Genomic DNA, 72,089 nt, shown 5'->3' on the forward strand with positions numbered 1-72,089 from the left:
TGATCCGAAAGCGTCTGATGGTGGAACGAGTGATAAGTATGTGTGCAGTGGTTGGAATACGCTTCTCCGGTGGTGGGAATATAGTCGGAGTGGTCAGAACATCGTCGGGGAAGACACTATAATAAAACATGGTGTAAACGTGTCTGCAGAGGTAAAACACAATGTGTAAATGTGTCATTTATTTCTAATTCTTTTTTTATTATCAGGGGAAAAAAATCTTTTCACGTTGAGGGGGGTACATTGATGCAATCAGAAAAATGTGTCATTTACTCAAATGGTTGCTGATTTGTTTCTTAAATAACATATCTTCTTTTAAAGAACCATCTCCGCAATCAATCTATCAATCACATATCGAGTATATCCGTTAGTATTTTTGAAGATATAACATTTTTTATAGTTAATTACATAGTTAGTCCCTGTGGTTTGCACAAAATAACATACTTAGGTACTAATAGTTTAAAATCACATTATAGGGTATTAACTTTTCATTTTGTAACGTTTGGAGATATTAACGTTATTTGTAGGTTTAAAATCACATTCTATTAGTACATAAGTATGTTATTTTGTGCAAGCCACAAGGACTAGTTATGTTAATATCCTAGAAGTTAATACCTCCAAACGTTACGAAATGAAAAGTTAATACCCTAGAAGGTGAATTTAAACTATTAGTACCTAAGTATGTTATTTTGTGCAAACCATAGGGACTAACTATGTAATTAACTTTTTTTTTTATCTATACATATAATAAAGTAAACCAACGTGTGACACGTGTCATTCGTTGGAGACACCTATTTTTGGGTTTCCCGCCTTTCTTTTATATTTATTTTCTAATAATTTATCTTCTAATTTTTAGATAATATTAAATGGAAAAAATGTTTATCTGATAATTATAACCTTTTTTTTTTGAAATTTGAAAAGGGTTTCACGCTTTTTTGGATTTTATTAAAATTCATGACTACATTATATAATTATAAGCTTGAATATATATGTCAAAATTAAAAATTATTCTTCAAAAATTCAATAACATCTATACTCTAAATATACATTTAGAAAAATGTTAATAATTGCAAATAATACTAAATAGAAAAATGTTAATTGAATAAAAAAAAATATAGGATATCATCAAATGTATATCGATTACTTAAACGAGTATACACATGCATGGGCGGTGATAAGGGTGTGCGGAGAGGACCACCGCATAGGGTCCCTAATTTCGAGGGCATAACAAACATGCTCTTAGTGAGCCCAATACCCATTGGCATTAGCTTTTGGGCATGTTTGGCTAAGCTTTTTGAAACAACTTATTGACTTATACAAAACGCCAATAAGTCTATAAGTTGTTTCAAAAAACATAACCGAACATGCTCTTAGTGAGCCCAATACCCATTTGATTTTAAAATTAAATAATAACATTAAAACATTACGGAAAAACATATTTTTTCGAGCTCAAACATGGTACATGAATTCTCAGAGACGACTCTGTACACATGTATGAGATTTTTTTACTACTATTATTAGTTTCATTACTTATCAAATATATATAAAGGTCTCGCTTTCGATTCACTCGTGGGATCCGGGTGGTCCGGGGGGACCGAACTTGAAACGAGCATGAAGAAATTAACAATACTTCTTTATCTTTTGATCTTTGATTTGCATTTACAAGAAATATTTATTATATAGTTTAAATTGTTCAACCCGCGTAATACACGGGGAACTAACCTAGTTATTTGATATATGAAATTAGATTTGTTCAACCCGTGTAATAAACGTGGTTTTTAAACGATATAGTCTTTTTTATTATTTACTATATAAAACTACATTTATTCAACTTGTGTAATACAGATGATTTTTTTAAGATATAACTATTTTAATATTTGGTATATAAAATTAGATTTATTAACACACACCATAGATGGAGATTTTTTTTAAAGATGTAACTTTTTTATTATTCAGTATACAAAATTACATTTCTTCAACTAGTGTAATAAACAAGGTTTTTAAGGATATAATTTTTTATTATTTGGTATATAAAATTACATTTATTCAACCCGTATAATCCACGAGTTTTAACCTTGCTGATATTAGATAAATAACTGCAATGCTACTGCAAAATCCAAGATAAAATCTAAGATAAATGTATATTTAATTTTTTTTATTCTAAGATAAACGTAAATTTAATTTTTTTATGGAAGTGTAAAACATAAACCGGCTTTTAAAAATTTTATTCTAAGACAAACGTATATTTTATTGTTTTATGGAAGTGTATAAGCATAAACCGGCTTTTCAAAAATCAAGATAACTGGGCCGAGCCGTAAGCACTCGGCTTGGAGACCCGGCCCAACCAATACTCGTCAATGAATGTTAACGTTACGCACAGAAATGTATTTAAACCGAGTTAACTCTTAAACCCTAAACCCTTACTTTTAGCCGGAGCAAAGAAGAACACAGTTTACGTACTCTTCTTCAACCAAACAACTCTTGTAACCCTCGATATTCGCTTCCACAACACAGGTTAGTCTTCATTTCAATCAAGAATTTGGTTGTTATTAGCTATTTCACGTTCAATCAAAATTAGGTTACTAGTTTTGGTTGAAATTTGAATCACATGTTCCAGGAGAAAGTTTAAGCTCAAATTGGACTTAGTAAGAAGTATAAATGGCAATTGATGGAAGTTTTCGTATCGAATATGAGCTCGAAAGGTTTCTTCGTCGGTGTCCGAAGCTTGCAGCCGCTCCAGAGTTAGTTAAACTAGTCAAAAAGGTATTGAGGAATGAGGATAATAACATACAGTAACATATAATAACATTAGTTATTATATATGGTGTCGAATGTTAACTCTGTTTCATGTATGATTGTGTTTAGGGGAAGAGTTTAACAGAGGAAGAGCTGATTGATGGAGTAGCAGAGTTACTTTTACATCCTCGTTATACAATCCGGTTAGTGGGATGCTTTCGTCCGATTGCACGCAAGATTGTTGACCGGTCCGTGGCGTTGCTGCGTTTGGTGCCTGATCTGACTTCCAATTCTAGTGATTTAATGCTTGAGTTTGATGAGGGGAGATTGTTTAAGGATACTGAGAGTTCAGAGTGTGAAGAAGTTATTTGTGTTATTAACGTATATGTCAAGCATGAGAGAGGTCTGAAACTTCACGAGCTTGCATGTTTAGCGTTTTCAAGAACACTTGATTTGCTACCCTATTTGTCCGGGTAAGCTTACTTACATATGTACCCATTCATTACGTATACATCTGGGAATTGCAAAGGCATATTATACGTATGGCCGGATTTCCTATGGTTCTTACTTTTGAATTGCCTATGGTTTTTAGTAGTTGCTGCTTCTCGTTTGCTATTTTTATAATTACTTGTTTGCAAGTATTGTTTCGACACAATTCTATATAGGGTTATGCATATTGTTATAGATACCTTCACTCGTGCAGGTCTATAAGAAATTACTTCAGTTTTGCGCCACCGCCATTTAAAAGGATCACAGGGAAGGAATCAATGTCCCATTTGTTAATGCAGGTATGCATAGATCTTAGTCTGCTCTATATCCTTTGAAATTATAAAAGGAATATTAATGTTTATGCAACATTTTGACCTAGTTGTGCTTCTGCTTTTATCAGGAAGGAGTTCATCTACTGGATGCTATGCGAGTATCATACCGTCTTCTTCTAGCAGAACCTGAGTTTTTTTCTAGGCTATGGGACTGGTCCTGTTTTTTGGACCTTTTACATGAGATCACCAGCTTTAACGGAGAAAATACTGAGCTTTTAATGGACATAAGATGGTGTGTGGTTCAAATATTAACGGTTGTTTTAAAAATGAGTGACAGGTTTGTCCGGAAAAAGAAAAGTGACATGACAGCTCCTGACTTTGGATTTGATGACGAAGTCGCATTTGCGTGTTTATTGCGGTTAGTTTATATTAATTGTGTTTTATTACTGTTTGGTAATTTTGTTTTTAACACCTTGTTCTCCAATCATAGGTGGAAGGAGTTTCTTCAGGATGTATCTTTGGAGAAAGCTGGCTGGTATCTTGAACCATTTAGGGAAAGCGGATCGTGTTCTTCTGAAGAAGACATAAATTTGGGCCTTGGGCCATCAAATTGGAGCGACATGGAGGCAACATGGTACCACTATAAGCAACTTAAATTCAAAATAATAGATCTTTTTAAATGGCTGATAACGTGGTTTGTACGCTTCATGTATACTAATGCTGTTTCTATTCATATATTAGTCTGTTGAAGTTCTTTTTAATGTTCGTTAGGGATATGAGTAAAAGTGGAAGACCTTTTGTGGTAACATCTGCTGTGAAGAAAAGTTTTGAGATGGTATGGTTGGCAGTGAGTCAGAGGTGGCCTGTTCTTCTTTACGGTCCAGCAGGAGCAGGCAAAACTGCTCTTATTAGCAAGTTAGCTCATGCTCAAGGGAGTCAAGGTATGCTTTCTTCTATATATATATAGTGAAAGTGTATTGTACAATTTTGCTTAACGTACGCTGCGTAAGCTAAGAAAATATAACAAGTGTGATTAGTTTTATAACATGTGTGATTAGGTTTTTTACCCCATGCGTGATTTCTGATTTTGTACATGCGTGATTATGTTCATGCATGATTATGGTTTTCAACATGCGTGATTAGGGTTTTTGAGTTTTATAACGTGCGTAATTTCATCTTGTACACATCGTACGTTAAGGAATATTGTACGTTAACCAGCCCCTATATATATATAGTAGGTAATTACAGATAGACACCCTCTAGTCTATAAAAAGTGCATAACTAGTCTAATATGCCCCTGCAAGCTAAGGAAATGGAACAAACTATAGCTTGGATCGTAAGAAGAGAGAAACTTAGGCGTCGGCATTGGCTTTGTATAGATGTTCGTAATAGGGTCATACGTTGATATAATTTGTGCACAAAGGTTTCCCTTAGCAATCGGTGCTGTTAATAGCGAGCATAACGCTCACTATAGCATTTAGCGTGGCGATGCGATCATAGTTCTCAATCTGAATTTGCGCTCCATTGCGTGGAAATAGCGAGATTCTAGGTTTTTTTGTTTTAATGTAAATAGCGATAATATATGCCTATAAAACAGCAGAATTTTCGTTTTTTTTTAAATAGACATATGAAAACAGCGTTTTTTTTTATAAAATAATGATAAAATACACATATAAAATATTTCTAAAATCTTCTTCTAGTGTATTGGTCTGATAAAATACACATATAAAATATTTCTAAAATCTTCTTCTAGTGTATTGGTCTGATAAAATACACATATAAAATATTTCTAAAATTATCTTCTAGTGTGTCGCTAAACATAAAAATAGCGCCCGCTATTGCTACGTAGTTTGTCGCTATAGTTCGCTATTCGCTACAACAACTATGTAAGCAACATTTTCTTTGAAAAAATGAAAATCAACTTTCAAAATGCTATGTCTGTGCGTGAAAATCAGGGTTAGCTGTACCAGAGATTGTATTGTACGTTGAGTGTGTTCATAACAGGTTACATAGACCTCTATTTGTAGAGTTGGTAGTTACACATTGATACTTTCTAGTCTATGATAAGTTGATAACTATTTAATGAACTTCTTCAGTTCTTTATACTACTGTATTCATGCTTTTGTTTTGACCTATATGCTTGAGGATTAGGGATCATTGCACATAGATACTTTCTAGTCTATGATACCTATGTAATGAACTTATTTAGCTCTTTATAGTACTGTATTCATGCTTTTGACCTATATGCTTGAGGATTAAGGATCATTGCATGTTAATATGTTTTCCTCTAAAAGTTTTGAGCTGTTTAAATTTTCTCACAGCGTCTTGCAATATCTATATTACTATATAAAGCATTTCCTATGTACAAAATGGTAAATTTCCATCAAATTTTAAGATGACATATGAAGGGTCAAGTTAAAATGCCTAAGTTTTTACCATTTTCTTCCATTCATACCCCTCTTCCCTTGATCTATACTATATATTAGATTATTTATAAATAAAAAAATAAGCTTATGGATAATAAACTCATCACATTCATCAAGAACATATATTCAAAAATACATTCTAATGTATTTGTGTATTTGGACTAAAGGACTAATCAGTGAACCAAAATTAATCAAATTTAACATAAATTGTGTTTTGTAATTTTAGAGAAGTTAGTTAAAAATTTAGATGTAAATTGTCGACTCCGCCGCAACACGCGGGTTTCCCACTAGATAAAAAAATGTTGCAGTATACTATAAAATGTTTATCATAAGGGTTTCCCGTGCGTTGCAGCCGCGAAGCGCGAGTGCTTTTATATATACACACACACAACGTATATACGATTTTTAACGTTTTTAGGTTTGAATTATGTTCTCGGCCCATATTGTCGACTCTGCTGCAATGCGCGGGTTCCCCACTAGCAATTTTTTATATGTGATTTAATTCCCCTTACAGTTCTATCTATTCACATGGATGAGCAAATTGATGGAAAAACACTGATTGGGAGTTATGTATGTGCCGAACAACCGGGTGAATTTAGGTGGCAGCCTGGTTCCCTTACTCAGGTTGGTTATTCTCTTTTTTGATTTTTTTTTTTACTTTTGCTTTGATAGCAGTCAATATCTCGCTTCTTGATCACGTGCTTTTGTTATCCGCAGGCTATCCTTAATGGACTTTGGGTTGTCTTTGAGGACATTGATAAAGCTCCTGCAGATGTTCAATCCATTTTGTTACCTTTGCTAGAGGGTTCTACCTCCTTCTTAACTGGCCATGGGGAGGTACTATCCTATTTTAAAATGGATGTTTTTACGGTTCCATAATGTCAAATGTCTTTTACTGGTTTTTCATCTTTACACGAAGGGGCCGTTAAATTTTGAATCATTGTTTACCGTTTGCAGGCAGTTAAGGTTAGTGAAAGCTTTCGGCTTTTTTCTACAGTATCAAGCTCAAGGTTAGATGCATCCACTGTGACGACAGGTATGTAGATTACATGAGTGGGTAAATTCTCTTATAGTTTTATGTCTAGTGACAAATTTTATATTTTTTTTTAACTTGTAGCTACGAACTCCCTTGGTGCATTATGGAGGAGAGTAATGGTGAGTCCCCCAAGTCGTAATGACTTGCTAAGTATTGTGAAAGCTTGGTACCCCGACTTGGAATCTATATGTGGAAAACTTATAGGTATTCATGTGAAATAATGTACTATGGAATATCTTATTTCATCCTTGTTGGCATAAGACAGTAATACAATACAATTTTTTTTTTTTTTGCATTTCTTTTGCAGAAACCTTTGAAAAGGTTAACCAGCTTGCAGGCTATCAGCTTGGAACTTCTGTTGCTTTTTCTTCTACTGGCAGGTTTTCATTGAGGTATTAATCGAGCCATGTTGTAGATTACTGGATGTGACAATTCAAAGTTACTTATGGAAATGGGTCGAAAGTTACCTGAACTATCTCATGTGATTAGTTAAATTTACGCACCTATATTCAATTATCTTTCTGTACTGTCAGGGATCTTTTGAAGTGGTGCAAGAGAATTGTTGGTTTGGGTTATCGATTTGCAGGGGATAACTTGTCAGTTGATGTGGCTAAGTGCATCTATCAGGAGGTTTTCATATTATCAGTTCTTCTTTTCCTTTTTCTCTGTTGATTATATATGTAAAAATCTTGGGTTGTTAATACGTTTGTGTTTGGCAGGCTGTTGATGTTTTTGCAACCTCTTCAAGTTCAGTCGAAATGCGGTTAAGAATTATGAAAGAGTTATCAGAAATTTGGAAAATACATATTTCAAACGCCAATACATTGTTTCCTGTTGATAAACCTCTTGTCAAGGTTTCTATTTCTCTAACAAAATATATTTATGCGCCATAATGTGTAATTAGTAAAATTACTTTTTTCTTAACATTCTAATATACGCAGGACTTGCGGTCTGAGGTACATATTGGACGAGTAGCTCTTCAGAGAACCGGAAAACTTGTGGGTTCCGTTTTAATGCTATTATTTTGAATATTTTCTATAATGTTTTGTGTTTCTGTTTTTAATTTATTCAACTTGCTTTTAGAAATCGCCTCATGTGATCAAGTCATTCGTTGAGATTCGTACTTCACTTCATATCTTGGAGAGAATAGCTGGATCTGTCAAGTATAACGAGCCTGTTCTTTTGGTTGGTGAAACTGGTACTGGAAAGACAACAATGGTACAGCATCTGGCTGCAAGAATTGGTCAGAAGCTTACAGTTTTGGTATGTATCAGTACAACCTAAATCGACCCGTTTAGGAGAACGGGTTGAATGGCAGCCTGTAGTATTGGAAAGAATAGTTTAATCCATTGTATGATATTGTTTTGTCAAAATATGTGTTGCAGAACTTGAGCCAGCAAAGTGATGTTGCGGATCTATTGGGAGGTTTTAAACCTATGGATGCACAGTTTTTATGCCTTCCTCTATATAAGGATTTTGAAACTCTATTTCGCAGAACCTTCTCTTCGAAGGTATGACGTGTGTCGACATTTTTACACCTTTTGTTATGTTTGAATGATTGTAAATTATTCATTTTTTATATATTAGACTGAATATTAATACAGCTGGCGCTAATTGTATTACCTTAATTAGATTAGAACTAGAATATCTATATATATATCCTGTCCTACATTGTATCAGACACACAATTACAATTACAATCAATATACAATTGATACCAATCTTTATGGTATCAGAGCTAGGAAAACCCTAGTCTCTCTATAGCCGACATCATCACAGCCTCTGCTGTGATTTTCGAAACAATCAGCCCCTGTTCTTTCTGTTCTTTATCGAAACAATCAGAATGTCTTTGATTGAGCCCTTCTCCTCTACTGATAAAACCACACACAACTCCCACAAGTTCGGGTTTACTCTCACCCCGACCAACTATGGCTATTGGAAGGCCATGATCCAGCCGTTTCTCACTACAAACGGGTTGTTTGGTTATGTTAATGGCACAATACTCTGTCCAGAACCCCTGATCCAGCCACCTGCTGCCACTGGAAAGGAGACAACTGCAGCAGCCTCCACTCCTAACCCTAGTTACACGGCTTGGTTTCCAACGATGCACACATTCGTATGCTGCTGATGTCAACTATTTCTGAAGCATCTTTCCAACACGTACAAGGTACAACATCTCGTGATCTCTGGCTTGCTCTTGAACGCGCTTATGCACCGCATACTGCGTCACGAGAATTTACCCTCAAAACTCAGCTGATGAAGATACAAATGAAGGGCGATGAAACTTATGGTGCATATCTTGCTAGGGCACAAGAGTATGCATCTGCCCTAGCAAACATCGGATCTCCAATGTCAGACAAAGACATTGTGATGCTTGTGGTTTCGGGTCTCCGCGATGAATACAACCCGATTAAACAAAACTTGGTAACACGTCAATTCACGGCTGTCTTTTCTGAACTCCCTAGTCTTTTAGCAGACTATGAGTACATGATCAAGAAATCAGCCCCCGAGGTTGGTCCAGCGCAGGCTTTTACAACCTCCAGCAGTCAGAATCCTTCTCTTCCCAGCGATACAATGCAGGCCCTTCAACAGCTTGTTTCCAAACTAGGGCTGCAGCTTCAGCCCGCTACTACCATGCCCTCCTCGTCCTCAAACGCTGTTGGACCAACGGCTTTCTATACAAATCGAGGGCGTGGACGTGGCAACAATTACAACAGGGGACGTGGACGTGGATCATATCAGAATCGCAGCCAAGGAAGTGGAGGTTTTCGCCCTAATCCAGGTCAGTTTAGTTGGGCATCTAACCATAATACTGTTTATGGCACTTGCAACAGGTGCGGAATTGGCCATCTTCCTTCTCAATGCCCGAACCGCGACCCATCTACCTTCCGGGCCAGGCAGCCCTCGGCTTATTATGCGGACACTCGGTCACAAGCATCCTCTCAATGGCTCCCTGACACCGGCTCTAGTAACCATGTCGCTCCGGATATGACGAATTTTGACTCTGCCGAGCCCTACTACGGTGAAGACAATCTGCATGTTGGCAATGGTACTCCTCTTCCCATCTTACATATTGGTTCTAAACAGTTTTACTCACCCAATAAAACCTTTCAATTAACCAACATCTTACATGTGCCTGAAATTAAGAAAAACCTTCTCTCTGTTCAAAAATTCTGTCACGATAATCATGTCTTCTTTGAATTTCACTCTACCTTTTTTGCTGTGAAGGACATGTTTACACGCACTACCCTCCTCATGGGTCCAAGTGACGGTGGGCTCTACACAATTCATCTTCCCAAAAATCAACCAATCCCAAAAGTCGCTTTTTCAACAACCCGTGCACCGGCTTCTACATGGCATCAAAGATTGGGACATCCACACTCCCAACTTTTTCATTCTATGCTTTCTAAATATTGTTTACCAGTTTCCAATAAAGATTCTGTTTTGCATTGTGACTCTTGTTCCATTGGAAAATCTACAAAATTACATTTGTCATCTTCTGAAAACAAAAGTTCACATGTTCTTGATTTAGTGTTTTGTGATGTTTGGGGACCCGCACCTGTCCCGTCTTTCGATGGTCATAACTATTTCTTATTATGTGTTGACCATTTCTCTAAATTTATGTGGCTGTTTCCATTAAAACGTAAATCTGATGTCTTTGAAACCTTTAAACAATTCGTCACTATGGCTGAAAGACAGTTTTCAACCAAACTAAAAACTGTCCAAACCGATTGGGGAGGGGAGTTCAGGAACCTCTCTACCTTTTTCTCCTCCATAGGCATCATACATCGCCTATCTTGCCCTCACACAAGTGAACAAAACGGTGTCGTTGAACGACGACATCGTCATGTTGTTGAAACCGGTCTCACTCTCATGGCACAGTCGGATACACCACAACGGTTTTGGCATTTTGCATTCGAAACTGCTGTCTACCTCATAAACCGTATGCCGTCACGTTCCAATTACATCGTCTCACCGTTTGAACACCTTTTTAAACGGAAACCAATCTTTTCCTTTCTTCGTGTCTTTGGCTGCCAATGTTATCCCTATTTGCGTCCTTACAATCCACACAAGATGGATTTTCGGTCCATCCCCTGTATCTTTCTTGGATACAGCACATCTCATCACGGGTACCGATGCTTTGATCCCGTTTCCGAACGCATCTACATTGCCCGTCATGTTCGGTTCAATGAAACCTCTTTTCCTTTCAAAGCTCAACCCTCTATTCCTTCACCTTCTTCACAACCCGATTCTAGCCCGTACATATCCTCATACCCTACACCTCCTACTCCTACTCCTACTCCTACACCTACACCTGATTTCCCTACCCAGCCACCTCCATCCCCTCCTGTCGACAATCACCTCACACCTCCCACCCCTCCACCTCAAACCTACTCTCGCCAAACTAACACCCGTCCCACCATACCTGCCTTTGAAAAATACTCCCAAACACACCAGAATGTCGATCCTCAACCAACATCCTCCTCACCATCTGATCCCACTCCCACTCCTCTCCCTCTACCACCAACTAACACCACCACTGAACCATCTCAACCCACCCACCGCTCTCGTCCATCTAACTTATGACAAAACCCTAAACAATCCAAGCCATACAATCCCTCATCCTTTCATACCACTCCATCTCCCTCCACCACCGAACCCACCACTTTCGCCACTGCCAACACAGATTCTCATTGGCGTAAGGCTATGGCAGATGAATATTCGGCCCTTATACGGAATGGCACTTGGACACTGGTACCATCTCCACCTAATGCTAATATTGTTGACTGCAAATGGGTTTACAAAGTCAAGCGTGATCAACATGGAACAATTACGCGCTACAAAGCGCGCCTGGTGGCTAAGGGCTTCAATCAGCAACCTGGTATTGACTACACAGAAACCTTTAGTCCCGTGGTCAAATCTACCACCATTCGAGTTGTCCTTTCTCTAGCGGTTACCAAACAGTGGCCGCTACGACAACTAGACGTGCAAAACGCCTTTTTACATGGAGACTTGAAAGAAAAGGTCTATTTAAAACATCCCCAAGGGTTCGTTGACCCACTTAGACCAGCCCACGTGTGCCTCCTTCATAAGGCCTTGTATGGTCTGAAACAAGCACCCCGTGCTTGGTTTGAGCGGCTATCTTCCGCATTGTTGTCTCTTGGCTTCAAAGGATCTAAGACGGATCCCTCTCTGTTTATTTATTCCTCTCACGGGACTCTCATGTATATGCTGGTATATGTTGATGATATTATCTTGACAGGGAATAACAATGCTGCCATCAATAAAGTGGTCAACAGTCTGAGCCATACATTTGCAATACAAGATATGGGGCCCTTATCCTACTTTTTAGGTATTGAAGTGGCTCGCCGAGGTTCTGATATTATCCTATCTCAGAGAAAATACATTAATGATCTATTGGTCAGGGCATCTCTTTCCAAGGCGAAACCAGTTCCTTCGCCATGCACCACTACTGCTCCTCTCTCTCTTGGTGACAGCTCTCCTTTTGATGATCCGGTTAGATACAGACAAATGGTGGGGGCACTACAGTATGTTACTTTGTCACGTCCTGATATTACTTTTGCAGTTAACAAGGTCTGCCAATTTATGCACGCTCCCACTGAAAATCATTGGTCTGCAGTTAAACGTATTTTGAGATATCTTCATGGAACTGCCGATCAGGGTCTTATCATTACCCGATCTGCATCCTCTATTTTGCATGCCTACACGGATGTTCATTTCAATACCTTGAGTGCCTACTCCGATGCTGATTGGGCAGGTTGCCCTGATGACCGTCGTTCCACAGGGGGCTATGCTATCTATCTTGGATCAAATCATCTCCTGGTCTGCAAGAAAACAAAAGACTGTCTCGAGATCATCTACAGAATCGGAGTACAAAGCCATGGCTGATACGGTGGCAGAATTAACGTGGCTTGAAACATTACTGACAGAACTTCGAGTTCCCATGCATTCTGTTCCAAACTTATGGTGTGACAATTTGGGGGCAACATACTTATCCGCTAATCCTGTCTTTCATGCTAGAACAAAGCACGTTGAAGTTGACTTTCACTTCGTTCGTGAAAAGGTTGCTCAAGGAAAACTATGTGTTCAACATATCTCTACAAATGATCAAATCGCTGACGTCTTCACAAAGCCGCTGCCATCAGATCGCTTTCTCTTTCTGAAGTCCAAGCTAAGAGTCGGTCCCCGGCCTTAGCTTGCGGGGGAATATTAGACTGAATATTAATACAGCTGGCGCTAATTGTATTACCTTAATTAGATTAGAACTAGAATATCTATATATATATCCTGTCCTACATTGTATCAGACACACAATTACAATTACAATCAATATACAATTGATACCAATCTTTATTATAAAATGCAGGATAACGAGAGTTTTCTTGCCATCTTAAGAAAATTTGTCAGTGATAAAAACTGGAACAGGTTACTCAATGGTCTTCAGAAGGGTGTCCGTAAAGTGGTTGAAATTGGAAAAAAGACACCTGGCGGAAAAAGAAAACGGCCACTAAGTGAAGAACTTGTAAAAAAATGGGACAAGTTGTCGTTAAGACTTGATGCAGCTCAATCGCAAATCAGTTCTTCAGATGGGATGGTATTTTCATTTGTAGAGGGAATTTTTATAACAGCTTTAAAAAAAGGTGAATGGATATTACTGGATGAGGTTAATTTAGCACCCCCTGAAACTCTTCAAAGAGTTATTGGTGTTCTTGAAGACGAAAGTGGGTCCCTTTGTTTAGCAGAAAGAGGAGATGTGGATTATATATCTAGAAACCCTAATTTTCGGATTTTTGCTTGTATGAATCCCGCAACTGATGCCGGTAAACGAGATCTTCCATTGTCGTTAAGAAGCCGCTTTACAGAGTATTTTATGGATGACGTGTTGGAAGACAAAGATCTGGAGCTTTTTATTAATGAATTTATCGGAGCAGACGGTTCAATTAAAGATATAACTAGTAAAGTCTTGAAGTTTTATAAAATGGCAAAGAAAGAATCCGAAGAGAGGCTGCAGGATGGGGCTAATCAAAAGCCTCAGTACAGTTTACGGTCACTTTATCGTGCCCTAGAATATACAAAGAAGGCAAGACATAAATTTGATATTTCAAAAGCTATTTACGATGGGTTTTCGATGTTTTTTCTCACTATGTTAGATCCTCCTAGTGCCAAGTTAATGAACTCATTAATCGTTGAGCACCTATTGGATAAGAAAGTGGCCCCACATGTTTCGTTTGATAAGTATATTACGGGCCCGAAGAACTTCAAATCTAATGATTTTGTGGACAACTATCAATTGACTGATAGTGTTAAGGGGCAGCTTAGTAATTTAGGACGTGCTGTATTTATAGGAAGATATCCGGTTTTGTTACAGGGGCCCACGTCTAGTGGAAAGACTAGTCTTGTTCAGTATCTTGCTGCAATAACCGACCATGAATTTGTACGGATTAATAATCACGAGCACACTGATTTACAAGAATATCTGGGTTCTTACATTACTGACGCTACTGGAAAACTTGTTTTTCAAGAAGGGGTGTTGGTTAAAGCGGTTAGACACGGGTATTGGATTGTTCTTGATGAGCTTAATTTGGCTCCGTCTGATGTTTTGGAAGCGTTAAATAGATTGCTTGATGATAACCGTGAACTTTATGTTCCTGAACTATGTGAAACAATTCACGCACATAAAGATTTTATGCTGTTTGCCACTCAGAATCCACCTACCTTTTATGGTGGACGAAAGATGCTCTCTAGAGCTTTCCGAAATCGGTTTGTTGAGATACACGTGGATGAAATTCCACAGAATGAACTGATTACGATTTTGGAGAAACGTTGTAAGATTGCTCCTACATATGCAAAGAAAATGATCGATGTCATGAAGGATTTGCAGCTACGTAGGCAGAGTAGTAAAGTTTTTGCTGGAAAACACGGGTTTATTACCCCTCGTGATTTGTTTCGGTGGGCTGATAGGTACCGGATGTTTGGGACATCATATGAAGATCTAGGACGTGACGGGTATTATTTGTTGGCTGAAAGACTGCGTGATGATGTAGAGAAGAAAGTTGTTCTAGAAGTTTTGGAGAAGCATCTACGAATCAAACTTTCTAGCAGTCTTATGTACAGAGAAGGAAATGCAGATCTGAAGTTGCAAAACTCTTTGGTTGCTTCGGGAGATCTTGGAAGGGTGGTTTGGACCGATAGTTTGTGGCGGTTATACTTTCTTGTTGAGCGGTGTTATAGGTTACGTGAACCGGTGCTTCTGGTTGGAGAAACTGGTGGTGGCAAGACAACAGTATGTCAGTTGCTGAGTATTGCCTTGGGATCCAAGTTACACATCTTGAATTGCCATCAATACACCGAAACTTCTGATTTTCTCGGGGGATTCTATCCTGTTCGAGAAAGATCAGAATTAGGTTCGGATTTCAAAGTTTTGTGTGAGCAATTGCTGCAGTCTAAAGCTTTTAAGCACTTTCCTCTTGATGCTGTAAGTTTTTTTTTCTTACGTTCGTATTTTGACAATTTTAACAATATAGGTCTTTGGTGTATTTATGGCGCTTCAGATGACACTTATCTTGTAACAGAAAATTTCGTTCGACATTAATCAAGCATCAACTACACTCGATCAAGTGAATAAAGTGATAAAATGTTACAGAGAAGGTCAAATCCTTCACGCTGATGTCACCTGTGATGAAATCAATTATATTGAAGAAACCATAGAACGACTATCTCTTCTTCATAAAAGATGGTCCACAATCTTTAACTGGCAAGATGGTCCTCTTGTTCAAGCAATGAAAAATGGTGACTTGTTTCTTGTGGATGAAATATCATTGGCTGATGATAGTGTTCTCGAACGACTGAATAGTGTCCTGGAGCCTGAGAGGAAATTGGTGGGCTTTCTTTCGTTTCTTTCAATTTTTCTTTTCTTATTCAAGTTCTATTAAAATAATATATATATTTTTAACAGTCTTTGGCAGAAAAAGGGGGTGCTGATCTTGAGAAAATAACAGCGCATGAGAAGTTTTTTGTACTTGCTACTATGAATCCTGGTGGTGATTTTGGGAAAAAGGAACTATCTCCTGCACTTCGCAACCGGTTTACGGAAATATGGGTACCTCCTGTGAGTGAGCTGAATGAGCTCAAATGTATAGCATCAGAGAAGTACGTCATGAATTTTGGCTTACGTCTAGAAGATTTTGAGCAGGTTACGTAGATTATATGTTCCTAATGTATGTGTCATTTTGCAGGATCTTAAACCCTAAGCTCTCTTTTGTGGCGGATGTAATTATAAATTTCTGGGAGGTATATTTTACTTTACAGTTTAGATGCTGTATAACACTCTTGTAATTGGTTTATGACGGTATGAATTTTGCTGTTTATAGTGGTTCAATCGGTCACAAATGGGAAGAACGCTTACAGTTAGAGATCTTTTGTCTTGGATAGATTTTATCAATGTAACTGAGAAAAGTTTGCATCCAGAAGTTGCATTGTTGCATGGTGCATTTCTCGTCTTGCTTGATGGACTAAGCTTAGGTATGATCTCAAGTCACCATTTTAGTAATTGGTGTCAAATGTTTCATAGTATTTGCTTGTTCTTATGTTTTCAGGCCTTACTGTCACTATCTTAATGCTTGTTGCTTTTCTTTTTATTAGGTACAGGAATTTCGAAAATCGAGGCTGATGACTTGAGGGAAAGGTGTCTGTCGTTTCTTATGGAGCAATTAAAGGTACTGTTCAGAGTATTTATATATATATGTTTGTATATATATGTATGTATATATATATTTTAAATCTTTTAATTAAACCATGCATGTTTGCAGGCAAATCTTTCGATGACAGAATATAATGATTGGTCTAATCTTTTGAAGTCAGCTGAGGTACCACCTAATAGTGGCATGGAGATAGACAGTTCTTTCGGAATTCATCCATTTTATATCGAGAAAGGTGTGTCACTAGATTATTTAGTTGTATATATCTGAACATATAAACTACCGGATTTGTTTAACTTCTGCCTTGAAACTAACTAATACTAGTGGAACTACAAATGCTCATCATTAACCGTGGTAAGTACCTGTCTAATGCAAGTTATTTTTTTGGGCCTTAGGTAATAATCGTCTACAGGCTGAAGGATTCGAGTTTCTGGCTCCGACCACCCGCAGAAATTCCTTACGTGTACTTCGGGCTATGCAGCTTAAAAAGCCTGGTACTTACATATTATGATTTTTGGAATGAAGAATTTACTATGTTCAAATGAAGTCTTAGCCATATTTTCTTGTTTGTACGGTGTAGTTTTATTGGAAGGAAGTCCAGGTGTCGGAAAGACGAGTCTTATCCTTGCTCTCGGCAAATTTTCTGGACATTCTGTTGTACGGATAAATTTATCAGAGCAGGTAATCAAATTTCTGCCTTTTTTATTAATTGTTTGTTACATTTCTTTATTTTCCATTTATACTGGTGCTGACTGCTGACCTGTCACATGGCTAATCAAATCAGACTGACATGATGGATTTACTGGGATCGGACTTACCTGTTGAAAGTGATGAAGGAATGCAGTTTGCTTGGTCTGATGGTATCCTCTTGCAGGTTAAAAATTGCTGTTTCAGTTTAGTTATTTTTAACTTTTTTATAGCCCTCTTTGCAAGTATGTTTAAGATATCTAGTTTTTATAAAACATCATTCAGGCTCTGAAGAATGGATCTTGGGTTTTGCTTGATGAACTTAATCTTGCTCCTCAATCTGTGTTGGAGGTCTGGCTTGATCTTGTTTCCTATTAAAGTTCAGTCATTTAAAAAAAAAATATATGTACTGATATTGTTTTTGGAATTAGGGCTTAAATGCTATACTAGATCATCGAGCGGAAGTTTTTATTCCAGAACTGGGTCGTACTTTCAAGTGTCCTTCGTCTTTCAGAGTGTTCGCTTGTCAAAATCCTTCCAATCAAGGGGGTGGGAGGAAAGGACTTCCCAAATCTTTTCTCAATCGCTTTACGAAGGTCTTTTATTATTGTTATTATTATTATTATTATTATTATTGTTATTATTATTATAATATTGAGACATCATATGTATTGGGTCATTATTGATGAAATATTTTGATATTGTTTCAGGTATATGTTGATGAGTTAGTTGAGAAAGACCATCTCTTCATCTGTCGTTCGTTGTACCCGTCTATCCAAGAGTCTTTGCTTGTGAAGCTTATTGCTTTTAATAAGCGTTTATATGAAGATACGATGATAAGCCATAAATTTGGACAATCTGGATTCCCATGGGAGTTCAATTTACGAGATATTATTCGTTCATGTCAGATCATAGAAGGTTTTATTTTATCTCTTTTATTTTATACTTTATAGCGATAATATATACATAGGCCACCCAAGTATTCAAAAGTTTTCATGTTGGTTTCATTTATGCCAAATTCAGCAAAAACATGTCAGATGGTTCTAAATAAAAAATATGCTCTTACATTTAAAGCTTTTTGTAACATCTTGAGCTGTAAAATTGACAATAATGCTCTAGAATATATTCAGGGGGATTTTTGTCATTTTACAGTTTTACAGCAGGTCTTTTTTGAAATCGCCATGCGTGAAACCAAAACGATACGTATTTTTATATTTCATCTATCCATAATCTTATCAAGTCATCTCTAAGTTCATGTGGAAAATGTCATTTTTTTTGTAGGTGCTCCTGGAAGTGCAAAGAACGATTGCTTTCTCAACACTGTGTATGTCCAAAGAATGCGTTCTTCCACTGACCGACAGGAAGTCATTAATCTATACAAACAAGTTTTCGGAGTAAAACCGGTTATAAATTTATACCCAAGGGTGCAGCTTGATCCAGAAAACTTGATCGTTGGAAACACGTATGTGAAAAGGAACAATACCAAAGCATCAGCCCTATCTTCATGTGAACTAAAAATATTGCCAGGTCAGCGTCAAAGTCTGGAAAGTGTGGCGCAGTGTCTGCATCATCAATGGCTGGTCTTGCTAATAGGTCCAGCAGCATCTGGTAAAACTTCTTTAATAAGATTAATGTCACAGCTCACTGGAAACGTTCTAAATGAACTTAGCCTTTCTTCTGCTACCGATATATCTGAACTACTTGGGTGCTTTGAGCAATATAACGCTATTCGTCATTATCGTCTTGCCATTGACCAAGTTGACCGATACATGAATGCATGTATGTCTGTTAAAACATTCACAAAACGAAAGAGTTTGATCAGCCGTTGGCTTTCTTTCTCATCAACTATCGATCATGGTTCTGCAAGTTTTGTAACTGCATCTGTTGAGAAATGGAACCATGGAGTTTTTCGTTCGCTACCGTTACTAATCGATATTATCGAGGATTTAAAACTGGTTTTGGAAAGTGATTCTGAAGATCTTGATAGGTTGCTGAAGATTGTTACGAAGTTGGAAGACGATCAGAGGAAACTGCTATATCCTGCAAAGTTTGAATGGGTTACCGGATTGCTTATTAAGGCTATAGAGAATGGAGAGTGGATTGTACTTGAGAATGCTAACCTTTGCAACCCTACGGTTCGTATTCTATATTTTTTTTTTTTTGTACAAATTAAGTAACAAGATATTTTTTGTTATATTGCAAGTTTAGTCGATTCTTAATTTTGTTTCTCTTACTGTAGGTTCTTGATAGAATCAATTCTCTAGTTGAGCAATCTGGGTCAATAACGGTCAATGAATGTGGGACCATAGAAGGAAAACCACTGACCCTTCGGCCCCACCCTCAATTCAGAATGTTCCTCACGGTTAACCCAACCTATGGTGAAGTATCACGAGCCATGAGAAATAGAGGTGTTGAAATCTTTTTGATGCGGCCGTACGGTAAAATTGGTTTGACTGATTACGAGAATGAACTCAAAGATGTGAAACGATTTCTTGCACTTTCAAATATACCCGGTGAATTTTTAGTTAACGCAATGGCTAAATCGCATCTTTCTGTTAAAGAAATTGGGTTGCAGCATGACGTCCGCATTTCAAACGTTGAACTTATGAGGTGGGTCCAGTTATTTCAACGTCTTGTTACAAATGGAAATCAGGCTTTATGGAGCTTGAAAATTAGCTTTGAGCATACGTATCTTTCCTCTTTAGGGCATACTGAGGGAAAAGATATTATCAATGAAACGCTTAGTTCTTACCTGTCGATGCATGAAGTTTACAATTATGGATCTTCTCCGGATTCTTCTTTATGCTTGCCTGGCGGATGGCCCACAGTGTTGACGGTGTGTGATTTCGTACGGTACTCAGTTGAAACTTCGGTTAAACAAAACTGCATGAATGTGGAGTATCTCGGGGCTCAAATGGCCTCACTTTCATTTCGGGATGCTTTCGGTTCGCACAAAATCGAACAAGTTCAATGTCACAGTGATTCCATGAGGACATATGTAACAGATGTAGGTCTATTGCATGACATGGCATTCCCAAAAGCTGACGTGGCAGGGTTGCACACTGTCAACCAAACGAGATTCGATGCAGCACATCTGTACAAAAAGCTTTTGTTTGCGGCTAATTGGACCATTGAACAGGCTACAGAAGCGGACCTTAAAGTGTATCTTTTGTGGTTCCGATGGTTGAGTGATCATTTACAAGGACACTGCTCGTTTTTCTCATCCTTTTTAAAGCTTCTGAACCAAGAACTTGATCATCCTATTTGGCATTGCATTAGAATGTGTCGTGATGTTGACCACTCGGATTCGATATCATCCAATTCAACACCTATGCTTTCACTGGAGTATGCTAATTTAAACGCAATGGTATCTGAGTCTAGCAGCCAACTTCTGAAAAAAGCGGTCAAGTGTGTTGAGTTGCTAAGGGTTAGTTACCAACAATGGCAAGCTGAGAGCGAGTTTAACTTTAACCATGGTGAGAGTGAGTTTAAGTACAGGGCTGTTTTGCTATCTCTAAGGAATCTTGAAGAAAAAATTCTTGTTACGATAGTCGAATCTCCTTTCTTTGATACGCTTTTTGAACTTTATAAGAAGCTCATTGGTGATCATATATCTGCATGGAATGGGTTAGTTTCGTCTCAGTTTGATTGCATGTTAATTTCTTGGCGGTCTTTGGTAAAAGATGCTAGAAAATTGAAAGAGTTTTGCGCAAATGAAGTAGAAGTATTTCAGGTGCCTTTTCTTAAATTACTTTTTTCTTGGGATCTTTTTGTTTCTTTTTATTTGTTTTGCATTGCACTAAATTTGAATTTGTGTAGAATGACATGAAGGATTTGGAAAGAGATTTTTCGTGGAATTTGAATTCACAGAGGTCGCTGCTGTGGGTATATGGTGGTCATCCATTTACGCCTTCTTCTGTTGAAATATATAACAAACAGAAGCAGCTCGTAAACCTTTGTCATACTATTTGGTCAAGAGAGATGCCCTTGCAGGAACTAGGTTCTTTTATTTGTTCCTTTTTTGATAATGTTATTGTTCTTTGTATTATTATTATTATATTATTATTATTGTTATTATTATTATTGTTGTTGTTGTTGTTGCTGACTTGTTGTTATTGCTATTGTCATCTTTTACAATGCTATCCTTTTTTACATGCTAACATGCTTCTATTTTTTTTGTAGCCCAAAAAGACTCTACCGAGACTGCTGTTTCTACCAATCCTGAACTACGTTTTCTTGCTATGCAAGGTAAAGTTTTAAAACATTGGTATACAATTCTCTTTGAAGTTTCTTATTATAGTGTAGTACGGTATGCAATTATGTAATATTGTTTCTACATTTGTATGTAACCATTTTCCTATTTCGGCTACTTAAAGTAGCAAACTAATTACAAGATTTTATACATCAGCTGTGATTTAGTGTTTCTTCTATATGAAGGTGTTTGCATGTCTGCATTTATCATGAGCAAAGTAGATGAAGACAACCTTGATGTGTTAAAGCAGATGGAGGACATGTATCAGGTACCGTATATGAAACTTTTTTTAATTATTTTCTGTTTATACATTATTCTAAAACAATAAATTTCATTTTTCTTTGTACTAATTTTGCAGATGCTGTTAAGTAAGTTTCATCATGAAAAGGACAAGCTGGAAAGAAATAAATCGACTAATGAGCAAGCTTCATCTTTTGGTGCTCTATCTAGTTGTTGTGTGATGAACACAGACATGTTATGCCAACCTTCTGGCTTCAGTTGTTGGCTTGATAATCTTCCTTTGAATGATTATTCAAGTTTCGGTCTTGATATGATGCTACTTCAAGAGCTATCCAATATCGTTGTTCTTGATAGGACGGAACTAGAATCTGTAAGATTAACATCTTTTTATTATTATCAAATCGGTATTTCGTGTTTTTCTTAAGGATGTTTTTTTGCCTTGAGGTTTCATATGTATATTTTTTTTTTGGCTCTTTTTAGGGTTTATCTTGTTTGCGTTGGCGTTTGGAATCTACTATGCAGTTTTCACTTGATTCTTCTTCAAGGCCTCCAACTGATTTCTCTCCTCATCAGAAACTTTTATGGGTTCTTGACGCTTGGGCCTCTGTCAATCCTGGTTAGTGTAACTTTTTCCCTAAAAGACGATTTTGACCTTAAACTATCTAATCTGCGCTTGTTAATGTTTTAACAGCACAATCAAGCATATCTAGTACTGTTAATGAAATGTGGTTTAATTGGCACACTTCATTGTGGAAACATCACTTGAATTGTGAAAAGGTATGTGTTAGTCATGGTCAATTACGGTTGATAAAAACAGAGGACAAATCGTTCTTTTGTGCAAAAACTTATCCTTTTTTTTTTAATTTTGTGATACAGACAAATTTGGTACCTGATATGCTTTTTCAACCCGTGGCAACACTGTCTTTAGACAAGATTCTGTACGGAACTATTTTTCTCGATTGATGCTTGTTTTTTCAGTTATCGTGATTAACATGTTCTATAATTTTTTCTTCTTTAAATGAAGGCAAAGCACGGTTGGTATCGATGATTTTAATGCACATAGCTTAAAACTTGGAATTGCATCTCGTATTCTTTGGCTAAGTTCTCCACATGTTGCTGAGTGCCGTAGTTTCTTTGTATCATCTGCTCGATCTCTGTTTCAGCAGGTAACCTTTTATTTTTAACTTATTAATTATTATTAATGTATTCTGAAAGCACAAATTTTTTAATTTTTCTTTATATCTCATCCAGATAATACTTGCTCATGAGAAGTCCTTTGAAGCTGATAAATATTCTTTGATAAAATCCGAATTTTCAGCTCAGGTAAATGCGATCAAGGCACTTTTCCTTTTTCAGGTGTAACATATAATATAATTATTTGATGTAATTTATAACATTTATTACAGCAAGTCGATGTGAATCGTTTCATGTCTCTTCTCACATCATCAACCCACTCAGTTTTGAAGTCTTCAATTGAACCATTTATCATTCCGCTGCTTCATGAGCTATATTCACAGAATTCTACAGGTGAACTGATGATAATAATTAATTCATCCGTTTTTTATCAGTTTTTTCTTGTGTTTGATAAACTAAATGTCCTTTCTTTGCAGAATCTTTGTTTAATCTCGGTAGCGCATGGTTAAGACTTGGAGGTTTACGTTATCGTCTTCTCGTATGCTGTGATGATGTGGATCCCGCTGTGAAGAAGAATTTTAAATATATTCAACTCACAGAGAGGATTGCATCACTTGAACTTGATATTCAAGTAAGATTTTACACAAAGTTTTACGTCTTGTGGTTTTTTTTTAATCTTTTAACGTTCTGTGATGTTGAAACCGTTGTTACAGGTGCGCGAAGAGTGTGTTTATCTGGCAGGATGTTTCTCATTAAGTGAGGCTGATAAGGAAAAAGAAAGATTGTTAAATAATCTTAAAAACGAAAGAAACAAACTCCAAAGACAAGTGGTGTTTCGTTCGGATCCTCGGAAGTTTAAGAAGTTGAGATCAGAATGTGATGAATTCATGAAATGGGTTGTAATGCCGTTTGCGGATTTTGGGGTTGCGGATATACATAATTGGCAGGTACTGTATGAGTATTATACTAGTAAATAGAGGCTATGCAGTTAATATCGGTGATGTATCATTTATCGGTCCCCTTGGAAAATATCGGTCAGAATATCGGCAATATTGACTGATAAGTGACCGATATAACTGATATATCACCGATTTTTCCGATATCAGTACGTATACTCCTAGTTCTACCATTTGTCTTTCTGCTTATTCTGCCATTAGTGTTTTAAGTCATAACTGTTGATTGTTTGTGTTAAATGTTAGTTTTTTAAGTCTTAATCAGTTCATACTTGCTACTATTGTTGGTGTTTTGCAAGTTGCAAAAGGTTGATTTGTTAATGGTAGGAAAGTATACTGAATTGTTAATGTTAAATTGCTATATATAAATTCTGCATGATATTAACATTACCGATATCCCACCGATATCTCACCAAGATAACCTATATTTCGAATATCAGTCCTTGACCGATATCCGATATGTCACCGCATTAACTGCATAGAATAGAGGTTGCGACACGCGCTAATTGGAAGACCATCGTGTAATATTGATGCAATGTACCTGGCTGCTAACCGTCTCTTTTTGATTTTTTTTTTTTCAGGAAACTGCAACACGTTTTGTGGACCGATTATCAAACGAATATTCTGAATATGTTGATATAGTTCAACCTGTTCAGATTGCAATATATGAGATGAAGTTAGGCTTGTCACTGGTGCTGTCTAACCGTCTACGTGATCAATATCTGGATAGAGTCGGGCAGAGAAATATTGATGTTGTTTTGGTAAATATATAAATCTCTCTTTGCTGTTACGTTATGGTTAGTGTGTGCACCCTGATGTTGACTTTTTTTTGACCGGCAGGGGGCACTTTATTCCTTTATAAGATTCCCGAGGGGCATGGGAAGAAAGTATGTTACAATCATTGAGGATGATTTGATTGATTTCAATGCTAAACTTTCGTATTTTGATGAATCTTTCCCTACTTACATGGGGGAGGATGATATGAAGATGGTGAAAACTTTGGTTACTGTTGCAAGAGATAATAACAAAGATGAAGAGGTTATACACAGTTGACAATTCTACCTCATTTGTTATTCTTTTATTGGAATCTAAAATGCTTGATGCATGTTTTATGTTTGTTTAAGGTATCCATTTTGCAACTGAAAGCTTCGATTCATAAAAACAGTCTTCTTCGTGTGGTGCATTATGTGGCCACGGCACATTTTCTTGACAATGCGTCTTTCGAGGTATTAATACACTTCTATTTTCATGCTCTTTAAGTTTGACCTTATTCATCGTTTTATTTGTTATCTTTTACAAATTCCTAATTTTAACACGTCTTTTCTTTTGATGAAACTTCAGTTTGTAGTATTTTATTATACAAACCTTAATTTTTTAGAGTTTTATATATATATATATGTGAATATATATTAGTTTTTCAAAGGAAATGAAATAACAACTAACTAATTAAGTTTTATATTTAAAACTGAAGTGATAAATAATAGTTTTTTTAGGAGAGAATAGCTGAATACTTTGGGAGTAAAAAAGGAGGAAACTAATTGAATTTGTGATGTAATTGGTCAATTACGAGAGAGAAAATTCAGTAAAATGCAAACTCTAAAAGATTATTAATTCTAACTGTTAATTACATGTGTAAATATGTGTTTACTAAATGGTGGTTAACATTGCCCTAAGGGCAGATGTTAGAATACCTCTACGGCCCTACCTATTTAAATAATATAGATATGATTTAAATCTTTTACAACGTCATTTTTGTTTGAGAACATATACAAATTAGTTGTACTTACTATTTCCATTTCTTTTTGCACAACAATTAGCTCTTGGAGAAGATGTTTAATAGGTTTGCAAAACTTTATGTAAAAATGAAGACTCAAATGAGAATCAAAGAAGAGCTTGATTCTCAGCAGTTCCAGTTTAAACCTCGTGCTTTTGATATAAAGAATGTCATCGAAATTGACGTTTCTACCCTCGAAAGTTCAATTGCAAATGAAGCTTTTTCAGAGTGGCAGGAGTTGGCTACTGAGGAAGTTGAAGTATCTGTGGAAAAGGTAACAAAATATTATATAACTATATGACGCTAGTGTTCAAGGCACAGTGCTAATGCAGATACATGTTTCTTATAGAACAATGTAGGTGATGAGGATGGAATCTTGGAGAAAGATTGGAATCTTCTGCTAGAATCCATGTTGAACGAAATGGTCAATTTATTTTGTACCTTATTTGGTTCTACGGATCTCCTTCAACCTGTGAGTCGACTTTATCGTCTTTTGTGTTAATAATGGGCAGAGCACTCAGATCATTTCTAATAGCTGTTGCTTTTACTCAGGTTGGTTTTGTTCAATTATCTGATTCCGATAGGCTGTGTTCTTTCTTGGATTCTTATACTCTGGGTACACGAGTACTAAAAGGTGATTGATTCGGGAATTATAATGTTACGTGTGATTATTTTCACTTAAATAGAAATCTCATTTTGTTACTATTATTTTCAGATCTAAAGGGCTTATTGTGTTCTAGTTTGGATTCTAAAATTATCCCAGAACATGTACTACGCCTTTGTCTGGAGCATGATAAGAATTTTAATTCATCTCGTCTACTAAAAAGTTCTTACAACTTCTACAAGGTTTTGTGTGCCATTACTTTTTTCCGTTGATAAAAGGTTTTCTTTTCTAATTTTATTTTTAACTTTGTCGGCTTGTGATATAGGATTCAAATGCTTCTATGCTGGCTAAGATGGTGGGCCCGGTTATGAATCTCAGACAGCGAATTCGGCATCTTATGAGTGAATGGGATGATCATCCTGCTCTTCAGAAAATTGTGGATGTGATCGATATGATCTTGTCTATCCCTATGAACACCCCTCTTGCTAAGGTACTTTTTTTAAGATAAAGAAGACAATATTGGTAACCGACTTGTGTTACTTATAGGCTATGTCATGTGTGCATCCATATATCATGTAGATTTCGTAATAGTGTATGTTGGTTTTGTACTTTATAGGCTATGTCAGGCTTGCAGTTTCTACTTAACAGGGTTCGCAACCTTCAAGAAACTGTATCAAAATTCCCCCTTTCTGGTAAAGTTTTTTTTTTTTTTTTGTTGCTTTTGTTAGGTTTACAAATATACCAATTCTATAACCTTAAGGGTCCACTTGATTTTCTTTTTGAAATTGCAGATCAGTTAGATCCAATTGTTAGTCTTGTGTCGTCATGGCAAAAGATGGAATTTGAATCATGGCATGCTTTACTTGATGAAGTTCAAGCACGGTTTGACACTAATGCTGGCCAGGTATGATTTAGTGTAGTTATTAATGATTATATTATTAGGGTAGGGATCCTGTACATTAATCAAGAAGTGTGAGAAGTGTATTATAACACTATATAACACCATATAAACACCGTATAAGTGTATAACATTATGTAACACCATATAACACCATATAACACTATGTAACACTATATAACACTATATAACAATATATAACGCTATACATCTATCATAGACATGCTATCAGACAAAATATAGTGTTATATTTGTTATATAGTGTTATATTTGTTATATAGTGTTATATAGTGTTACATAGTGTTATATGGTGTTACATAGTGTTACCCGGTGTTTATGGTGTTATATAGTGTTATATATAGTGTTATAATACACTTCTTACACTTCTCACACTTCTGGATTAATGTACAGGATCCTCTATCTATATTATTATTCAACTGTTGACTTTTTATATATGTGATTTGTAATGACTTATTCTCTTTAACAATGTTGCAGTTGTGGTTTCCATTGCACTCGGTTCTTCAAAAATGTTCTGTGGATGCTCACGACACAATGCAGAGGCATGTTTATAACATGTGATGTAACTAAGAAATTCTAGAAGTTGAACGTGTAAGGTTTTTAACATATTTACTTTTCTTGAACACAGCTTGAAGGAGTTTATTGAGACTTCCAGCATTGGTGAGTTCAAAAAGCGTCTTCAACTTCTTTTTGCCTTCCATGGTCACATCAGCACCGAGATTTGTCAGAAATCTAGTTCAAGGTTTGTCAATTCTCTGTATTTCTTTAGATCTTAAAATATAGTTTAATTATAAATTTCATGATCATATTTTATATCGTATTATGTCATGCAGTCTTGGCCATGAGGATAATGTGAAGATTTTGTACAATACTTTTGGCTACTACATACAGTTCTTGCCGATGTTAGTTCTTTTCTAACGTATTAAATCAATATTTTTTTTACACTGTTACATAAGAATTTGACAAAAAATCAAAATTTTTGTATTTCAGTATTATGGAGCAATTAGCATCTAACAGAAAGAATATTGTGGAAGAATTGAAAGAACTCTTAAAGCTGTGCAAATGGGAACGTAATGAGTGGTATATGACAATGGAGACTTCAAAGCGGACCCGTGAGAAATTTAAAAAGCTGATTCAGAAGTACACTGTGAGTGACATTAATCCATATCTTATATCTTTAGAGTAGAAAAAAATAAATTAGCAATTTTGTTTCTTTTGTTGCCCCTTGGACCTTACATGTTTTAATGTCATAGGATGTGCTGAAGCAACCTGTAATGTTTATTATCAATCAAGCAACTGGTCAAAGTGGATTAAAAACACTAGCAGCTAATGATCGAACATTGTTTTGTAATTCTTTCGTGAAATATAAGCCAGTTCTGGATGTTGCTTGCCAAGTAATACATTTGGGAAACGAAAAGAGGTACCTATATATGTTGTCAAGCCTCTGCTATGTACTGGTCTCGATTTCATCTTATAAGTTGGTTGATTTGGGCTGCTTACTAATGCACCGACCCGTTTCAACTCGTACAGGTTCATATGGCCTTCCACTTGGAGAAATAAAGTGGATCTTGCATTTGAAGATATGCGAGCCGCACATTTCAAAAAGCCTGACCGCACATGTGTCCAATTGCATGAGGCAGAAGGTTATTTTCGTCTTTTTTCAATAAAAATGTCCAATTTTACATTATTTTTATCTAATGTTATCAACTTCGGGAAAATTTCCAGAAAATATAGATATTATCCGGAAGTCCATAGATAATTTATCTTTAAGTGATGTGACAAAGGAAGAGTGGGACGTAATCCAATACACATTTGAAACAATAAGCACAAATATTATTTATTGTGGTGAACGTTGGAAGGAAGAGAAAAAGAGTTTGCTGAAAAGACGGGCTCTAGCTGAACTACTAAAACTTCTCGACAGTTGTGGATTAGCCAAGCATAGACCTGCATCCAATGAGGTACGAATATTACTTCTCTTTTTTTGAAATTACGGCAATGTTTTTTTTTACGTCAAGTTATTTTCTTGTCGTCACTTCTGATGACTCATTTCTTCTGGTCGGTTTGTAACATACAGGATCAATCCGTGAAGAATAAGTCAAGGTTTTTCCAACCGTCTTATGTTATGGAGCATTTGTTACTTACCGAAAGTAGATTATCTTCTGGAAACGTTGATGTTGCTTCGGAAGAGAAAGCTCAAAGTCTAGCCATGGATAATCTAGAAACCATCTGGAAATCAGCAAATGAGTACTTCTTCAAAAGTATGTCTTCTTTTGGCCGTTTGCAAGATGTTTGTTCGAATTTTCACAAGGACTTTACAAAAGAACAGGTAATCATCGAAATCATTTTGACTTGGATTTAATTTGTTTGAAAACAAATACATTGTTTTATATGTGTACGTTATACGTATTTCATTAGGTATGTTGCAAGAAGGTATTTGCACAGCTTATGCTATTACATTTTAGTGACCTTTTCTTTGTGTGTGTAGGCTGAGGTGGCTGTTTCATACCTTGATCATCTTGTTGAGATACAAAAATCTCATAGGGCTGATGCCTATGATCTTGCCAAGGGTTTGGAACTCTTAAAGAAACACAGTTTGCCGTTACAGAGTTTATTTTCAAGCAGCTCTGGCGGCTCCTTTTCTCACAATCAAGAAATTGTTTCTAATTGCATGTGGCGTCAGAAGGTTTTTTGTTTTTCAATTGCATTTAAGTATTTATATGCAACAGTAATAGTATTTACTATCGAATATAATTTGATGATGATGCTCATACTTGAGTTTATTGTTGCAGCAACTGTTTGATACAATGTGCAACAGTTTAGATGACGAATGTTTGTTGCTAAAGAGTGTTGAGAACAACCATTTGAACAGTTGTCAAAGTGTTGGAGCTGCTGCTAAACAGATTCATCGTTTCTTAGAAGCGTTTGCTCTTAAATTCAAAAAGTCCAAGGTACTACGGTTTTTATGACAGTTTATTGGGGTTGAAATATAGTTATTCTAAAAAGATGCATGACTACATTATGTGACTAAATCCTAAAATGAAAGTAAACAATTCACTTTTACGGTTATAAAACTACGTAGCACGGATACGGGTACGGGACTGGGGTACGGGTACGGGGAATGGCAAAACTCAAAAATACAAGATATGGGTACGGCAAAAAAAATAATATCAAAAAATAAAAAGATCGGCAACCTCCAAAAACCCAACATCTTCGATGAATGATGAATACTTGAATAGAGATGATGATCAGACTTGTTGTACGTGAATGTTTAGAATAACATATATTATTTATAAAAGGCCGACGTAGCATATATAATTATAAAAGGCCGACTTACGTAGTTGGAAGTTAAAAGGGTTCAAATCCTAAATATTTTAGGAAACGTCCCCGATACTCTGTTTTGGAAGTACCCAATATCGGGTACGGTTTTGTAGAAGTCCCCAATATCCGGGTACGTTTGGGAAGCGTCCCCAAGCCGTCCCCTACGCGTTTCCGTCCCCGAGCCGTCCCCGGGACAGGTACTCGAGGCAATATGCCGTCCCCGTGCTTCATAGTTGTAAAATTCTCCACTAAGTTGCTTTATTTGTAATTAGTTGTTTGTTATTGCAGACTGTTTCATACTAACTTTATACTATATTGCCAGGAAATGCTGGATAGTTATCTTTTTGGTGATTGTGGCAGTCTAATTAGCACATCAGTTGTATTACATCCTTATGGCATCACAAAGGAAATGGAACAATTTGTCCAACAGAACTTTATGTTAATTAAGGGTTTTAAAGAGGAATTGCTTGCTATTCGTGAGCAAGATCTGCATGCTGGATTAGCAAAAAAGGTTCTGCTTGACCATTTCAACGACATCATCACAAATGTATGTAATTTTCATAGTAGCAATTAGTTTTTTTTTTTTTTTTTTTTTTTTTTTTACATTATAACTTTTCTGACCTGTTATGCGATTTTTGTTAAACTTTTCAGGGCAACCTTTTAAATGAGTACTACAATTCTGCTTTGAAAGAAAGGAATCAGCCAGAAAAAGTTCATGATGCGGGTGATATTTCAAGAGCCGAAGTTCGGTTCACCGAGTCTCTTAGGAAAACATGCAAACAAATAGTTGACAGCTTTGACCGAGTTAACTCGGTCAATAACAGGGTTGAGCACTCAGAAGATTATCTGCGAAATATCAATACCTGGCAAAATTTGTTTGCCTCTAGAGTAGAGTCTCTGCCGTTGCACGCTATAAATGATGAATTAGTGGAAACACTTAACTCTGCTGTAATGCCTGCTTATTTCTTTTTTATTGTTTGTTATTATATTTATGAGTTTTACGACATTTTGACAATGTTTACTCATTTTGATTTAAATTATGTAGGGAAAACTCATTGACCTTTATGGAAATGAAGAAGCAAGCATAGATCTTGTTGAGGCGCAACTGAAGCATCTGTATTCATTATTGGACCTAATGATTAACTTTGGCAACGGTCTTCTTAATGACTTTATGGTTGTCCACAGTACTGTAAGTTTCGCCTTTTCTACCTGAACTTTTTTTTGAACCATTGCCATAACAATTTCTTTGTGTTTTTGTATTTGGTACAGTTGTCTATGGTTACACACGCACTAGCAGAGATTTTTGCTTCACTATATTCGCAAGGCTTTGGGTGCGCAACAGAAAACGAAGAGGAAGACAATGGTACTCAAGACGCTACTGGAACTGGTATGGGTGAGGGTGCAGGGGTTAAAGATGTAAGCGATCAGATAGAAGATGAAGACCAACTACTTGGAACCGAAAAGGTACCCCTATTTGCTGACATACGCACTAATTATCTGTTAACTGCAGTGTTCCCTAATTATAATGTTTGCTACTGCAGGGGGGTGAAGAACAAGATGCATTGAATGATGTTCCAAGTAAAAATGATAAAGGCATAGAGATGGAACAGGATTTTAACGCTGATGCGTTTAGTGTTAGTGAGGATGAAACCGACGATGAAAACAAAGATGAAAATGATGAGCCAGAACTTGATTCTGCCATGGGTGAGACTGGGGACGACAGTAATATTGTCGATGAAAAACTTGGGGAGAATAAAGATGACGAAAACGATGAAAATCCTGAAAAAAATGAAAAGTACGAGACCGGTCCGTCAGTTAAGGATAATGATCCCAACGGTAGAGAGCTTAGAGCTAAAGAAGACGATGTGGCAGCTACTGATGAAGCAGGGGAGTTGGATGCTGATGAATCTAACAAACAGAATGACGAAAATGACGATAATGGCCCTGATGATGGTAATGATGTTGAAGATATGAATGTAGATAAAGATGAAGCGTTTTCTGAACCTACGGGTTTGAAGCCTGATGAGCCCAATGTGGATCCTGATGATGATATTGACATGAATCAGCAAGATGACGTGGACCACAATGAAGATGAGGGAACTGAAACCGTTGATGAATCAGCCGACGGTGAAGAAGAAGAAGCTGACCACAAAGAAGAAGAAGAAACTGGTCCCGATGCGTTAACAGAGAACGTTGATATGGAAACGGAAGCTGAAGAAGCTGACCAAGAAAATCAGCAGGATAGTAAAACTGATGCTGACATGGACGAACAAAAGAATGACGTTACTGCACCCGTTGCTAATAATTTTGATACTGAACATCAGCAAAATTACGAATCCGCCACTCAACCTAACAGCGGGTCAAATGGAGCATCAATGAGAAACGTTTCATCGGAAGTTACATGGTCGAATACCGATGATATGCAAAGTGAGTTGGCTCCTATACAAGGTTTACCTAATTCTTCACAAAATGAAGTTAGTGTTGCTGGCTCATCAAAAGCAGGGGAACTAAACGATGAACATATTGGTCAACCACCTGAGGTTGACCCGTCGTCCCTTCAGAAAAGCGAACCAAACCCGTTACGTAATATTGGCGATGCACTCGAGGGCTGGAAAGAACGGGCAAAAGTTTCCGTTGATTTAGAAGATAAGAAAAACGATCCAATGGATGATATGGATGGTGGAGATGAGGATCAAGATGCAGATGAATATGGGTTTACTTCCGGGTTGGATACAGGAACAGCTCAGGCACTCGGGTCTGCTGCAGCTGACCAGGTGGATAAAAATATTGACAGGAAAGAGCCTGTTGATGGTGACGGTGATGGTGGGCCCGCAGACCAGAAGGATGATATTGAAATGGACATTGAAGACCAACATCATGAAGCCCAGCCCGTCAAGAATTATCCATTAAAAAACGTTGGTAATACTATCCATGACAAGATGGAAGTTGAAGAAACGGAGATCCTAGATGAAGCTCCTGAAGTGTTCAACCCTCTTGAAGATGGTGACCGAAGTCAGTTAGAAAGTTCGGTGTTCGTGAAAAGGTCTTATATGACAGATGACGTAAGTCAGTTCGGTCAACTTTCTGTTGTTGATGATGATATGGGCAAGTCCCACAATCTTGAAGATGTTCCTGCTGAGATGAAAGATTCTGCTTCTGCGTTATGGAGAAAATACGAGTCGCAAACCACAAGATTATCTCAAGAGTTGGCTGAACAGTTGCGTTTGGTTATGGAACCGACTCTTGCTAGCAAGCTTCAAGGGGATTATAAAACCGGCAAACGGATAAACATGAAAAAGGTAATTCCTTACATTGCAAGTCACTATCGAAAAGATAAAATATGGCTGAGACGGACCCGCCCGAATAAACGAAATTACCAAGTTGTGATTGCTGTGGATGATTCTCGAAGTATGTCGGAGAATAATTGTGGGAATGCTGCTATTGAAGCTTTAGTGACGGTTTGCCGTGCAATGTCCCAACTGGAAGTCGGGAATTTGGCCGTTGCAAGTTTCGGTAAAAAGGGGAATATTAAATTACTACATGACTTTGATCAGCCGTTCACTGGAGAGTCTGGAGTTAAGGTTAGTATTTCAGAACGGTTGCAAGCACAACGCGTTTACTTATGATCAAATCAACTCGAGGTTTTTATTTTTTTTATTTTTGTATTAAGCGGATCAAACTGTTTTAAAAAAGAAGGTAAATTGCATGAAACTAGTAATGGACTAAACAACCGATTTTAGCATGTCATATTATGTTAACTCATTTTAGGAAACACGTAAACGTAAAAATCAGTTTTATCTACTAGTTTAAACAATGTTTCTTTTTAACAGTTTATATATGAAATTAATTATTAGATGTCACATCAGATGCCTACCCTAAAATACTAAAATGACAATTATGATTCCACTTAACATTGTCCAGCCGATTTTATATCATCTTGCATTTTTGACCGGTTTTTCTTTTGCAGATGGTCTCGAGTCTGACATTCAAGCAAGAGAACACAATAGTTGATGAGCCCATGGTTGACCTACTAAAATACTTAAATAACAAACTTGATTCTGCGGTAATTAATGCACGATTGCCATCGGGACAAAATCCGTTAGAGCAGCTTGTTTTAATCATAGCCGATGGCCGACTTAATGAAAAGGAGAATCTGAAGCGTCGTGTTAGAGACATTTTGAGCCAAAAACGAATGGTCGCTTTTCTTCTTTTGGACAACCCGAAGGATTCAATAACAGAAGTTATGGTAATTTCACTCGTTTTTCATTTTTCCTTCTTGCTAATCGAGGTTTTAGCATAAATCTAAAGTTAACTAATTTGTTTATTTGTTTCAGGATGCATCATTTAAAGATGGAAAATGCGTGAGTCTTGTTAAATACATGGATTCATTCCCATTTCCGTTCTATGTTGTCCTAAAAGACCTTGAAAGTCTTCCAAGAACACTTGCTGATTTATTGAGACAAGTAAGCCATACAAATATGTAAATTTTATCTGTTTTTATATCCTTTAGATTTCCAGTTTGTTGACATGTTTTTTTACCTACCAAATTGCAGTGGTTTGAGCTTATGCAGCATTCAAGGGCCTAAGGCGGAAGATGGTATTTATGTAGAAACTTAGAAAGAAATTTATTAAGGGGTTTTGAGGAAAGGAAAACATTCACAATTTTGTATAGCTTTTCCTCTTAAATTTTGTATTAGTGAACCCTCATCTTCATTATTTATAATATAAAAAGACTGCAGAGGCCTCTATTCTTGTACTTGGTAATTTTAGTTTTTGGTCGTTGCACTTTCGGTTACTGGCAGGTTCGGCCTCCTTTCCATCTATCTTCACATAAGAAAATGAATACAAAGAAATGGTTTGTTTAAATCATAAAAACACAAATAAAACAGCGTAGAAAGTTCACGACGGTCCGTAGAACCACTACCTTCTGCTGTGATGGTTGACCAACGGCTAATCACTACTAAATATTCAGTAAGAAAGGTTGCGTATAAGTTCTACCACAGGGAACTAAAAAGTAGTAATGTTGTGTGCAAGTTTTATAACTCACTTTATTTGTGGCTAAAATCTTGAAATTGAGATTTGGAGATATAATCAAATAATTATTCAAGCATATATTCAAAGCTTTATACTTTTAAATGAAAAATACGACTCTTATGTGTTCGAAAAAGTTTAAATAATATACCACTTAAAATGCTAATAAAAGAACCAATAAATGAAAATAGTAAACCAAAACTAAAAACTAAGAAGGAAATAATTATGAAATCGGGAACAACTCAGTACTTCCTCGAGCTAAAATCAATCAAATGTCCGACACAATCACGTTAACCGATCATGGATACATGCATTGAGTTTTATGGGCTGGAATGCACTAAACTAGTAAATAAATATATACTTAAAGTCTTCTAGTTTTTTAGTTTATCCAAAAAAAAAAAAAAAAAAACTAGAAATATTAATTATTATAATGCCTCGTAAATTACAAAAATTAAGAAACTAATATATTGCCAACGCTACACGTTGTATGATAGGGAGAAAACATAACTTATGTTGTCACTGAGAATATCATGCATATTATATGGTGTTTTATACCATGTCATAAGGCCCATATGATATGACAGATTTGACCTCATACGACTTGTAAGATGTAATGGTACTAAGGTGAACAACCTAAAGTACCAAAATGACACCAATCAACGAGAAACAACTACCTCATTGCGGCACAATAGGCTTCCCACATACCCATATCAGCTTGCACTACTTGATTCCCTATACCTTAACCTGCACAACTAAACAACCCGTAAACAAGTAAATACGTTTGACCTTGCGGGGATCGAAGCATTTGTTTTGAGCCTCGTGAGACAATTTTGTAGCCTTTCTAGCAGCCGGTTTTCGCATTGCCCGGTCTATGGAGACCGCTTCTATGTACCAAGAAGACGAGACGATGCGTAAGAGCATTCACATCCATTCCATCAAAGTCTGAGTGTGGAGTTTTTATAATATAAAGAGTATAAAAAGTGGTTATGAGTGGAGAGAGAGAAAATGTTACTGTTCATCTGTATATTTAGGGAGACACTGTTCACCCCCTATAATTTTTTAATATATTTTGAAAGTGGTTGTGAGTGGAGGAGAGAGAAAATGTAATGATAAAGGTATAAAAGATTATTATTTAATTGAAAAGGAGAGAGAAAATATAGTGTTTTTTAGTGTAATTTAGGGTGAAAATATAGTGGAATGAATCTGAATGCTCTAAGAGCATGTGTAATGGGGCTTCATATACCGCCCAAAAGAGAGATAGCGCCCCGCACACCGCGACGGGCGGCGTTATGGGGGGAAAAGGGGGGGAGGCGCCATATATATCACGGCGTTTTGGGCTTTCCTTTTCAACCTTTGACCAATCAAAATAAAGCATGGTTTTTTATAATTAATTAATAAAAACAAAAATTAATAATTAGGTAATGATGGGTAGGGGCTTTATGACTACGGGCTCTAGTGTTATAACACCCCATAAAGTCCTTGTGTGACGTGGTACGACACGTGTCGCATAACGCCTCACAAGGGGCTTTATGAATACGGATGCCGTAAGGAAGGAATGTCATAATTCAAATACAAGCCATACATAACCTATAGTCAAATATTGAGTGTTTGTCAAAGGCAAAGCGACAAAATAATATGTTACCGGTAACCGACACGTGTCAGGTTGTGCAGGTCGTCTGTATTTATCCATTTTCAGTATCATCCACCATATTCGCATGAAAGCTCTCACATCCTCTCTCCCTCCCTCCCTGTGATTTCATTTCTCTGTCTCTCTCTCTCTCATACGCATTCATTCGTCCGATCTCTCACCTTCTTACCTGTTCCACAGACGGTTATCGATCATAATTTTGTTATGTTAGATCCGTTTTATTGATTCAAACATCTCACAAGTTTATTCCGTCGCTGTAGTAAGCGTAAATTTATTTCTGATGTGTTTTCTCAATCATATATTACGATTATGATGAGATATTGAGATCATCACTGTTTGTTTTACTCTTCTGGATTCTCCTTTAGGTTAAATGTTAAGGAGTTTTGGTGTTATTTGTACTGTTTTTGAGGTAATGTATGGTTTTAGGTTATTAGAGTGTTGTTGAATTCGTTAAACTGTTGTTGAATTCGTTAAACTGGCTAAACCGAAACCGAAACCGAAAATGAATTTGAGTACTGTGGAGGAGGATGATTACGAATCCTCCTCAGATCAAATTGTTCATAAACCGGAGGAAATCGACTGGCAGATGCTCGATAAATCCAAGTTTTTCATCCTTGGTGCAGGACTTTTTTCCTGTGTATCAGCTACACTTTATCCTGTTGTGGTATTGAAAACCAGACAACAAGTTTCATCATCACATTTGTCCAGTTTTAGAACTGCGATTTCGATTATTCGGTATGAAGGTTTTCGAGGCCTGTACAGAGGCTTCGGGACATCCTTAATCGGTACAATTCCAGCTCGAGCGGTTTACATGACAGCTCTAGAGGTTACTAAAAGTAAAGTTGGCACTAGTACTGTTAAACTAGGGTTTCCAGAGCCTACTGCAGCTGCAATTGCCAATGCTATGGCTGGATTAACCGCTGCCTTGGCGGCTCAGGTTATTTGGACTCCTATTGATGTGGTGAGCCAGAGGCTTATGGTACAGGGGAACCAGTATAGATCCTGTAGGTATATGAATGGAATTGATGCTTTTAGGAAAATTTTAAACACTGATGGGCCTAGAGGTTTGTATAGAGGTTTTGGAATATCTGTAATGACGTATGCACCATCGAATGCGGTTTGGTGGGCTTCGTACTCTGTCGTTCAGCGACTCGTGTGGGGTGGAGTTGGATCTTATTTGTGTAAGAAAGATGATGATGGTGTGGTTGTCATGAGACCTGATTCGACAACTGTGATGGCTGTCCAAGGCGTTAGTGCAGCTATGGCAGGAGGCGTTTCGGCTTTAGTTACAATGCCGTTGGATACAATTAAGACACGCTTACAGGTTCTTGATAACAATGACGATAACAATAACAATGGTAACGGGAGGAAAGGGCCGACGGTTGGGCAGACTGTTAGGAATTTAGTGAGGGAAGGTGGATGGATGGCTTTGTATAGAGGGTTAGGTCCGCGGTGGGCTTCGATGTCCATGTCAGCAACTACCATGATCACAACTTATGAGCTACTTAAAAGGTTGTCAACCAAGAATCAAGAAAACTTGATAAGATGAGTATGGAAGAAGAAACTCACTTGAAGGTATCCATCCTGTAATTTTCCTTTTGTTAATTATGATGATGATGTTGGTTGTTAGATGTTTGTGATTATTACAGGATTTGTGTGAGTTTTTCTCCATATCTTGTTTATATTTGATAGCATTGAAGAAAGATCTTTCTTTAATCATTCCATCCACTCTATATCTGGTCATGTTTACTAGTATATTCTTGTGATTATCTTATATATATATATATATATCCACAAGGTTACTAATTATATAATTGTCATGTGTAGCAGTAGTATATTTTTATGATTATCTTATATTTGTCCATAAGGTTTACTAGTTATATAAATGAATGCCACTTGTTGGTCTATTTCAAGTTTGGAAGATCTTGGAAAATTATGGAGTAGATAATGGGTTAGGAATTGGAATCTTATAACATTATAATATTATGGTTGGTTGGGATTAGGGGCAACATTGTGGGAATTGCTTGTGTTTATTTTGTTTTATTTATGATAATTAATTAATTATAATCATTAGATTAACATTATCCATAAGTTGATGTTGATGGGTGGAGAAAATTTGGGCTAGTTTTCTAGTATTTATTGGACCTTGAATTTTAGTCAGGTGGGCCTACCTAGCAATGTCAGTTATCAAGGGGGGCCTCTCTTTTAACTTTGAGACAAAGTTAAATGGATAGATTTGTATATTGCAAGTGGATGGCTAAGGATCTGGTAACATGAGTGTGATTGATTTGAACACTAAGAGGTTATGATAAAATTACTCACTAATTCACAATTAATAATCAATCAATAACCAAATAAATAGTTTGGCAGTCTCTTCATTTATGCCATCTTCTAGAGTTGATTACACAAATTGTGTTGGCCCGAATATCCAAGAAGTTACAAGGATTATCATTATAAGGTCTTGGGATGTACTCTAACTTAATTGATGTTAAAGATGACATGGCAAGTTAACATGTCTTTCAAACCGCTCTCTCCCTATGTTAAGGGGTAAACCATTTTTTTAGGATGAGGTGGAGTAAAAAGGGAAAAATGGGTAATGTGACGCTTATATGGAGTTAAAAAGGTTATGGTATGCGTGCCCTAAACGCTAAAGCTCCAAGTTTGTTTGTCATCATATATTGTTGATGTATAGACGTCGTTTATGCTATATATAAAAAAGTGGACCGTATCAAAGCTTTAAATTGTTTCCCCTTTTATAAATAACTTGAAAAGGAAATAAACGAATAAAATTAGATAAGTGGTGATCATCATATTGCAACTTTGGGATATTTTTTAGTTTAATAACATATTTAATCTTTGTTGAATAGGTTTAATAACATATATGGTCTTTGTTGAATAGTAAATGATAACAAACTTGATCATTTTTAATAACAGTCGTTACAGTCAACTATTGTAAATTCTTTACTTAAAAAACAAAAATGTTATTTAAAAACACAAATCGCATGGCAATGATCTCTCTAGATCAAGTGGTGGAAGGCTTCATTTTTCTTGAAAGATGCAAGTTCAACTCCTACTTGGTGCAGAGTGAGACACAGGTGGGCAATGATAGGAGACTCTGGGAAACTTGGGTTCGATCCTTGAGCCAAACGGGTTTTACTGGTAATTTCACCATCATGCCTACTGGTAGGTGGGTTACCGGGTTTTCCCCGAAATTGGTGGTAGACTCGGGTTACTCTCGGAGTACTCCGTTTGGTCCAGTGGGTGTCTCAAGAGTGCTCGGGATTGATTCTGTTGTCCGTTCAAAAAAAAAAAAGAACAAATCCTCGACCCCTTTTATCTATCCGGCCCACCCACTATAGTCAAGTAGTCAAGCTCTTGCTACTATTGTAACAATGACTCCTGAAGGAGGCATCCCATCACCTTTTAATGTGAAGGTGATGGGTTTGAGTCTTATTTGGTGCAATTTGTTTCAGGTGGACTAAGGGTTTTACCACGATAACCCTTAGGGCGGTGGGTTTCCCCTGGATGGTGTGCGGGTTGGGTCATCAACGTTATCTATGACCGTAGAGTGTGTGTGGCCTTTCGCCAATGGGTTCACCTGGGTGGCCGGACTTGTATAGTATTCGTTGATTGTTAAAAAAAAAGCTACTATAGTAATAGTTTATGACTGGAAGATATTCGAACCATGGACTGAATGCTTGACGTATCTTTGTCTAAATTCCAAATCTAAATCATGAACTACAACCTTCATTCTAGGTGTGATATTGGTATACATATGTAGTAACTAGATGAGATAGGAGTCAAATAGTTACATTAATGTCATTTAACTACGCTTAAACTTGTTATAATTGTTTTGAATGAAAATGACGACAAAATTAAAACTACAGAGACCCATGTTTAAAAGGTTTGAGTTTTTAACTAAAGTATCAAAAACGACTAAACCTCGGGGATCATTTTGATAGTTTACTCTAAGTTAATATCTCTCACTATTTGACAGTTTCATACTTTGATCTATCATATATTCATATCCAGCCCAAAATCAATAGGAATAACGTAGATGACCCGTTTGGTGCAAGTGTGTGTAATTTTGGGCCATGAAAATTTATCCAACGTAGTTCATAATAGAACAATAATTTTATAAAATTTTATACTTGTAGTTTTTCATTAACAGATAAAAAATCAAAATTAATGGTATTTACTTTTCAAACAATTATAATAAGTTTAAGCGTAGTTATAAAAATCTTACTAATATTATTATAGAACTTTTATAGTGGTTGACTTAATACGTTATAAAACCTCACCCAACAGCTAATTTTACACGTTTAAGGTATACGGAGTGGGGTGTAGCAAAGTGTGGCAAAATTAGTTTGCCAATTGGTAACACCACCGCCAACATAGTTTGCCTCTCAAAAGTTTGCCAAATCGGTGTAGGCTTGCCGAAGTGGTGAAGGGAGGGTATGAGAGAGAGGGTAGTGTGGGGTGGGGGTCCATTCCAATCTTAATCAATCACACATTTTTTCTTTTTTTTTTAAATAGTTTACCATTTCACCAAGTGTCTAACCATTGCCAGCACTTTTGAGCTTTACCACTTTGACATGACACACTTACATTAGTTGATTTTTTAGTTTATCACTCTCAAGTGTCTAACCACTTCTTATACCTTACTATTGCCTTAACAATTATATTATACATGCTTACAATTGCAACTTTTGTGAACAATGGTTTTTTTTTTCTTTTTTTGTCTTTTTGTGTATTTTTATAATTTTAATCTTCAATTTTCAGCATTGACTCTTACCACCCCTTAACTTTCTTAATACTTTGTAATCGAGTTTTATGTCTTTATATTTATTTACATGTTGATATAATCTTAAGTTGATTTACATTTCGACACAGTTGTTTTGTGTTTTTTCAACTTTCAGCATTGACACAACCCTTTAACTTTCTAAATACTTTTGTAATTGAGTTTTATATGTTTGGCTTTAGTTACATGTGGTATAAATTCAAGTTACGTTTTGATGTAAATTTTATCCCCCCCCCCCCCCGGCGGAAATGAGTCGGGTTAGATATATTAAGTTTTCAGTAGTCTACGTTTTGACGTAAATTTTGTTTGGAAACGAGTCGGGTCAAATTTAATACATTTTCATTAGACGGTATAAATCCAAGCCACTTTACGTTTCGACACCGCCGCAATGCGTCGTACCATTCATTAACTTAAAAAACACTACTTTCTTACGTGCTTATATTTATGTACGTGTCGGTATAAATTCAAGTTGGTTTATGTTTCGCGTAAATTTTATTCGAAAAAATGTCAAATCAAATATCGTACGTTTTCGTGCTTATTTTTATATACGTTTTCAGTTGGTTTACGTTTTGACGTAATTTTCTTTTTCCGGAAACCAATCAGGTCAGATTAAATGATAAACGACTTCGTATGAATTTATTTTCGGGTATTCTATGCATACACTTTTACAACGACATACATTGTGCTTTTCAAATATATAGTTGTTATGTGCGTTTTTTCAACGTTTAAATCAATGTTTTAAATACCGGTATGAATCGGCCGGTTATACCGGTTAAACCGGATATCGGGCACGAGTCCGGTATGATAAAGGTCGGTAAAACCCGAATACGGTATATCTTATGTACCGGCAGTAAATCCGGTTCTACCGGTTCAAACCGTTGAACCGGTTTGCATTATCTTAAGATTTGATTTATTAGTTTTAATAAAATACGATGTTAAGGTAATATTGATCTTCCATATTTTCGGTAATTAACCTAGTGTCTTCTATTCCAATATTCCATGGTTGTTGAAACTGTTACTCACCTCGTACAAGGCAATATTGTTTATAATTAATAAAAATATTCTTAAAATGCTTAATAGTTTACAATAAAAATAGTTTTTTTTTTAAATAAAACTATGATAAGTTACATAAATCTAAGTTGAGATTTGATTGCTTTTTGAGATGACTTTGTATTTTATGGAATTTATAGGGTTAACTAGTAACCCGATTCAACCGCCCGATACAACCTGGTTCAACCGGTTGAACTATTTTAAATCCCAACCCGGTATGACTTAAAAGCCGGTTTTTAAAACATTGGTTTAAATTTTATAAACAACCAGCCGTAAAGCATAACTTAAAAAAACGTTATCCTGTCGCGAAGCGCGGGCATAACTTCTAGCTATAATTGTAACAATATTATAACTTAAGTGACTTTTATACCATGTCCCACACTGCCCCCCTCCCCCTCGTCGCAAACGTCGGTTTCTTGCCGGAAGAGACGAGCCTGCAAAAGGTTTGTTCTCTCTCTCCTTCAATTATATATTGGTTTTTTAATTAAAAAATTGAGTAGTCCTCCACACCCTTGGGTAGTCCCTAAAGGGATGATCCTCCACCCAATGTGACGGGCGCTTACGTGGCGGATAGTCCCCAAAGGGACTACTCAAACCACACCCCATGGTCTTATAGTTGGACAAAATTTAAACGACCCATTTTCCAATGATCCATAGTTATAGTTCGAAAAGCAACTGGATGGAAATTCTTACCCGCATTACTGATCAAATTATACAGCAACTGAGGTACAATATCATATGCAAGCAACAAAAGTTCTAGAAACAACGCTAAACAGTACTTTCGACCAAACCAGTTAGAAAAAGTACACAGTAAAAAGACCACATCGGACAGCGCTAACAACTAAGGGCGAGCTCTTTTGTTGGTGCATGCAGGACACTTGTACTGCTTGATGTGTTCAGCTTTCGCGGGTGTGATTTTCACACACTTACCATGAAACCATATCTCACAGATGTCGCAACAAATCCAGAACTCATCCGATGCATAATTCGCACCGCAGGCCCCACATAAGGTTTCTCCATGCTCATCCTCGTCATCCTCCTCCTCTTCATCATCATTCATTGCTACTGCTTCTCGTGGCTGCTGCTTCGGGTACTTTCCTTCCGGGTCCCGCTGCGAGATAAAACCATTGTTATATCGAACAGTCGGAGATTTAAAATACTGCAAGCGCAAAGAAAAGTATTGAAATCTTGTTTTACCATTTTTGAGTTTGACTTGGATTTGGTGCTACTGTGATTATTCGAGACGGCGCCTTTCTCCTTCTGGTTTTTCTTCGCACTGCCGCTTACAACCTCAAAGATTGTTGGCAGATCGTTTATCATGTTGAACAGTCTCTTCCTGTGTCATTGAAGGAAAAATTCAAAATAATAATCTAATGTTAATTTTAAGCAAAGAAAGATGAAAAACTTCTATGTTGTTTTACAAGATCTATACAAGAATTGTCCTTTATCTTTATACGCATTTTCAGACGCTGTCCTTTATGTTCAAAATTGACGAGTTTTGTCCTTTATGTTTTCATATCATACACGTTTTGTCCTTTAGGCCTAACCCAGTTAGTTTTTTCAGTTAAATTTGGTCATATGCTTTGCACATGAGGGCGTTTTTGTCAATTCAAAGGTAAGTTCAACGGCAGATTTACAGCTCAAAGCTTCTGCAACCTTTGAATTGACAAAAATGCCCTCATGTGCAAAGCACATGACCAAATTTAACTGAAAAAACTAACTAGGTTAGGCCTAAAGGACAAAACGTACATGATATGAAAACATAAAGGACAAAACTCATCAATTTTAAACATAAAGGGCAGCGCCTGAAAATGGGTATAAAGATAAAGGACAATCCTTGAAATTCACTCTAAAAAGAATAAAAGATACATTTCTAAGAATTATCTTCTGGGAATCTAGGTTAAGAATTATAAGTTACATAATAATAGTGCTTCCTAAACATGGATAAAAGACCTAGTTTTTCTCAATTTCAAAACAATGACATGATTAAAAAAAAAACATTTTCCTTAAATTATAGTGCTTCTTAAAAAAACTTAAGGTGAAATCATAGTAACGACTTCAGATAAAAATATTTGTATCAATATTTTTAAGTTTAAACGCCTAAAGATGCGACTTTCTAAATCTGATATGCAATAAAGTACAAGACAATGATTTGAATGTTAACCGTAGACCAAATGTTCTATCAAACAAACATCAGAGGTTAATGTCACCTAAATGCAAAGTTAATTGCCTATTTGTCCCAACGTAGGTAACATACCCGATACCCAATGTTGGTAACATAGTTTCAAATTATGTTCCCATGGAAGCAATATGATTACCAGCCAAATCGGAAAACTGGAAAATTTTGGCATTTTTTTGCTTATGCGAAGCAATATGATACAACTTTGTAAGAATTGTAAATGTAAAATTTTAGCATTTAGGTTTTTGTAAGGTTAATAATGATACAAAATGTTAAAACTTTTAAGATCTATTAATTTTACCTTTTTCGTGTTTTATAAAGATAGAATGGTATATAAAATAAGATAATGTTTCATACAACAATAGATTGTCTAAAGAAAACATTTTTCCTTATCGCAACGTCAGCACAATTGTCACTTGGATGCCACACTTGGTTTAAAAAAGCGCAAAGCGCTCCGAAGCGTTTTGGTTCCAAAAGCTTTAAGCGAAGCTTCAAGCGCGAAGCGAGAGCTTCACGTATACGAAGCACTCAAAATAAATATATATATATATATATATATATATATTGTACACATCAATATGACCTATTCTACTTGTTAATCAATAACAAACACAAAAACATGATTAAAAAACACACTTAACACATAAAAAACATAGTTAAAACATAAATTAAAGTCGAAACACACTTAGGGTAAAGAAACAGGCCTCATTTAACCCTATTTAAAGACTGTTGGGCTTAAAAAATGGCCCAAATGTGACCTGATTGGGCTGAAGCGTCGCTTCAAACCATCATCGCTTCGCGCTTAAAGCTCGCTTCACAGCGCTTCACGTAATGTAACGCTTCAGACCAAAAAAAGCGATGTTTCCAGCGCTTCAGCGCTTCACGCTTAAAGCTCGCTTTAAGCGCGCTTTTTTAAACACAGATGCCACATTTGTACTATCGCGCCATATCAGCACATGGATGCCACATAAGCAAGGCATATTTTAATAGGCCAATAAGTTTGGGTTGGTTCATATTAACACACAAACGAAGAGCGTGTTACATACGTGGGGATTTAGACGAGTATGTTACATTGTTACCTACACCGAGAAAAATAAGCAAGTACTTTTTGCATTTAGGTGACATTAACCCAAACATTAGTGTCCCCTCAATGACGAGCACACAACCTTATGTATTAAAATACAAATAACCATTAAAAAGATTTACCTGTCAGCTTTATCAAACCCGAATCTGGCACCAAAATAGAAGGCAACAGAAAGCAACCAAGCATCACTATGAACCGCAACCAAAGATAACCAATCTTTTTCTTGCATTCCGTCTCTAGCAAAGTTAATACCCAATGCTGGTTCTGGGAGCTCTGGTGGGACCTCTTCCGCAGGCAAATTCACCTCCCATTGCTCGCTTGGAAAACCATACAAACACAAATTCTCCTTTTCTGTACAGAAAAAATAAACGATTGTTCACATAAAAGACTCGAAACAAAAAAAATTGTAGCATGGATAAGACTGAAAAAACAATGTCAATGTAGCAGGAGTGTAAAGGATTAACTGATAGCTGCACGAATGCACAACAAAATTTTGAATACGTTGAACAAAATATCTTTTCTACATAAGTGGATTTTTCAAACAGTTTCAAAACAGAAATCCTTTATAAAAACAGAATGTGGTTGTAACTTGTAATATTTTGAAATGGAATCCATATTAACTTGCAAGGAGCAAGACAACGGAAAACACAAAAGACGTTGAGATGAAACTAAGACGTAAACAAAGCAAACACAAGACAATGAGATATCTTAGCTCATCACACAAGGACACCACGAAAGTGATTATCGGAAGCAAAAAAGGCTTGTAGGCTGTAGCCACCAAATTTTAAAACATGTTCAAACCATTATTAGCTGAAACATTAAGCTCAAGATTTTGGTATTATCTAAAAAGATAAATATAAACCTTACTAGTTGTCATGACTACTTATAAACATACTTTCATCATAGCTTTGAAGCAAAGATGTTGAAAAAAGCAAAATTTAATTTCAACGAAAATGCGAGAGACCAAGACAAAACAGATACCATTTGTAGAAATAATTCAAAGCCATATATATATATGCAATCAGATAACATGGTGATGTAAATTAAAACTTAAAACACAAATGCACACTTCCAATCAAACTATTAAAGTAAGATAACAGCAGCATTACAATTCCTTCTTAGGGATGATACAAAAAGACTCAAAGCTACAACTTAATCCATATCCACTTAAAAAAAATAAAAAAAGGAATATAAAAATTGGCAATTTTTTTTAATAAAACCAGAGAACTACAAAATTGGCATGTTTGCATATAAATCCCACATTATCCATTACATAAAGTTTAGTTCTAAAAAAATGAAGTAGCTGTGGACAGTAGAAAGTAAAAGAAATTAACAACTGGAGGATGCATCAAATTGATAAATGAAAGATATTATTAATAATTAAAGATAGAGAGAAAGAGAAGGGTAACCAGGGTCACACAGCTGGTAAAAGGCTTCAACATCTGCAACAATAAATAAAAAGATTATTATAATTATAAAGAAAGAAGAGAAGAGAAGAGAAGAGAAGAGAAGAGGAGAATGTGAAAGAGACCGGTGGTAAGAGCTTTGACGATTCCGGCACGGCGACCTTTGAAATCCCTAAAAACCTCTTCCACTGTACGCGGATTATACCCTCCCTCCATTCCCCAAACAAATGTAATGGACAAGAATACGTTTACAGACTCAGTAAAGTAAATTCAGACGTACGGGAGAGAAAGAGGCGGATTTGAATGAATCTTCTCTCTCGCTCGCTCGGTGAAGAGTCCGAGAAAACAAGATCCTCGATTTTGGAGTTTTGCTAAACGGTGCCCTAGTTTAAGATTAGGATTCCAACATAAACATCAATATAAATATAAATATAAATATAAATATAAATATAAGAGTAAATTACTTTTTAAGTCCCTGTGTTTTAGTGGTTTTAACTATTTGAATTCAAAATTAAAACGCCCTGAGTCCCTAGCCATTTATTTTATAATGTTTTGAGTCCAATTTTGTTCATTTTATAACGATTTGAGTCCAAAAAATTGGACTCAAAATGTTAAAATTTGGACTAAAAAAGACTCAAATGGTTAAAGAAAATGCTTATAGGGACTCAGGTCGTTAAACTTTTTTGTTTTGGACTCAACTAGTTAAAACCACTAAAACACAGGGACTCAAAAAGTAATTTACCCTAAATATAAATATAGAGAGGAAAGTGTAATTTTACCCCCTGGGGTTTAGGCCAATTGATACTCTGACCTCCTCTAACGAAATAATTGTAATTTTCCCCCAACGTTATTGTTATATCGCACATTTACCCCCTGACGTCAATTATGTTAACAAATTTGTTAACTTTAATGTGAAATGACTATCTTACCCTTTAATATTACCCCCAAACGTTCTTGTTATGTCGCATAATTACCCCTCACTGGTAAATTACTAAATTGTCCTTTCTTATTACCCCTTTATACTTTGTGTTAAGAAACAATATTACCCCATGAAACTTCCAAAACCTTTCCCGTCAAAAAAGTTTGGCCAGCCAAAGTCAACTACACATGGTAATTAACAAGAAATCTGATTTAAACTTAATAAACACTTGTATTCAAACCTGTTCTATGTTTATATACTCAAAATTAGAAACCTATAAGCATTACAATGGTTAACTTCACTAGAAACCCTTCACAAAATCACAAAACTTATATGTATTCAGAACATTACAATTTGTCCATGTATTCAGTAATCTGTCCATGTATTCAGAAACATGTATGCACACTCAAAATCAGTTTAAACACATACATGGTCATGTATAACCACCTATAACTACCAACTATCATTTGTTATACCTGGCTGCAGCTGTATGCAGCTGTTTGGCTGCAGCTATTTGCAAGATCAATTTATGGTCAAAATCAGTTTAAACACATACCTGGTTGTAGTATATGTGTTAGCCTAATTTGAGAAAACAGAAAAGAGAGGGACTATTACAATTATACCCCTCAACTAATTCCTTATGACTATTAGTTGTTACATAACCACCTATAACTACCAACTATCATTTGTCACATATCAGTCCCTTCTCTTATGACAATTACAATTATACCCCTCAACTAGTTCCTTATGCTAACAATACAGGTTATGAAACAACAACCTGTTGAAACAGGTTGTAGTATACAATTTGTCCAAACAATAACCATGACTTATTCCCTAGTCAAATCCATGATCAATCTGCTGTTCTTATAACTAGGCACATTATAGGCACATCAATCTGCTGATCAAGCATATATTAACTATATACAATATCTTATAACATACCCAAGCTAATCATGCACATGTGCATACAGTACTTAGCTAATCACAGCTTTGACTTATGCTAATCACAGCCTTAACTTATGCTAATCACAGCCTTGACTTATGCATAACTCTTCTATATATAACTAACTCGCAATAGACATTCATTCCAATAGACATTCAACAGTAAAAAATAATAGACATTCAAAAACAAGCATACCATGCAATAGGCATTCAACAGTAAGCATAGTTAAATAAGGATCATTGTTAAAGATCATTAGTCCTACTACATTGTTGCATACTACATTGTCATAACCAAGGATCATGATATATACACAAAATGCATGTTTAACTTAACTTAACCTACATATTACACAAAACATCCTAATATATTACAGTTCAACTACGCAACCATTTCCTGCTGAAGGGGGAAACTGGAAGTGCAGGAAAGGGCGGCCTCGCATTTTGACAACCAAGGACACCACAATCGATCCTAGTGAAACATGAATCCTCATGTCCACTGCAAACACAGAAAGATCCATGTTCAATAACCCCTGTTTTTTTCAAAAACCCATGTTCAATAACCCCTGTTTTTTAACCTGACATTACTTGTTCATTAACCACAATCACAATACTTGTTCGATTTTACCTGACAAGTGCGAGAACAGGGAGGATCGCCGGTGGACAGGTGGATTGACGGTGGACAGGGGCATCGCCGGTGGTGCGGACAGGGGGATCGGCTCTAGTGGTGGAGGTGGAAGCAATGTCTCCTCTGATTGGCTCATTCTCCGGTGGACGGACATGAAGGATCGCCGGTGGTGTGGTCGCCGTTAATGAGGAAGAAGGTGTGGGGGGAGTGTGGTCGAAAGGCTTAGGGGGTAAGATTGTAGTTGGAAGTAATAGTATAAGGGTAATAGTATTATATAAGGTAACTATTAAGGTAAAATTACATTTCTGCCCTTTGACCCCCTTTGACCGTTATGGAATTTAACGCCAGGGGGTAAATGTGCGACATAACAACAACGTTGGGGGGGGGATTGCAATTATTTCGTTAGAGGGGGTCAGAGTGCCAATTGGCCTAAACCTCAGGGGGTAAAATTTCAGTTTACTCAAATATATTTTTTTATATAGAGAGTTAGTTTGCTGTTTGACAGCATCTGAATGGTTAAATATTGAACCAGTAAAATATTTGAATCATTAAGTGCTGAACTAGTAAGAGGTCTGAACTAGGAGTGTTCAAAACCGAATTTTCGAAAATTCGAATATCCGAATTTTGGATATCAGAATTCGGATACCATATTTCACTATCCGAATAGTGAATCGGATATCCGAAAATCCAACTTTTTTTAATTTTTGTTCTTTTATTTTTTTTTTCATATTCGGAAACAAATATTTTGAATAGTTTCGGATATCCGAATATAAGTTTTCGGATATTTTCGGGTATTCGGATATCCGAAAAATGTAAATCAAATTTTCGAATATTTTGGATATCCGTTGAAAATCACTATCCAAATCCGAAATATTCGGATATCCGAATTTTGGATATCCGATTTTTCGGATATTTCGGATTCGGATATCGGATATTTCAAATCGGATTTTCAGATACGGATAGTTATGAACAACCCTAGTCTGAACCACTAAGAGCTAGTATAAAGCTTGTGGAATTCTGTGGGATAATTCGGTCGATATCGATTTGGTTTTTTTAGAGTTTGGTATTGTCACAACTGTCACACCCCAACCGATGGCGGAATCATCGGGGCATGGCACTGAGCGAAACAGATTGTCCAGAAGTTTCCATAACAACAATTTATATAATCCAGTTAAAGATACGTCCCATACCGTATCCCGAATAAACAAATGCATTATTACAGATAACATCCAAACAAGAAATTCTGTTCCGACAACTCAGATTTAACATAATAAAATAAATATTGTTTAAATGCTCCTAAAGACCCGGCCTGCCAAGATCTACAGACAACTATGCACTAGAAGCTTGTTCTTGACAGACAACTATTTGTTGGGGGCCTCTAGAATCTTATTCTAGCCTCGCTTTCCTAGCAAGCATACACCTTAAACACCTGTCACATACGTTAAAATAAAGTCAATACATATAATGTAAGGGTGAGCATACAAGTTTGATAATAGCATATAGAGTTCGAATAGTTTACGCATAACCAGCACGTACACAGAGGAAAACGAAGCATGTTAATTATCGACATGGATCCATCGATACCAATGACTGCGGGTTGACTGTCCGAGACAATTCGCAATACACGATTACCACCGTAATCCATTCAAGTAATTGTCCTTAACAACCCCGTGTGAACGGGTGTTGAGTCCAAACTATAGTACTATGTCGTTAAGGCAGGTAGACAACATTCCACGTGTAAACATAATAAACAAGCATTCATTTAGTCACGTAATACATGTAGTCGGTTAGCGTTCAAATAGTTTGTGTTCGTTTGTGATTTTGATAAGTAACGTATGTAACACCCAAATGTGCTGAAAGCAAAAAGGGATCGAGTATACTCACTGTGGTTGATTAATGGATTGAAGGGAGCGCTGAGAGTAGGGTTAGCCTGAATAGTTCGATAGCATAACGATGAGTAACGTGGAAATGCAAAACAAATGTAAGTGGGTCGAACAGTCTGGTCGATCGAACAACAGGTTCGATCGAACAGCCCAATCTGTTCGGTTGGTCTAACCGTTCGGGTAGTCTGCTCGATCGGCCGGGAGGCTCGATCGGCTGGGAGGCTCGATCGGTTGGACAGTTCAAGTGGAGTGTTCCTTCCTTTAAGAATGATGTGTTTGTGTATGATGGTTTGAACTTTTAAAGTTTTTGCAGCATTATCTAAAAACATTGAAGTATTCTTACCTTTCAGGTCGGTCGATCGAACGGATCGTTCGATCGGTTAGTCCAACCGATCGGTTAGGTACTTCAGTAAAAGGTTCTTAGCAGGGTGTCACCTGATTGGACGGCATGTTCGATCGGGTGCCACTTTAAATGCGTCGAACGAGTTGAAAATCGATTAAGTGTTGAACATAGTATCTCATGATCCGAAGAGTAATGTTTACCAATCGAGTAGCTTATTCGATCGAACATCACTTCGTCAATACCATACTTCTTGAATTTGAAAAGTGTGGGACCATGTGCAAGCCGATCGGCTGGCCCGGTCGATCGGCTGGCATGTCCGATCGGCTGGACTGTTCGTTCGAACAGCCTAGCCGTTCGGCCAACAATTCTGACCTGGTCGGCCTTTCGTCTAACACTTGGCTGTTTTGATTATTTGGATATGATTTCGAAGTATTTTGACAACGAGTTGAACCATAGAACGTGGGTCCTTACTTGCTTCACCGGTTCAGACAGGAATCACCCAAGTCCGGCTGGTGAACTGTTCGGAACGGTAGTTTAGCGTTTAACCCGGAGTCGGTGAACCTCGTAAATAGAATCCGAATCTTGAACCACGTGATTGATGGAATGATTGGTGAGTTAGTTCAAGTTCCGTTTCTACCGGTTTTAAGGCATAAAAGAGTTGAAAGAAAGTTGAAAATCCTTTTTCCAATCCTTTTCACCTTGAAATGTTAAGATCTATAACAGATCTTAGTTTGTTTCTATGGAAATCGGTTAGATCCAAGCTATTCATGGTGGAATGAGGCCAAAGTATGATGTTCTTCAAGAACACCATGATGACATCATCCTAGATTACTTAGATCTTGGTGATTTCACGGTTAGAATTCAAGATTTGAAAGATAGAAAGGTGTAGAATTGTGTTTTGATAAAAAACGTACAAGAGTTAGAGTGAAAATTTACCGGAGTGGAGAGAAATATGAGAAATGGTGAAGAACAAGAGCTGGTTCCAAAAGTGGTAAAGATGACAATGACAGCCCTATTTATAGGCTCCAAAAGAGGAAAGTGTCAACCGATCGGCCAGGATCTCTGATCGGCTGGCCTGCTTGATCGAACAGCATGTTCGATCGGTTGGCCTGTTCGATCAGTGTTTCCTGTTCGATCAGTAACCCTTTTCGAGTGTTTTGCGACGATTTTTGATATTTCGATTTCGGTGGACGATGATACGAATACGATATGGTTTCCTAATCAAATTACTTTCGGTCCCAACCACTATATCTAACATAAGCATCCATAGTTCACAATTCGGTTTCGGTTTCGATTAAGTTCGATTGCTTTTCGAGTTTCGATTCGATTTGATTGATCACCACACATAACAACCTAAAGTAAACACGCACAAGTAACACATAAGGCACACACACGTATAACAACACCAAAGTTTGCATAATTCGAGGTTCGAGTTCGATGATTGATTTGATCAGCTTGATTATTGATTAATTAACTTTATCGCATTGTTACTTCCTGATATTCAAGGTCGATTATCGATTCACATTGATTAAACGTTCGATTCATTTGATTAGACAACACTTACTCCACATAATACAAAAATATAAAATAACTAATTACAATCAAAGGTCAAACTTTGACTTTGACTTTCGAAAACACGGGGTGTTACAGCCTCCCCTTGTTTAGGGAATTTCGTCCTGAAATTAGGCTGAAAGCTGCGCATCACCGTGATTTACCAATTTGATGCTTCAGATCTATTTAAACAACTGCGGGTACTTGGCCTTCATGTCGCTTTCGAGTTCCCAAGTGAACTCTGCGCCTCGTTTGCCTTCCCATCGGACCTTCACGATAGGGATGCGTGAGCGCCTGAGTTGCTTGGTTTGGCGATCCATGATTTCGACAGGCTTTTCCACGAAGTGTAACGTTTCATTCACCTGAAGATCGTCGAGCGGTACGATTAGATCGTGATCAGCAAGGCACTTTCGGAGGTTTGACACGTGGAAAGTCGGTTGGACGTTGGTAAGTTCCTCCGGTAGTTCGAGTCTGTAGGCGACTTTTCCGATCCTTTCCAGAATCGTAAAAGGTCCAACATATCGGGGCGCTAGTTTCCCTTTCTTACCAAATCTGACTACACCCTTCCAAGGTGATACCTTTAGGAGTACGTAGTCGCCAACGTCAAATTCCAGGGGCTTGCGTCTTCTATCGGCGTAACTTTTCTGTCTACTACGAGCTTTCACCAGGTTGTCTCGAATCTGGAGGATTTTGTCAGTCGTTTCTTGTAGTATCTCGGGACCGGTTAGTTGTGAATGACCGATCTCGTGCCACACAATAGGCGAACGACATCTTCTTCCATATAGGGCCTCAAATGGTGCCATTTGGATGCTGGCATGATAGCTATTGCTGTACGAGAATTCGACTAACGGCAGGTGTTTGTTCCAACTACCACCAAAATCTATGACACACGCACGGAGCATGTCTTCAAGAGTACGGATCGTTCTTTCAGCCTGTCTGTCAGTTTGTGGGTGGAATGCAGTACTTAGATTAAGCGACGTACCAAGAGCCGCTTGAAACGTTTCCCATAACCGAGAAGTGAATCGAGCATCACGGTCAGAGATGATGTCGCGAGGCGTACCGTGATTACAAATGATCTCGTCGGTGTAGATATGGGCTAGTCGTTCCACCTTGTAGTCTTCCCGTATCGGCAAGAAGTGGGCTGATTTTGTTAGACGATCAACTATAACCCAAATACTGTCGTGACCTGATGGCGTGGGCGGGAGTTTGGTTATGAAATCCATAGCTATGCTCTCCCACTTCCATATAGGTATCGGCGGTTGTTCGAGTAAGCCAGAAGGTCTTTGATGTTCAGCCTTGACTCTTGCACAAGTTAAACAACTTCCAACATAGAGAGCAATATCCCGTTTCATGCCCGGCCACCAGTACTTATAACGAAGATCCTGGTACATCTTGTCAGCACCGGGATGAATAGAATATCGGGATTTGTGGGCTTCATTCATGATAATCTTTCGCAAATCGGTTCGCTTAGGAATCCAAATTCGGTCCAGATAGTAGAATATTCCATCGGCATAAATACCATGGAATTCAAACGACACAAAGCAGTTATCGGCTCCAGTATCAAACAAACACGATGCATAAATACCATTCACAAGGAACGTACCATTAACCACGTTGTTGTCAGCCTGGGCCTGACGGGCATTAATGTTGAAGGTTCGGGCACGGGCTGCTTGTTGCTGTTGTTGAGGCTGCTGTTGCTGCTGGGGCTGTTGGGGCTCTTGCTTAACCACCCTGTTCGGGCACATGTTTGCAAAGTGGTTAGGATCACCACATGCAAAGCAGACTCGAGCATTGACCGCGGGTGCTTGAGCTACTGGCTGGCCTTGAGGGGCTGGAAGTAGAGCTTGATGAGCAGTAGCTTGAACTGGGGCTTGACGGGGACCATAGCGACAGTTCGCAGTGAAATGACCGTATAGGTTGCAGTGAGCGCAAAAACGACAGGCTAGTCCCATCGGATGATGATATGAGCATGTCGGGCAGAGCGGGTGGGGACCTGTGTATGCACGCTTTGCGGGCGGTGCATTGATCACTGGAGCTGAGCGGTGGTGCGATTGCTGCTGAGCTGGTACAGCTTGTAGAGGAGCAGCAGTTGTTGCAACGGCACAGTTCTTGTTGCTGGAGCTGTTGTTGTTGTGCTTCTTCTTTCTTCTTGATGACTTGGAGGGCTGAGCAGTAGCGGTGTCGGAGGATGCTGTTGTGGTGGCTTGGTGCAGGGACTTGGTTTGCTTATCCCAAAAACCAGACTTCACCAGCTTGTCATTGATCTCAGCGGCAAGTAGGTAAGTCTCTTCGATCGTTGCTGGCTTGGAGGCTTGAACAAAATCGGCTACACAATCTGGCAAAGCTCGAATGTACTTCTTGATGGTCATGCCTGGAGTCTTGACCTGATCGGGACATATGATGCTAAGTTGCTTAAAGCGAGCAGTGAGAGCAGCGTTGTCTCCATCCTTCTACTTGATGGTCCAAAACTCGTCCTACAGCTTTTAGCGTTCATGGGGAGGGCAGAATTCGTCGATCATAATTGCCTTCAATTCCTCCCACGTCAGCTCATAAGCTGCATTATTTCCGCGCTTGTTTCGTTCGGCAGTCCACCAGTCTAGAGCACGGGACTAGAAGACGCCTGTAGCATTGAGAGTGCGGAGATTTTCAGGACATCCGCTTTGGCGCAGAGTGACTTCAACTGAGTCGAACCAGTGAAACATGGCAGTGGTGCCATCTTCGCCAGTGAACTCTTTGGGTCCGCATGCTTTGAACCGCTTGAAGCTGAAAGCAGCCTTGCTGGCATCCTTAGGAATGTCGGCTCGGGATTCTTTCGACGATTTGCTGACATTTTCATACACCTCGCTCACGGCCTTAGCCACTTGCTTGGAGATGATAGCAGCGAGACGCTTGTCTCTCTTTTCTTGGTGAGTGAGAGGGGTTCGGCGTCCAGATGACGACATGGTCTGCAATAGACATCGTCGTAGGTCCTAGACACAACAAATCGAATCTCACCTCACACGTCTAGACTACTAAAGCTTAGGAACACGAGTAAGCACGAATCACGTAAACACATAGTCACGAAGGCACAAAATCCACATAATCACAGAGGCACATAAGCAAGTAGGGCACAAATTCACAGAAGCACATAAACACCAACACATTTAAGCACAGATGCAGGTAATATCACGTAATTCTCCTATCCACGTATGGTATCCTGACTGCATCTATTTTCCAAAAGCCCTTGATAATTCGAGTATAGCGTATCGAGTAGTATAGCATAATCGGGTAGCATAGTATAGCATAGCATAGCATAACATCGTCTAGATTGCAGCAACTGGAGATCGAATTGAGATAGGATAGCAATGCGAGTCGTGTGCGTTGATCGAAATGATAGCAAAATCGAATAATGTCCAAAATAAAAACACATAAACAAATAAAACACACATAAACACATAAAATCAACGAGTCATCAGAGTACACAGTTGCGGTTCTCAGAATCGAAACACATAAAATCGAGAGATAGATTGTCTGCGGCTACTAGACATCGACTACCCAAAGCAATTCGACTATTCACAGTGGACTTGTCGTCACTTTCGACATTCGGATTCGTGTTTCTGCCTCGATTCTTGGGCATTCCACACACATTCCCTAGGTCATACTTGTGAGTTCAGGTCGTTGGAGTCCGTCGAACTCTTTGGTGAGATGAAATAAGATTCGGGACAAATTGCCAAGGTTAGGGTTTCACCCCTGGCTTAGCAATTTCTTCCTTGTTTTTTTTTTGGAGAAAATTAAGGAGAATTTTCATCAAAATGTGGATTTCACTCCTGATTTGGTATAATCCTCCTCGTTTGTTATTTGAAAATAATAAGATAAGCATGAATAAATGGATAAATTCAGCATAAACCAGGCAATTTGGTCAGGAGTTTGCGGTTTTCACACCTAATCCTGACTAGATCGCTGGCTTTAATTGAAAATTCGAGTGCAGTGATAGCGAAGAATTGCAGAATAAAGCACATAAACTTGGTCTGTTGGTTCCTAGCTATAGTCTAGGTCTCTAAGATAGCGACCCGGACTAGGTCGTGTCTAACCTAATTCCCTATAGTTATGGCTCTGATACCAATCTGTCACACCCCAACCGATGGCAGAATCATCGGGGTATGACACTGAGCGAAACAGATTGTCCAGAAGTTTCCATAACAACAATTTATATAATCAGTTAAAGATACGTCCCATACCGTATCCCGAATAAACAAATGCATTATTACAGATAACATTGATGGAGGGTGCGAAACTCAAGTGTTAACGTGCTTAATTTGTGTGATTTATTATCGTTTATGTGATTACATGCCGTAAATTAGATAACTACGAGTATTTGTGATCTTACAGGTTAAACGGCTAAATTCGGTAAAGTTATGGTTTAAGGATAAGACTTACGAATGGGTCTTGAAACTTAGGATTGAGGAAGGGTGCAAAGTGTAACCTACAATGTGAACACACTAAAGTGGCAGCCATTCATTCATATGGAGAGAAAGACATTAATTAATTAATTAATGATTCTTTAAAGGCAATATACATACATACGAAGACAATTGTGTGTAGAGAAAAAGAATTAATTGATCTCCATCATCTAAATTTGCAAAATCATAAAGAGGAAATGGGAGGCAGACTATGGGAAAGACAAGAATCGGCGACTCTCATGTGCACATGCAACAATTAAAAAGGAGGCCATTGTTTGTTTTAAGAAAAGCATCAAATCTCAACATCATCATCATCACGTGAATGGTGGGGGGGTTTTGGCGGCTGACACATTCTGAAAAGGAGAAGATTATTTTAATGCAAAACAACATGATTGTGCATGTGGCTTACGGTGGTAATTCCATGACTTATGGATAAAATAAAAATAAAAAAGAAACAGTGGACTAGACATGTGGTTTACGGAATTACTTGTGGCGTACGGTTTGTTTTCGAGAAAAAAAAGAGATGCACGTGAGTGTGCTTGGGGGAGAAGTTATAAGGGTTTAAAAACCCTAATGATAGATCACTTCGAGAGACATCGATTGGGGAGCTCTCAAAACATCATCATCCAGCATCATTCCACATCACTCACAAAACCGATCATGTCTTCAATCTTCGACCAAGCTTTTGAGGATCGCACGAACGTCATGAGCGGCTAGTCGTCCCGTGACCGTCTCCGGGACTAGGGTTTATGTTTGAACATTAGGTTTGCTTATGTTTACAACTTTTTGGATTGAGAATTAATTAATCTTTCGGTTAGTTATTCTTATTGTTTTTGTCTTGATTAAACAATATTTGATTATCGTATTCATTCTTGTTCATCAATTATTTGGTTTGTTCATCAACAACCGGGATTAAATTCTAGGATGTCATTGTTTTAAACCTTTAATTATTGAACTCGATTATGTTTATGAAATCTGAAATTGGTAATTAATTGGACTACTATTCATTTGCATCAATCTTTCGGTTTCGATCGTGGATCATTGCAATCAAATATATTGTCCATTAATTATTTATCAAAACAAGTTTACAAATCATGTCTATGTGATTTCCAACTGGTAGTAACTAAGTAACCTGATTTTCTTCATAATCTGAAACCCGGAGATTGGTCCTTTTCTCATAATTGTTCACAACTTTAATTTATTTTTGTTTTCACAATCGATCTCAAAAACTGCAAAAAGCAATTAGTAGGAGTAGATGATAATTGAAACAACGAACTTTTACACTTTCCACTGATTCCCCGTGGATTCGACACCCTACTTGCCCTTTACTAGTAAAAGGTGAATAGGACATCTTTAACTTTATTTTTGACCGACCTTACGACATCGATCAAAATGGCGCCGTTGCCGGGGAATCGGTGCGCTTAGTTTAGTTTGTTGTTTTTCGTAAAAATTCAAAAAAAACCTAAAAATTAAAAAAAAAATCCAAAAATATTTCCTTTTGTTTGTTTCTCTTGTTTCGTTCCATATTACGCTTGGTTTCTTGTTTGTCTGTGTGCAGGTGATCCTCGTGTTGCATGCATACCAGGTTTTCAAAGAAATCATCTCCGCTTTTGTTTGATTCAGGGATAGAAAAGACTGCTCGACAGAATCACGTTCTTCTACGTTCAGCAGTGAAAGCTAAAGCTCAGTCGTCAACAGTTGCTCAAGACCTTGAACAAGCAGCTATCGAGATGGCTGATCAAGAGCCACAAAACCAAGCTTAAAACGAACCAATTCCACCCATTCCAGATCTACCAATTCCTCAAAACCAAAACCCAAATCCAAACCAAAATCAACCCAATAATCAAAACCAGAATCAACCACCACCACAACCATTTCCACAATTCAACCCAGGCCCACAAAACCAACCGGGGAATCTAAATCTCCGACATGGGGAAATTATTCGTCTCAACCAACCACAGCATCAACACGGGTATGATGAGGGTTTTCAACACAGAGAAGGCAGTGTGCATACTTGGGAATCTGGTTGGGAAGAAGATGATTATCAGAATCAGTATGATGGGAGGTACGCGGATTACAGATACGATGAGGGGTACAATGTGAATCAAGGACACCCAGTACAACAACAAGTCAACCAAAGAAATCACATCCAGCGGCCGATTCCACAAAATCAAGTTCATAATGGAGTTCCACAGTTTAATGCGGGAAATCAAAGAGCTAATAATCGGTTTAGGGGTGATCAGATTCAGTTTGTGGATGGTGTCCCACAAGTTGTTCAAGGGGCACCAATTCAAGGCGTTGAAGGTCATTGTCGACCCGTTGTAGTACCCAACTCATCAGCTATAGTTACACCGGTGGGGAACAATAATCGACCCTTCGAGGTAAGGCCTCAATACTTAGGCCATTTGCCAGAGTTTTATGGAAAGAGGACCGAAGAACCGTACTTGCACATTGCAAGTTTTGATTCGATTTGTCAGACGATTGGGGTTTCGGGGTTTACAAAAGATGAAGTAAAGCTAATGCTATTTCAGTTTACTCTAAAAGACAAAGCACGCCAGTGGTTCGCGACATTACCGCCGGGTAGCATTTACACTTGGCAAGAGATGCAGCAGGTGTTTTTGGAGGAATATTACACCATGAATAGAACCAGTGAAGCTCGGGATGCAATCAGAGCATTCCAGCAACATTCAGGGGAAGCGTTCCATGAAGCGTTCACAAGGTTTAAGGAGTTGCTTAGGAAATGCCCACATCATGAAATTCAGACATGGGAATTAATTAAGGCGTTTTATGATGGGCTACTTCCTGATGATGTAAGAGATCTCATCGCCATTAGTAATGGTACGTTTCTTACAAACACAGAGGCTGCAGATTGGACATACTTGGAGAGACAGAGTGCTACTTCTAAGAGACAGGCACAATCTAGCAGGAGAGCGAGATCAGCATCAGCTAGAGCAATTGATTATGAAGCTGAAGAACGGGTTGAGAAATTGAAACAGCAGAATTTGCTATTAGAGCGACAGGTAGCTCAGATAAAGTTGGGAAAGGGAGCTGAAGTTAAGGCAGCTAATGCGTTCGCAGTGTGTACAGATTGTGGTGAGTTAGGACACCAGGTAGGAGAGTGTCTCGCAAGGATGGGTTCAAATGAAGAGGTGAATCAAGTATTCGGCGAAAGAAAGCAGTATGATATGAAATCGAATACATATCATCCAGGTTTGCGAAACCACCCCAATTTTAGTTACGGTAATTCTGCTAATCAAATGAACCCTAATTTTCAGGTACCCATGCAAGGAGGCCAACAGTATCAGGGTCGTCAAGGTAGTTACTCACAAGGAAATTACCAAAATCAGGGCCCATATAATCAGGGTAATCAGCAGGGGAACGCCTCGAGTGCTAGTGGTGGAACGGGTGATGAAAAATTGGATGCAATTATGAAGTTTATGAAGGACATCCAAAAGGATAATGAAGTTCGAGACAAAACTTCCGAAGCAATGCAGAAGCAGCTGGGGCAGTTAGCAGAGGATCTAGCCCAGCTGAGAAGAGATCCAGGTAAGTTGCCGAGCACTGCCACATTTAACCCAGCACATCAGTCATCTAGCTTGAAAAATGGAAGAAATGTTCACATCAATGCGGTAAGTATTCTTCCAACTTCTGAAATGGGTAGTGTTACAATTACTCCACCATCACAACTAGTTGAGGAGGTGGTGGAGGATGTTGTTACCGAATCGGCTTCTCAACATGATCAGGAAAGCACTAAGTTGAAAAAATCTTTTTGTGAAAAGGAAATGTTTAGGGAAGTTGATGGTAAGAAAGTGAAGGTTCCATATCCTATGTCTTTATTAGAACCATCTGAAACATTTGTTTTGAGTAAACGGGGCCCACCAAGGGATAAAAGGTGGGAGAATTTTAAACAAGTTAAAATTAATCTACCCTTACTCGATGCGATTAAAGAGAATCCTGATCAGGTTGAGTGTTTGAAAGAGTTAAGTACCCAAAAACGACTTCACAAGTTTCCTAAAAAACTTGATTTGACTGCAAATGTGAATGCCGTTTTGTTGGGTACCCTTCCCCCAAAACTCCAAGATCCAGGAGCACCTATTATTTCAGTGCAAGTGGGTGAATTTAAAATAGACAGGGCACTGTTGGATCTTGGAGCGTGTGTTAGTATCTTACCAGGGAGTCTGTATGACCAATATGATTTTGGTCCGCTACAAAAAGTCAACACCACCGTGGTGTTGGCTGATCAGACTCCCATGTGTCCAAGGGGGATTGTAAGGGATGTAATTGTGAAGGTAGAAGAGTGTTACTACCCAGTTGACTTCTTAGTGCTTGATTGTGCCACAAGTTCAAAGAACACGCACCCTCCAGTCATTTTGGGTAGACCGTTCTTAGCGACTGCTCATGCCATTATCAATTGTGTTGATGGAACGGTAAGTATGAGGTTTGGTGACCGTGAATTGCGGTTAAATGTGTTTTCAAATGCTACTGATCCTCTTATTACAGGTGAACACTCAAAAGCTGAAAGTGGTGAAGAAAGTGTTTCTCCTGCAAAGGAGATTCATACCAAACATGAGTGTTTTATGGTTGACAGGTTTGAAATGGCAGGGAGCAAAGCGGTAATGAAAAAGGAAAGTGTGGCGCATGAGGAGTTTAAAACAGACAAAGGGAAGCCACGAGGGAAGAAGAAGAAAAAGAAACCGCCTGAGTGCGATAATGCAAAACGAAGGTTAAAGTTATTCGGTCCAATGTGGAATACAGTGGATGACTTACTAGAGCATTGGCGGGGTACATACTTAGAGACCATGGGATGCGAGCATCCCACTCGACCACCATAAGGGAACATCAGGTACGGTCTGGCTGAAGACCTATAAACTTAGCGCTCTCGGGAGGCAGCCCGAGGATGTAGAGTAGTGTATATTTGTTTTGTTTTCGCATGAGTATTTTTGCAGGTTACCAGGTATTTAATCTCTACGGATGCAATGGTCCAAGTGTGGGGATGTTTGGTGAAATCCCGATACGTTCTAGTTGAAGTGGCGGACAATGCATGGATTAGAGTTCAGTCAAAACTGTCCATACTCAATCTCCATTTGGATGGTGATGATCTGCGCACTAATTGTAGAGATTGACCCAAGTACTTTTTGGACACGGCCGCGAATGAAATGCTATACGGTCGTGGTGGAACAAGACGCATGAGGATTCTACACGTTAAACCAGGGGAGTCTGTTCCACTCTTATTATTGTTTTTTTTATTCATGTTTTTGGTGGTGTGAACATTTTGTGTCTAGGGAATGTGTTTTTGTCTTTTGTGTTAGGAATTAGCCGCTCATGGGATGGTTTGTTGGTTGGTATTCCCGGGTTTTGTTTTAAAAGCACGATACATTGGGGACAATGTCAACCAAGTGTGGGGATATGGAAACCTGGGAAGGGAAAGGTTTGGGACAAGAGTTTGAAAGAGGTTGAAAATGATTGAAAACAATGAAAACTGAAAAAATTGAAAATTTTGAAATTTTAAAGAATTTCATCACCTTAAGTGAACTAAATGGATATGAAAACCGAAGTTTCAATCACTAATGAGTCCCTTGCCGGTAGTAAACTAACGTAGTCCCTTGTCATGGTCATTCCTTTAAGTTTCATGAGAGTAGGTCCGGCAGGTGTTTTTAGTTAAAAGAATTGAAAAGAGATGTCTATTTAGGGGTAACATGCTTTAGATTGCATATGCTACATGTCGGTAACCCTTTACCCTTTCTTGGTGAGAATTTTGAGCCTGTAGAATGATAGAATGATTTACATTATGACTTCATTTGTTGAGAGCAGGCCGCATGTTATTCTGTGTTAGAACTTGTATGATTTGATACATGCTGAGACTGTGGTTTGACATGTGCACGTAAATGATAAAGGCATTAGGATATCCCTAACACCAGTTGTGTTTGTTTTGTGTTTACCGAACCATCACCCTTAGTAGCCCTGTTGAGCCTATTCACCTTTCGTTTATCCACCTAATGTGAATTGTTTGATACCGACCGTGAACGACAGATTATGAATATGTGAAAATGAAAAAAAAAAAACAAAGAAAAGAAAAAAAATAGAAAAAGAAAAGACAAAAAGAAAGTGTTATGCATATTGTTCATGTCTTGGGTATAAACCAACCCACAAGTATGTTATGTTTGCAAAGAAAGTTGTCACGGTTGGTCATTTGTTTATTCGCCACGAAAAAGAAAAAAAAATATAAGCCGAAAAAATTTCCTACCCTTAGCCTAAGCCCAAAACCGAAAGTCCTTTTGATATGTGCCGTGTTATATGATACGGTGGAGGTGTGATTGTTATACAAGCTTATGATTACAGAATTTCATGTTTGGTTTTGAGTGTTATACATACTAGCACATTACACGCTAATTCAGTTTTTAAACCGAGAGGAGAGTTGATTGTGAGGGGCGTATAGCATGTGTTTTAATCCTAAGCATGTTAGTTCTGAATAAACAAGTCTTGAGTTTTAGAAATTGCACCAATTGCTTGTCGGACTGTAAATCTTGATTGTGTTAGTCTATGGGGCGGGTATGGCTTAGGACTTAAATTGTTGAATCGGTTTAGGGGTTTAGAGGTGTTGTTACTATGGTGAGTAGTTCCGTATCGGTTTGTTGAGGGCAATCAAAGGTACGTGTGGGGATGTGATGGAGGGTGCGAAACTCAAGTGTTAACGTGCTTAATTTGTGTGATTTATTATCGTTTATGTGATTACATGCCGTGAATTAGATAACTACGAGTATTTGTGATCTTACAGGTTAAACGGCTAAATTCGGTAAAGTTATGGTTTGAGGATAAGACTTACGAATGGGTCTTGAAACTTAGGATTGAGGAAGGGTGCAAAGTGTAACCTACAATGTGAACACACTAAAGTGGCAGCCATTCATTCATATGGAGAGAAAGACATTAATTAATTAATGATTCTTTAAAAGCAATATACATACATACGAAGACAATTGTGTGTAGAGAAAAAGAATTAATTGATCTCCATCATCTTAATTTGCAAAATCATAAAGAGGAAATGGGAGGCAGACTATGGGAAAGACAAGAATTGGCGGCTCTCATGTGCACATGCAACAATTAAAAAGGAGGCCATTGTTTGTTTTAAGAAAAGCATCAAATCTCAACATCATCATCATCACGTGAATGGTGGTGGGTTTTGGCGGCTGACACATTCTGAAAAGGAGAAGATTATTTTAATGCAAAACAACATGATTGTGCATGTGGCTTACGGTGGTAATTCCATGACTTATGGATAAAATAAAAATAAAAAAGAAACAGTGGACTAGACATGTGGTTTACGGAATTACTTGTGGCGTACGGTTTGTTTTCGAGAAAAAAAAGAGACGCACGTGAGTGTGCTTGGGGGAGAAGTTATAAGGGTTTAAAAACCCTAATGATAGATCACTTCGAGAGACATCGATTGGGGAGCTCTCATGATGTCCATCATCATTCCACATCACTCACAAAACCGATCATGTCTTCAATCTTCGACCAAGCTTTTGAGGATCGCACGAACGTCATGAGCGGCTAGTCGTCCCGTGACCGTCTCCGGGACTAGGGTTTATGTTTGAACATTAGGTTTGCTTATGTTTACAACTTTTTGGATTGAGAATTAATTAATCTTTCGGTTAGTTGTTCTTATTGTTTTTGTCTTGATTAAACAATATTTGATTATCGTATTCATTCTTGTTCATCAATTATTTGGTTTGTTCATCAACAACCGGGATTAAGTTCTAGGATGTCATTGTTTTAAACCTTTAATCATTGAACTCGATTATGTTTATGAAATCTGAAATTGGTAATTAATTGGACTACTATTCATTTGCATCAATCTTTCGGTTTCGATCGTGGATCATTGCAATCAAATATATTGTCCATTAATTATTTATCAAAACAAGTTTACAAATCATGTCTATGTGATTTCCAACTGGTAGTAACTAAGTAACCTGATTTTCTTCATAACCTGAAACCGATAGAATGGTCCTTTTCTCATAATTGTTCACAACTTTAATTTATTTTTGTTTTCACAATCGATCTCAAAAACTGCAAAAAGCAATTAGTAGGAGTAGATGATAATTGAAACAACGAACTTTTACACTTTCCACTGATTCCCCGTGGATTCGACACCCTACTTGCCCTTTACTAGTAAAAGGTGAATAGGACATCTTTAACTTTATTTTTGACCGACCTTACAACATCGATCAAACATCCAAACAAGAAATTATGTTCCGACAACTCAGATTTAACATAATAAAATAAATATTGTTTAAATGCTCCTAAAGACCCGGCCTGACAAGATCTACAGACAACTATGCACTAGAAGCTTGTTCTTGACAGACAACTATTTGTTGGGGGCCTCTAGAATCTTATTCTAGCCTCGCTTTCCTAGCAAGCATACACCTTAAACACCTGTCACATACGTTAAAATAAAGTCAATACATATAATGTAAGGGTGAGCATACAAGTTTGATTGTAGCATATAGAGTTCGAATAGTTTACGCATAACCAGCACGTACACAGAGTGATGTGTGTAAAATGCAACATATAAATCACATCAATTAAGGCATAAAACTAACCCTTTTTAAGTACTAATGTTGGAAAAAGAGTGTTTTTGTCTTCCTTTTGTATTTTCAGGATGAAATGAGCTCAAATTCACAAAAGAAGCAAAAAGACAACTAATTCTAGCATAAATACAAGGAAAGGAATAAAAGTAGACTGCCCGGACCCTCAACGGCATCCTCCAAAGCAAAGAAGAGAAAACAGAAGCCTGAACACGCCCCGTGCTCATCCAGCACGGGGCCGTGCCCAAGAAGCAGCATAAAAGACAAACCTGTAGAAGCTTCTATTGCCCACCACGGGGCCGTGTCCAGTGAGCACGGGGGCGTGGTGAAAGTACAGCAGGCGCATTAATTGTAATTGCGAATTACAATTAATGAGGAGAGAGAGTGTCAGACGGGCACGGGGGCGTGTCCAGCGGACACGGGGCCGTGCCCAGCCTTCTGTTCAGCCTATAAATAGGAGTGCTTGGTTTCATTCCATCCCATCCCTTGGCACACCACCTCTCTCACACTTCATCCACCACCCACCACCACCATAACACCATCATCCACCACCATCATCCATTGTCCATCGTAGAGTGTGTGAGTCGTCTCGGGATCCAAGATTGATAGTAAGAGTTCTTGACAATCAAGGCCATGTTTGCCTAAGTCTCTTACATCACTTGGTGAAGACAAGTGTTTAGTATAATACTTTTTATTTTTAATCTTTTGCACTTTTTATTTGGTTTTGTATTAATGACTTTAATAACTAGTTGCTTATGTTGAAGGTGACCTTTCCTTATCGTTTGTCCGTGGTGTCTTGGCATTATTTTACTGTCTATATAAAATAAAAGATTTTCACCATTCATATCTCCACGGTCTATATGGAGGTATGTTGGCTACCTGGTCGGGGGTTAAGGGAACGGTTTGGTAAGGGTCTTGCCCTTGTTCAGCGTTTAGAGGTCCTGCTTGGGACATGGGTCAAATTTAGTAGGATCTCCTTCAATGCCCATAGGTATTGGATGGCGGGGATCCAAACTGTTTGACCCCCTCATAAGTTAACTACTATTAATACTATAACCCGGCTATTTAGGACTGTATCCCTGCTGACTCAGACTACTTAGCCGAGGGTAACGTCACCGCCAAAAGCGGGGCCTACCATAATTTGCATTAATAACTTAATTCATTATCTTCCAATAATCCAACCCTTTAGGATTGTATCCTTGCTGACTCAAACTACTGGGTTGAGGGTAACGTCGCCTTCAAAAGAGGGGCCTACTACAATAACTAAGATAATCTCTTAAACAAGTGCAAAAGTGCGAAAATAATCAAAGGTTATACTAATACACGAGTCGGATCCAAGTGATTCATCTTGTCTATCTGTTTTTATTTTATTTTATTTTTCAGCATTTAGTTAGTTTTTATTTTCTTAGTTTAAAAACATTTTTCTCACTTTTTGATTTGATTAGACGTTGAGGATAAACCGGTATTAAAAGCTCTTGTGTCCTTGGACGACCTCGGTATCTTACCAACACTATACTACGTCCACGATGGGTGCACTTGCCCATATGTGTGTTTAGTGTTAGTGAATATCGTGTTTTTATAAATTTAAAACTTGGCTAAAGGTGTAAAAAGGGTTTAATTATACATTAAAAATATATTACACTACACACGCATCAAGTTTTTGGCGCCGTTGCCGGGGACACAAGGATTTTAAGAAAGTTAGGAATCAACGGCCTAATCATATTTTTATTTTTTCTTTTTAATTTTTAGGATTTTCTTAGTTTTTCAGCTTCTGCAGAGCTCAGCACGGGCCGTGCCCGCTGAATACGCCCCCGTGCTCAATCATTGGAACTGGCAATCCTGTTTTAAGTCAGACAGTAAGCTGAACACGGGGCCGTGTCCACTCAACACGCCCCCGTGCCCAAGATTCTCTTACTGAAAACAGAACCGTTAGATCCCGGCGGTTGGTAATTTCTGACACAAACATGAGTGATAGTAATTCTTTTTACTTTCGGCACTCTTATGGTATGTGGTGTCAATTATGTGGAGGCGAACATGAAGAATTAAAATGTTATTTTCTAAATTATAGGCCCCACTATATAGACCCACCAATTCCTAACCTTAAGAGGGGCGAAAGTAAAAATAAGCACTATCTCTCACTCGAATGCGCCCAGCCAGATATTCTAGGGGAAATGCTCCTTGACGAGTTATTTCAACTAGAAGAACTAATTCTAAATTGGTCAAAGAAACTTAGGAAGGATTTTATTGATCCGCCCCAAGACGATGACCATGAGGAAATGTTGGAACCGCATTCCGACAACCTCGTTGCTCCCGAAAATACCTTCATACCTAGAAAAGACTTGGACGATAGTCGTCCCTGTGCCGATTGTGCCGTGAAGGACTCTCTATCGACTTCGTTCGATGCTGTAACGCCCTGCGTTTTCAAACATCCTACATTTAGAAACCTTACGTGAAATTCTATCTTTGGAAATCTTGTGTTCTTATAACCATTCTTTCATCGTAATCGTTGTAAAATACGGAACTTGCTTCGTAAATAAAACTTGTACATTACACTTTTTACCTAGTTAAATCATGTTTTATTTCATATTTCACCTTGTTACAAGTTAGGGGAAACATTGTTGCATATTATTACACAACTTAATTAACAAAATTACTCATTATAATGTTTTAAAAAAATAAAAAAAATAAAGAAATATGGCAGCCCAATTCAGCAAAATTCAGCCCCATATAGTTGGGTTTTGTGGGCTAGTTTCAAGGTGTAACCCCTTCTAAACACTTCCAAAGCCCAACCCATTGAAACCCTAATCCTTCCCCCTATAAATACCACTTATAACCAGCCTCCCTACCACTTTTGCAACCCTAAAAACTCACAAAACATCCACCAAACCGTAGCTGAAAGCAAGGGTTCGAGTAGATTGACACCCCTTCACGAAAATGAGCATAACTCACTCAATTCTTATCCGATTCACTCGATTCTTTTTCCTACTTGCTTGTATAATCATGGGGTTCGATTCCTAGACTTCTCCTTGGAGAAATCAGACCTGGAAATGCCCCGAAATAGTCCATAAACTTTCTGTTTGTTTTTATGTTCATCAAAAACTTGTTTAAACCTATGCAACTTGTGTCTAACACATCTCATACCTATGTCCTAATGCTTACAACTTATCCCATGGTTGGTTAAGCTTAAAAACAAGGTTGAGACATTTAAAATCAGAGGATTAAACCTCATAAACTTGGTGTTTTGTTTAGGGTTTTTAACCCACAAGTCATGTCAAACTTTGTCTTTGATACATGAGTGATTATGGAACAACTTGGGTTGTCCAAACATACAATCCTCACATGATTTGATGATTTCTCTTAGTTAGTGTGTATATTTCTTATTCTTTATTGTATGTTCATGACCCTCCTTGGTTGTTTTTTTTACATCAAGTGTAGTGGTGAACACATAGAGGTGCCTAAATGGAAGACTTGATCTTCCTACCTCCTACATGACTTCTATGACATTTAGAGGTACCAAAATGAAGATTTTAATCTTCTACCTCATGCTTGAACTATTGGACATATATTATATAACCTAAATATATTATTCGAATAATCGAATCTTTGATGATGAACTAGTGTTCATATGTCGGGGTACTAGATTACATCATCCTAGACTATGATAACTTGTCACGATTCTAATGGAACCTTGTTCCATGAAAACATCTAAACTCCTTCGAGTTTCCTAGTGTCAAGAACAAGCATCATATGTACTAAATGATTATTTTCCATGTTATTCTCATATCTTATTTTTATGTTGTTTTAAACACCGAATCTCGACTCTAAACATACTTGAACCTTAACCCTTATACATTCGGACTCTAAATCTCTACTCGTCAACAATTGGATAATCGGAAAACATATGCAAACTTTGTGAGTATACTCGTATTCCCCTTTTACTTTTATCACTTTTGGGGTGTAACATGTTTTATCTATCAACAAACTTACACATAAACATTATGCTTAAACACATGAACATTCCTATAACATGCTTGTATACGTGATGGCTTGATACTTTAAACTTGGGTGATTCTTATGTGTTGAACTTATCATTAACTTCGTACGAGCCAAACCGTGACATATGTAGCGCTATAGGATTAACGACCCGCCTCTACTGAAACTTTGGTTATGTCATGAGCAAGTTGCGTTTTCTTGGTTTGATATGTTAGACACATGCCATGTTTAAATGTTTATCTTGAATCACATGCTTGCTATGAGGAACTGTTCAAACTTATCTTTTGCTATATACGTATCAAACTTGTATACTCGCCTTTGCTTTTGCATTGAACTTTATTTTAAACATGTTACAGGTTGAGGACGATGATGCTATGAAATGAAGTAGCGTTGATGCCTAGATACACATATAGACGTTAGGGTTTAAAATGTTGTATCAAAATTTTGTTATGTTATCATGTTGTTTTGTTAAACTTGTCGTATTTGAATTTCTTGTAATGTTGACTATTTGAAGTTATGAAATGAAATGAAATTTGGATTTTCTAAATATTGTCACAAATAGCGTTATGATGTCTCTAGCAATCTTCACACTTCGTCTCATCCCGATGTTTCCGCCATTGGTTGGGGTGTGACAGATTGGTATCAGAGCCATAACTATAGGGAATTAGGAAAAGTAGGAATGCTTTAACCTAGTCTATAGTTCTAGAGCCTTATTCGTACGTTTTACTTAAAACTACTTGCATGCTATCTTATTTGCTTTTATTTATCCTCTTGATCTTGTAAGCATATGTGTCACTTATGCGTTAACAGTTAACATGCTATACTTATTTTTATTATGTGTTAATACATGTTTCATCGTCTTATCCTTTATGTGTGTTCTTGACATCCTTTTTTATTCATTAATATTCGTCTCATCATTTCACTTTTATTGTGATATTCTTGACATGTTATACTTGTTTGTTTAATCTTTAATATACACTTTTCCTCACGCGTTTTACTCGACTATTCTAAATCCGACAACACACATATTACACAAACGAGATGAGTTCACCAAAATAGG

At 37.6% G+C, this 72,089-nt stretch overlaps 3 protein-coding genes across 3 annotated transcripts; 2 read left to right on the top strand and 1 right to left on the bottom strand.

The window, feature by feature from the left end:
• Positions 1-2,394: 2,394 nt before the first annotated feature.
• On the top strand, positions 2,395-35,309 carry LOC110880241 (midasin). The gene is made up of 72 exons (XM_022128829.2): positions 2,395-2,511; positions 2,615-2,760; positions 2,863-3,206; positions 3,437-3,521; positions 3,623-3,912; positions 3,985-4,128; positions 4,266-4,435; positions 6,435-6,544; positions 6,638-6,757; positions 6,878-6,956; positions 7,038-7,160; positions 7,264-7,348; positions 7,490-7,586; positions 7,676-7,810; positions 7,898-7,954; positions 8,040-8,219; positions 8,342-8,467; positions 13,345-15,453; positions 15,551-15,856; positions 15,934-16,127; positions 16,214-16,268; positions 16,349-16,499; positions 16,620-16,693; positions 16,787-16,910; positions 17,071-17,169; positions 17,256-17,356; positions 17,460-17,549; positions 17,648-17,713; positions 17,794-17,958; positions 18,073-18,280; positions 18,644-19,497; positions 19,602-21,095; positions 21,182-21,362; positions 21,545-21,610; positions 21,800-21,882; positions 21,973-22,224; positions 22,335-22,470; positions 22,546-22,631; positions 22,731-22,792; positions 22,879-23,020; positions 23,106-23,177; positions 23,261-23,381; positions 23,465-23,619; positions 23,702-23,935; positions 24,523-24,702; positions 24,782-24,979; positions 25,066-25,167; positions 25,759-25,989; positions 26,065-26,187; positions 26,268-26,349; positions 26,431-26,561; positions 26,645-26,809; positions 26,936-27,011; positions 27,111-27,223; positions 27,713-27,777; positions 27,864-27,977; positions 28,069-28,137; positions 28,226-28,382; positions 28,489-28,655; positions 28,766-28,878; positions 28,961-29,193; positions 29,310-29,561; positions 29,721-29,918; positions 30,025-30,183; positions 30,876-31,100; positions 31,205-31,501; positions 31,599-31,742; positions 31,823-32,017; positions 32,095-34,134; positions 34,521-34,799; positions 34,888-35,016; positions 35,107-35,309. The coding sequence occupies exons 2-72, from the start codon at positions 2,656-2,658 to the stop codon at positions 35,137-35,139; spliced, it is 16,200 nt and encodes a 5,399-aa protein (XP_021984521.1). The 5' UTR covers positions 2,395-2,511; positions 2,615-2,655; the 3' UTR covers positions 35,140-35,309.
• A 1,975-nt stretch (positions 35,310-37,284) lies between these two features.
• Positions 37,285-38,960, top strand: LOC110880242 (solute carrier family 25 member 44). Its single transcript, XM_022128830.2, has one exon. The coding sequence runs from the start codon at positions 37,735-37,737 to the stop codon at positions 38,779-38,781; it is 1,047 nt and encodes a 348-aa protein (XP_021984522.1). The 5' UTR covers positions 37,285-37,734; the 3' UTR covers positions 38,782-38,960.
• A 4,799-nt stretch (positions 38,961-43,759) lies between these two features.
• LOC110880243 (PHD finger protein ALFIN-LIKE 4) lies at positions 43,760-48,144 on the bottom strand. The gene is made up of 5 exons (XM_022128831.2): positions 47,878-48,144; positions 47,756-47,788; positions 46,469-46,697; positions 44,281-44,419; positions 43,760-44,194 (listed from the first exon to the last, which is right to left on the bottom strand). The coding sequence occupies exons 1-5, from the start codon at positions 47,966-47,968 to the stop codon at positions 43,925-43,927; spliced, it is 762 nt and encodes a 253-aa protein (XP_021984523.1). The 5' UTR covers positions 47,969-48,144; the 3' UTR covers positions 43,760-43,924.
• Between the last annotated feature and the right edge of the window lie 23,945 nt (positions 48,145-72,089).

The sequence above is a fragment of the Helianthus annuus genome, chromosome 9, assembly GCF_002127325.2.
Source record: "Helianthus annuus cultivar XRQ/B chromosome 9, HanXRQr2.0-SUNRISE, whole genome shotgun sequence".
Lineage (NCBI taxonomy): Eukaryota > Viridiplantae > Streptophyta > Magnoliopsida > Asterales > Asteraceae > Helianthus > Helianthus annuus.

Excerpts from the sequence above, each read along its gene's own strand:
- LOC110880243 (XM_022128831.2), bottom strand. The coding sequence starts at position 47,968 with ATGGAGGGAGGGTATAATCCGCGTACAGTGGAAGAGGTTTTTAGGGAT. Across the intron at positions 44,420-46,468 it reads GGGTTTGATAAAGCTGACAG|GAAGAGACTGTTCAACATGA; the intron begins GTAAATCTTTTT and ends TCAATGACACAG. Across the intron at positions 44,195-44,280 it reads CCAAGTCAAACTCAAAAATG|CGGGACCCGGAAGGAAAGTA; the intron begins GTAAAACAAGAT and ends TTTATCTCGCAG.
- LOC110880242 (XM_022128830.2), top strand. The coding sequence starts at position 37,735 with ATGAATTTGAGTACTGTGGAGGAGGATGATTACGAATCCTCCTCAGAT.
- LOC110880241 (XM_022128829.2), top strand. The coding sequence starts at position 2,656 with ATGGCAATTGATGGAAGTTTTCGTATCGAATATGAGCTCGAAAGGTTT. Across the intron at positions 23,021-23,105 it reads CTCGATCTCTGTTTCAGCAG|ATAATACTTGCTCATGAGAA; the intron begins GTAACCTTTTAT and ends TATCTCATCCAG. Across the intron at positions 35,017-35,106 it reads TTGCTGATTTATTGAGACAA|TGGTTTGAGCTTATGCAGCA; the intron begins GTAAGCCATACA and ends ACCAAATTGCAG.